Here is a 72089-nt window from a genome sequence, read left to right as displayed (position 1 = left end):
AAGTCCAACTTAAATTAAAAATTCATTAAGGTGCATATAACCAAAATTATATCCATGAACCATTCTTTAATAAAATTGGTATCACTTGGTGCAATAAAAAAATAAATAAAGGGCAATCACTCACTATTAATTTAATTAATTTAAATTAATCATGAGATTTTGACAAGATAAAAGGGAGTTGGTAATATGAACACTATGTTCAATTTAAAGATTTCAACTTTAACACTTGTGAATCCTTGAAAATTATATCTTTCAATATGAAGATAAATGAAATTGCTATCACAAGATTCAAACTTTATGATTCCAATCAACTTAATACATGATTAAATCAAAAGTTCAACCAAAAATTCATGGAATTTAGTAACTCAAAGTTTCAATCACTTAAAACAATTAAAGATTGAATCCTTAGTACTTAGAAGCAACAAAGAACAAATTTTTCACACTTTAATGCAATGGATTTGCAATTATGTGAAAATAAGAACCAATCTTTCAAGCACCAATTACTACCAAGTAACCATGCTTAAAGAGGTTTAAAATTGCATATAAATTAAGGAAAGAACCAAATACATAACCACCATAAATATGCCATTAAGATTCAATGTTAGAAAGACTTAAAAAATTTCGTCAAAACGAAAAATCCCTCGAAAAAGGCATTTCTGGTCGTTTTTTGGCTAAAAACACAGCCCTAAAAGGATAAGATCATTTCCAGAACACCTTTTCCACCCAAAATTCACTATTTTTGGGCGAAAATCTTGGTTCTAGGCTAAAGAAAGCTTTAATACGAGCTTAAAATTAATAAAACCGAGCTAGTAATCTAATTAGCAACATAAAACCAGAAAATTAAGCCATAAACGCACCTTGAAAATATGATTATAAAAATAAATGAGCAAGGATCTGATACCGCTTTTGAGTTTCGATGAGTCCGACTCACCGCGGAAGAAAACCCGAGCCAAGACCACCTCACCACAATTATAAACATAATGCATAATTAACTTAAACAACAAGATTAAGAAAGAGATTAATACCTTTGGCGCGTGCTTCGCTCACTAAAAGAGCTCTTATTTCAAAAGCTCTAAGCCCCGCTCACACGATGACCTAAAATGGTCCAATGCTTAGGAGTTAGCTAAGCCCGACCTAAAACCCAAGTAATTAATTATGTTCAAAGGTTTTCACAATGGTGATGCCTTTTTCAACACTTACTCAAGCAATTTTCCCAATACCCCAACTTAGGTATTTATAGGGAAAACAAGAGTGAGATTTGCTCTTCTATCAATGTGGGAGAATTGATTTTTCCAATTTATTTTAAAATCAAAAATAAAATTAATAATTAAGCTACTAATAAATCAACAAGTGGCATGCTCACAAGAGAGGTTAGGTGAGTACCATTTGGAGAAGGGGGGGAACAAACTTGCTCCCCAGTGCTCTCCCATAGCTGGCCAACACACCACCCTCAAGCCAATTACTTCGCGCCACGTGGCAGCCCACCACTTGGGCACCAAGGCACCCAAGGTGGGCTACCAACTGCTGCTTTACCCTTCTGCCCGGCAGGCCACGCACCAAGTGTGCGGGCTGCTTTGGCCGAGGCCTGATGCTAGCATGCTATGCACCTTATGCGGGCTGCTAGCCGCAGCTTGTTGGCATGCCATGCACCTTGTGCGGGCTGCCAGCCTCGACCAGCTGCTAGCATGCCTCGTACATGGTGCGGGCTGCTAGCTGGCCTTGCTAGCCAAGGTGCGCTAGTACGCATTGCTAGCCACCTTGCTATGCCATATGCCCCTAGCACTTGGTTTGCTCGGGGCATTCCGATGCTAGGGTATTTTGGTAATTTTGTTGATTTATTAGAAATTTTCTCGTCTTGTCTTTTATTATTTTCGACTCGACTTACGACGCTCGGTTTCGACACTCCAAGCTCGAATTTCCGATGTCTAAATATTAATTACTCGGGCGACTCATTAATTCCTTCCGAATTAATTCGTCACATTGGTTCGTTAGTTGGTTGGGTGTGACCCGAAGGGTTCAGTCAAGATTAAGTTGTAGTATTAATTAGATATTAATATTACTGATCGGAAGCGGCCTCCACCCAGGCATTCCGATCACTTGACCTCACTGAATAATTAGCTTTCTAATAATTCTGAACCCTCCATCGGAATAATACACTTGTTCGATGGACACCATTCCTTTCACAAGGCTCCGATACCGCTGTTGGGTTTTGAGATTCCGACTCAACGCTGAAGAAAACCCGAGCTAAGACCACACTCACAATAATTATAACCATATTAACTTAAACAACAAGATTAAGAAAGAGATTAATACCTTTGTCGCGTGCTTCTCTCACTAAAAGAGCTCTTACTTTGAAAGCTCTAAGCCCCTCTCGCACGAGGACCTCCAACGAAGTCCACCCGCAACTCGAGCACCGAAAATGGCCCAATGCTTAGGAGTTAGCTTAGCACGACCTTAAACAAAAGTAATTAATTGTGTTCAAAGGTTTCACACTGTTGATGCCTTTTTCAACACTTACTCAAGCAATTTTCCCAATACCCCAACTTGGGTATTTATAGGGAAAACAAGAGTGAGATTTGCTCTTCCATCAATGTAGGAGAATTTATTTTTCCATGTTATTTTTAAATCAAAAATAAAATTACTAATCAAGCTACTAATAAATCAACAAGTGGCATGCTCACAAGAGAGGTTAGGTGAGGACCATTTGGAGAGGGGGGGGACCAAACTTGCTCCCCACTCCTCTCTCATAGCCGGCCAACACACCACCCTCAAGCAAATTACTTCGCGTCACGTGGCACCCCACCACTTGGGCACCAAGGCACCCAAGGTGGGCTGTCAGCCGCTACTTTACCTTCGGCCCAGCAGGCCACACACCAATTGTACTGGCTACACTGCTGAGGCTTGCTGCCAGCATGCAACGCACCAATGTGCGGGCGGCTGGCTGCAGCTTGCTAGCATGCCTCGCACATTTGTGCAAGCTGCTAGCAGTGGCCTTCTAGCATGCCTCGCACATTTGTGCGGGCTGCTAGCCTTGGCTTGCTAGCATGCCTCGCACATGGTGCGGGCTGCCAGCCCTGGCCAGCTGCTAGCAATGGTGTGCTAGCACGTACCAGCCAGCCTAGGCTCGGCTTGGTACGCTTGTTAGCCACCTTGCTAGGCCATATGCCTCTAGCACTTGGTTTGCTCTGGGCATTCCAATGCTAGAGGTATTTTGGTAATTTTGTTGATTTATTAGTAGTTTTCTCGTCTCGTCTTTTATTATTTTCGACTCAACTTTCGACACTCGGTTTCGACGCTCCAAAGTCGAATTTCCGACGTCTAAATATTAATTATTCGGGCTACTCATTAATTCCTTGTGAATTAATTCGTCTCATCGCTTCGTTAGTTGCTTGGGTGTGACCCGAAGGGTTCAGTAAAGATTAAGATGTAATATTAATAATACATTAATATTACTGATCTGAAGCGGCCTCCACCCAGGCATTCCAATCACTTGACCTCACTGAATAATTAGCTTTCTAATAATTCTGAACCCTCTATCAGAATAATACACTTGTTCGAAGGACACCATTCCTTTCACTTATACATTCTAAGGCCGGCCAAAAGGGCTTCATACTCAGTCTTATTATTAGAGGCTTGAAATTGAAATCTCATAGCATATTCAAACTTATCTCCCTTAGGAGACTGACAATTGATACCAACACCACATTCGGTTGTTGTAGCACTTCCATCCACAAAAACCTTCCAGATCTGATCCCCTACTTGCTGTAAATCCGGCCGTGTCATTTCAGCTAAAAAATCAGCAAAGGCGTGCCCCTTGATTGCCTTCCTGGGCTCGAACGTTATGTTAAAACCTCTTAGTTCCAAGGCCCACACTCAAAGAATGATATGAAATAGCAAGGTACATGCATAGCTTCTCATCTTTGAGTGGGCTAACGAGACGAGGAAGTGTATGCAGATGGTTCTTTAATTGTACAAAGGCTTCCTCGGCCTCTTTGGTCCACTCAAACATAGCTTTTTTCTTGATTGTTTGAAAAATATATCGGCACTTATCCCCTGACCTAGATAAAAATCGTTCGAGCACCGCTAAGCAGCCGGAAAGTCTTTGCACTTCTTTTATTGTCCTCGGCGACTTCATATCTAGGATCCCTTGAATTTTTTCAAGGTTGGCCTCAATTCCGCGTTGATCAATTAGGATTCTGAGAAACTTCCCGGACTCAACATCAAAGACACATTTATTTGGATTTAACATCATCTTATGCCGCCTGAGTTTGGTGAATATTTCTCGAAGATTATTAAGAAGGTCGGCCAGTTGCTTTGATTTGACAATCATGTCATCAATGTAGGCCTCCATGTTCCGGCCGATTTGATCCCTAAACACAGTGTTGGCAAGTATCTGAAAAATGGAAGGGGCATTCTTAAGGCCAAATGGCATTACTTTGTAGCAATACAGACCCTACTCGGTCACAAATGCGGTTTTCTCTTGGTCTTCTTCCCACAAGGGGGTCTGGTGGAATCCGGAGTATGCGTCCATAAATCTCATCAAGGCATGTTCGACCGCTGAATAGACCAGTCGGTCGATTTTAGGCAAGGGAAAGCTATCCTTAGGACATGCCTTGTTGAGGTCAGTGTAGTCCACGCACATTCTCCATGTTCCATTCAGCTTTTTCACCAGAACTAGATTTTCTACCTAATCAAGGTAGTAGCATTGCCGAATGAAACCGGCGTCCAGCAGCTTCTTAACTTCTGCTGCGGCCGCCTAATTCCTTTCTTCTCCATGATTTCTCTTTTTCTGTCAAACAGGCTTCATCATTGGATATACCGCCAACTTGTGGACGGCTAGACTTTGATCTATGCTCGGCATCTCATGAACCTCAAATGCAAAAACATCCTTGAATTCTCTTAACAGCTTTATCAGGTCGTCTCCTAGCAAGCCCATGGCCATAGTGCCCACCTTCACCATTCGATAAGGTTAATCTAGATCAAGCACTATGTTCGTATGATCGCCAGCCGGCTGTGGCCTTAACTCTTTTGGATGGCCGACGACCATTAACTGCTATGCCTGCTCTTTCTTGATGTCTGGCCGACCTGCTGTGTTTGGAGTAACCCTTCTTTGGAATTAGGCTCGGACGACTATTGTCGTCCCCGAGGTGTTAGCTTCACAACCAGCTGATTACATTCCTTAGCCATTTTTTTGGTTTCCATGAATGGTACCAATTTTTCCGTTTGTCCTCTCAAACTTCATTAGCATTAAGTGAGGTACAATTACTGCTTTTTCTGCATTTAAAGTCGGACGGCTGATAATGGCATTGTAACCTGTAAGCTCTTTGACCACTACAGCGGACGATCATGTCCCTTCCTTCTTCCTTTTTCCCAAATCGAACGGGTAAATCAATCCGTCCTATCGGGTGTATGATACTCCCACCAAACCCAACAAGCGGATGGGAGATATCCTAGAGGGCATCTTCTGGAAACTTCAAATTTTTCAGACATCCTAGGCTGATTATGTCGGGCGAGCTGCCAGTATCAACTAGCACTCGACCAACCTTCATGTTAGCAAGTTTCATGATGAATACCATGGGGTCATTGTGAGGGGCTCTTATCTCACCTCGATCTGCCTCGCAGACCTTCACTTCCAAGAAGGGCTCAACCTTCACCCCCTTAGCGTGCATCACAATCCCCAGCTTCCAAGCGTCCTGCTTGATTCCCTTCATGGTAGGGCCGCCTGCGGCAAAGCCGCCTGATATAACGGCCACAAAACCAAAGTCAGTGCTATTTCCATCATCTTCCTTGTTAGCTGGCTTTTTCTTCTCGGAATTGTTGTCTGTCCGAGTGTACGTGAATTTTGAGTTCAAGACGTATGAATTCAACATGCCCTTTTCAGCCAATTTATCCAACAATCTTTTCAAGTTGATGCATTCATTGGTGTCATGTCCCACGTCCTTGTGATAATGATAGTATTTGTTTTTGTTGCGATACTAGGCCGAACCTCTTAGTGGTTAGGGCTTCTCGAACTCAAATTTATCTTTGATTTTCATCAAGATTGAGTAATAATCCTTGTTGAACTCGTACTGTGGTTCGTACATCTTGACCTCCTTTGATTTTGGCTGTTGGGTGACAGCCACCCAAACTTCCTTTCGTTTGTTTCCTTCTTTTTTCATTCCGACCGAGTCTTGCTGAGAAAGTTGCTTCTTCTTAGCCCCCTTGGCCAGCTGTTCTGCTTTGGTAAGCGAACAAAAGTCAGATGCCTCAATGTAGGCTTCGGCTTCCCGCAGTACGCCTGCGTATATCCGAATCTTTTTCCTAACTAAATCAAACTTGAAACCGTTATGCCTTAACCCCTGGAGAAATTCCGAATAGGCCATTTCATCCGACAAGTTATGAATTTAGGCTTTTTCTTGATTGAACCTCTGGAGGTACGAACGCAGACCTTCATTCTTCCCTTGAACGATTGTTGCTAGGTTCAAGCTGGTCTTCCATAGGGGAATTTTGTATGAGAAGTTTCAAACAAATAGTAGACTGAGAGTGGTAAAATAATTGATGCACTCGGCCGGCAGGCTGTTGAACCATTCCTGCGCCATGCCCTTAAGGGTGGCCAGGAAGCACCTGCACCATGTGGCATCGTCCACACTTTGCAAATACATCAGATTTCTGTACGAAGTGACGTGCTCTTCCGCGTTGCCTGTACCATCTACCATATGCCATGAGGGCACCCACAAGTACACTCTTGAGGAAACGGAGGCGGCTTATCACCGAGATTTAACAAACGCATTTGCCATCAATTAGCTGAGGCTGTGCAAAAAGTCCGGCCAGGTAAGTTTCCTGGTCGAACGGCTGGCCATATTGCCCGTACTGTCCGAGGACAGGAGGGTTAGGCGGAAAAAATGTATTAAGATTCTAGGGGGTCTGATATTGAAACGGCTGAGCAAATGGAATAGGAGTTTGAGTATGAAGAGCTTCGCTTCTTCTAGTCCTGGCCGAGCTAGTATGTTTTGAAAGAGAGGGGTCTAGATCATCCGGCATTGTGGGAGTAGAGGCAGTGTCCGAGTAGGCTGCTCGTTCCCGTTGTTTGTGCCGAATGTATTCCCTTACGTCCTTCCAGCGTCGAGACGACTCAGGCTCTTCCCTTCGAGGCTATCTGGTCTGCCCCCCCAGCCGATTGTGTTTTCTCTAAGAACCTAGACAGATTCGTCCGTGACACCCTAGGAGATCTTCCAGGTCGTCTAAAAGGGGTATTTCCAGCATCTTCAGCGTTAGTTGCCTTACTCTAGGTCTTCTTTTGAGTGCCCTCTCCTCCTCTCTTGGGCGGCTGCCTAGAGGAAGAAGGCATCTTACCCTCAACCACCTTTCGAAGCTTGCTCAAGGCAAGCTTAAGTGAACCAGCAGTAACTAGAGGATCCCCGACCTCATGAAACGAGGCGGTCAGAGGGTCACTAGAATTAATTGTCGTAACTATATCTTCTACATGTCCGTCCTCACCAGGAGCAAGACTTGTGTTTGGTGTTTGACCATCTATTACCATAACAGACGAGAGTCCCCACAGACGGTGCCAAATGTTTCGGGTGATTTTGTGATTTCCTCGGACTCTGGTCGCGTTTTTTTGACAAGTAGACTTGGACACCTACAAAACACGAATATTCCGATGACGGAATATTTGCCTAAGTTAGTGACCTAAAATCGGAAAGTCTAGAGAGAGAAAGTAGAGAGAAGTTGGAGCTGTTTTGTGCTCTATTAAATGTTGTCCTAATCCACCCCTCCAATCATAAATGATTGGGGTATTTATAGGGGTGGGGATCTGAGCTTTTTAGGGTTTGTACCATAGAATGACTTTTTCTGATTGGCGGCACAATCAGGTAGGGACATGATAGGAACGATGTCCTTCGAACAAGTATATTATTCCGATAAAGGATTCGGTGCTATTAAAAAGCAATTCATTTAGTAAGTTCAAGTGATCGGAATGCTTAGGTAGAGCCGCTTCCAATAAGTAATATTAATGTATAATTAATATTACAGCTTAATCTTGACTGAACCCTTCAGGTCCCACCCAAGCAACTAAGGATCCGACATGACGAATTAATTCGAAAGGAAATAATGAGTCACTCGAGTATTGTGAACAAAGACATTGTATTCCGAGCTTAGAGTGTCGGAGCCGAATCTTAAAAGTCGAGCCAAAAATTTAGGAATCGACGAGACGGGAAAATACTTCAAGTAACAAATAAAAACTCTAGCCGCGCGAAAGGCTAGGGAAGCGCGCCACGTGGCAGCGTGCCACGGTGGCAACGCGCCACGTTGGCAGCCACCATGTTGGCAGTGCCATGTGGCAAGGGCCGCGGACCCGGGTGACGGGTCATGGACGTGGTCCGAAGGGTGGCGGCCCAACCGAACCCAGCTTGGGGCTCAAGGTTGGGTGCCTCATGGTTAGCTCACAATGCATGTGAGTTGCCTTGGGGAGCAAGTGAGGAAGTGGTCCTCACCTAACCATGTGACACTTGTTACTTAGTTATTCTTCGTTTGTATAACTAAGGATTGAATTCAACATTCTTTCCATGTAGGATCTTTTTGTGAAAAAGTCCCACATTGAAAGATAAGTGGAATTCACAAGGAAGCACTCCTTATAAATAGCCAACACATACCTAGGGATTGTTCACTTGAGTAAGAGTTCAATTATATAAGCTCATTAATTACTCGGGTAGTCTTTTTGGTCAGACTTGGCTAACCTCCAAGAAGTAGACCGGTCGGGTCGAGTTGTGGGTGGACTTCGTTGGAGGTCCTTGCTATTTGTAAGGCTCGGCTTTTCTCAAGCAAGAGCTTCATCCGGTTGAGTGAAGCACGCTTCAAGGGTAATTTAGTCTTTTCTCTATTCTTGTTATTTAGCATTTTGTTATATTAATTGTGAGTTTGTTCTTGGGCTCGGGTTTTATTTCCGCGGTGAGTCGGACTCATCGAAACCCAATAGCGGTATCGGAGCCTTGCTCATTTATTTTTATAACAGATAATTTTCAAGGTGTTTTTTATGATTTATTTTTCTGGTTTATGTTAATAATTAGATTAGTAGCTCGGTTTTATTAATTTTAAAGCCGTTTTAAAGCTAATTTTGGCCCCGAACCCAGATTTCCGCCGACAAATAGTGAATTTTGGGTGGAAACAACGTTCTGGAAACATTTTAACCCTTTAAGAACTGTAAAAAGGCCAAAATCTTACTAGAAATGTGTTTTTTCGAGGGTTTTTCGTTTTTGACGAAAATTTTTAAATCTTTTAACCTTGAATCTTAATGGCATATTTATGGTGATTATGTATATGGTTCTTTCCTTAATATTTCTGCAATTTTGACCTCTTTAAGCATGGTTACTTTGTAGTAATTAGTGCTTGAAAGATTGGTTATTTTCACATAATTGCAAATCCATTGCGTTAAGTGTGAAAAATTTATTCTTTGAGGCTTCTAAGTACTAACGATCCAATCTTTAATTGTTTTAAATGGTTGGAACTTTGAGTTACTAATTCCATGAATTTTTTGTTGAATTTTTTATTTAATCATGTATTAAGTTGATTGGAATCATAAAGTTTCAATCTTGTGATACAAATTTCATTTATCTTCATGTTGGAAGATATAATTTTCAAGGATTCACAAGTTAAAGTTAGAATCTTTATTTAAATTTTGTCTTCATAATTCCAACTCCCCTTTATTTTGTCAAATCCCATGATTAATTTAAGTTAATTAAATTAATAGTGAGAATAGCCTTATTTTTTTTAATTGCATCAAGTTGAACCAATTTCATTAAAGAATAGTTTTTGGGAATAATTTTGGTTTTGTACACTTAGATGAATTTATTTAAGTTGGACTTGTTATAATTTTCATTTTGCTCATTAAATTAATTCCAAAATTAATTTGGAATTAATTAATAAAGTCATGCAAATATTCGGATTTAATCCCGAGAGTGTGGCACGCAAACCAAGGCTTCACCACCCTCGGCCAGCCGGGCTGCTAAGCAGCCCACATGTAGATGCCAAGGGTTGGTGCGCTTAGTGCACGCCACACACCAAGATGCATGGCTGCTGCCTGCTGCCTTGGTGCGGGCAGTGTGTGCGAGCAATGCTTGGTGCTGTTGTGGGGAGTGCGTGTGGGGTGTGCTGCGTGCTTGCTACACGATGCGCACAACCCTACACTTGGTACTTTAGCCCCGGGTTTTGAGGCTATGTTAATTTGCGTTTTGGCCGTTTAATTTATTATTTTAATTATGATAATTAATTTTAATTAAAATTTTGGTGGCTAGGCCTCAGTTTTTTAGCGACATTTGCAATATTTTATTTTGGCAAAATTTTGGGTTTACCGGCTTAATTAATTGGACTAATTAAGATGGATGCGGAATTTAGTGGGAGCTTCAATTTTAATTGCGCTAAATTACATAATCGGTTAAACAACTTTGACTAGTTTTAATTAGGCACGTTAATCGAATTAATCACCTCAATTAGCTACTAGTTTACACGTGTTTGTGCATTGTTACATGTTTATCGTTGGAAAATGCATGGGCCATTCACAAATAGTGAATGGATGAATGGAATGTATATTCTCCCGCAGGTTTTATAAAAATGGCAACTAGTGGGGCCCGATTAGGATAGAAAATAAGGACTGCATTCCGTCATGTATTTTTGTAAATCTAAATACGGTCTGCGAATCGTTGAGTATTTTTGTACCTTAATATTTAGATTAGTCCTAATCGTAGATACTAGTACTTGCATTATTTTGATTATGTCTTGAAGACGGAGGTTCTTGGAAGACGAAGCCATGAAGTTGCAATTCAGGACCCTTGAAGACTTGAAGACTCAAGGGGTCATGCTAGTTGCCAAATGCATCATTTACTCATGTTTTCAATATATATTTATGCCTATATATTCGAATAATATGTTAGATGCTTGTCTAGAATTTCAAATGTTGTGATGATTAATTAAGTTCACTTAAATCAACCAACATAGAAACCCTAGGTCCCTAAAATATTGACTAAAACTTGCCATTCCAAAACAACACTTATCGACCTATTGAGAGTAGTGATGGGCTACGTCAAAGCAAGACATCGCATACATGTTGGTTTTGGTTATACTCAACGATATGAGTGATGAACTCCTAACATGTCGTAGCAAAGTGGATAAGTTGTTGAGAGAGCATTAGATGCGACGATTTATCTAACCAAGAGTGGCTTAGAGCCATTAGCAAAGAGTTTCTTACCTTAGAATATTGAGTGTTAAGACAAGCCAAAGCATGCTTAATCACTCATTGATTCTTTGGATCTTGGAATCACCTTATTCTCACTAAATACGGACAAATTTAATGCGTGGATAAGACGCTTAATAAGATTGAAAGTTTACATGAATGCTTTTAAATTTCAAACTTATTATGTTATTTTCTTGATAAATGGTTATACTGACTTATATTTGTAGAATTCCAAATCAAACTATATTGTTTTCAATGATTGGTAAAGGAAATCTTTGAGAATAATTCTCAAAGAAAGGAGAGGCATTTTTAAAATGCAATTCTCATAAATGACTTTCATAACTAAGTCCGAAAGGACAGTTGGACATCATGTATTCAAAATACTAGGTAGTTTTGATAAATATGAAATATTGAGTTGCAAACTCAAATTGTCAATTTTGACAACCAACACATCTTTTCGCTTCATACATAGATGAGTAGGACTCATTAATGTAGTAATTCAAGCATGCATTAAAGGAAAAGATGGAACTTTGTTTTACGGCGCACTAGATGCTTAATTATACCTAACAAAGTATAAAAGTCAAAGATACTCAAAGAATTGGTTCTTAAAGGTTATGAGATAATGTATAAATAAGAAATATAGGAAACAAGGAACAAAGAAAAGGAATAAAATTCCAATTTTACTAAAGAGTTCATGTTATTCTAATTAACTTAGCAAGTCATTATCTTCACAAGTATTAGATACTGCTTAAGTGTTACACTTTGATAAGTCTAAGTGGCTCAGTGGGAGCTTAATGGCTCATTAAAGGCTAAGATAGCTCAAGTAGGAGCTAACTATTTGTTTCACAATGAACTTTTACCCAAAGACTATACACATGTCTCTTTGTAAGCATTCAAGCGAGACTACGGGCATTACCTCCATAACCTAATTAAGAACATAATGTTTGATACTCTAAGTGGTGTCTTTCTAGAAAGTAACACATTTACAAAACGACAAGTGGGAGAAAAAATAAACTCGATGACCATCGAGATTAGCAACAAGCTAGAACTGAGAATCTCGGAAGACCATAAAAGGGCTTCGTGAGAATACTTGATCAAGAATACTCAAAAGGACTTTACAAATGCCTTAAAAGAGAATTCATTACTCACAAAACTTCTGAAAAGTTGGAGTAAGATCAAAATAATGAAAGGGCTTTGAAAGCTCCTTGAAACTCAGTGTTTAATGCAATTACCCCGTATAGGTATAAAATTCACCAAAGTTTTCGATTGAATCGTATAAATTTTCTATTAAGTTAGAAATAAACCTTAGACTTACAAGCATACTATTTACTATTAGATAGTAAGGGAATAATGCCTTGTAAGATAGCTACGATAAATCAAAATTCCGAATAATTGTCAGAGGCCATAAAATCCGAAATAGACTCCATGTTTGAAAATCATGTTTAAAACTTGATTGATTTGCATGAAGGGTGAAAGACCCATTAATTGCAAATAAGTTTTCAAGGAGAAAACTAACAAATGTGGAAATGTATATGCATACATAGCTAGATCGGTTGAAAAGGATTCACGGAGTTGATTTTAATAAAAACCTATTCACCAATCGGAATGCTCAAGTCTTTTCGTGATTATTCTAGCAAAATTGCACATATGAAATATGGCAAAATAGATACCAAAACCGCCTTCCTAAAATAGGATTTTGGAAGTGACTATGAAAATAGTCCAAGGGTTTTGAAAATCTGAATAATGCTAGATTTGAAAGAAAAAGTCAAGAAATCCATTATGGGATTGAAGGAAGCATTGCATAAAGGAATTGGAACATGTTTTCTCATAAATTTAATAAAAGGGATTGGCTTATGAAGAAACATATAAATTCTTATGGATAAGAAGTTTAGTGGGAGCAAGAGTCAATCTTGTAAGGTCCAACAAGAAGCTTACAAACTCTGTTGTAAATTAACTATTAAATGCTAAATGCTTAGATTTGAAAGTATTTTCGACAATGGACCAAGAAAAAGACGATACTTAGTACATGTTAGGAATTAAGATCTATTGTATAGACTTAATAAAATGTTTAAACGAGTAAAGGAATTTACCGTGTTAAACATGAATTGAAGGACTTTGAAAGGCTTTCGACCCATATGTATAAAACTATGTAAATTTTTGAATTAAGTATAAGCTAGGCTAAATACTAATTCAAACAAGAAAGACTCTAATAGAGACTTTCAACCATATCACATACCAAACAGTTTAGCAAGACTCAGTGAAACTGGATGAGCTAAAACGTAACATGGATGGAATAATGTTGAGAATCATTCTACAATTAAATCCATCATGTACGATATGCTATGGATTCATCACACAATTGACATGTTTAGAGCATGAGAAGAATAAAGTACCAATCAAAATAAATCTAAGTCATGGACCGTTAAATTGTGATCAAGAACATCCAAAGTACATGGATAAGTAAAAGGGATAGGTTCTTGACGCATGGAAAAAAATGTAATTTGAGAATTAATGTTGTAAGCACAAACCTTAACAAGGATCAAATCCTTAACAAGGAATCCATTTATAAGCACGAGCTAACAATGAGTCGTGGCTTGAGAATGGTAACATGGACGTGCATCCATGTGTAATGTGCGGGAATTTAAGGTAAATTTCCATGATCATAAGTGATTAAGTATCCCAAATCATTGTGAGCCATTTGGTGTGAAACCCAAGCAAAGCATCATCAGGAAGTATACTAAATATATGTTGAGAATATGGTTGCCTTAAAGGCAATAATAAGTAAGATGTTAAATGGAAAGTTCGTTGTTGAACGTTGATTGTAGGTTGTCAAGTGAAGATCTCAATCATGAAAATGAGTGGGAGCCATCACTTGGACAATAAATCCTAATTCACATATAATACATAACACTCTCAAATTTTATCATCTTATTATGAAAGTGATCAATAATGAAGATGCTAAGATGTGCAAAGTAATTATAACTAAACCTATGCAATAAGTGAACGACAACATTCACAATTGCACGAAAGAAATCAAGCATATTAAATATGGGTGTGACTTCTATAAATGTCTTAAAAAGAGTATTACTCTTACAACATTTGGAAAAACCATTTATCATAAGATGAACCATTCAGGTTTTGGAGTAATTTAATTTCATGCAATTTTATCACTCCGGTTCTATTTAATTGTAGTTTAGAATTAAATTATGAGTCCATTCGATTTTGAGAATATTCAAAATAGGGTATCAAGACCAGTCTTGGATAAAGAAACACCTATTAAGTGAACATTGAATATTATAATCGAAAATTATCCCTGATCGAGGCTATTTAAATGATGGACGGTTAATGACCGCTTAAGATTAGTGTGTAGTTTGATTTATAGCACCGTATCTAGTGCTATAAGGACATGATTGTCTTAAATCATTTGCACAGGTATTGGTTTAGAACCATACTGAATTGACTTATGAGAATACTTTAAGAGATTTAAAAATCGTCGTAAGTATACTTCTCATTATGGCTATCGGAACCTCTTTCCTCGACCATGAGTATTGTGAGTTCTCTTGTTTAAGTACTAGTCCGCTTTGATGTTCGTCAAACGTCTACCGTACATAGGGATTATAACGGCAACACTCGGGCGGCTAGGTCCTCTTATTAAGAGAAGCTTACATTACAATATTGGGAATGTCCCCCTACTAATAGTAGGGAACATTTCTTTGTTGTTTACAAGGCCTCTCGAAGATCGAGACTGTGAAAATGCATGGCTGTGCTTGGATGGATTTTAGAAATCATTTGTTTGTTGACAGTCAGACTCGGATTTCGAGAAACACTTTTGGACGTAATAAGGATGACGAATAATCTTACCTTATAGTTCATGAAGAAACATTAAGTGACATAGGAAAAAGGCTATACACTAAAAGCGCACTGGTCCGGCAGGACAAGTGGGAGATTGATAGGAATTGATGTCCTTCGAACAAAAGTATTATTCCGATAGAGGGTTCGAAATTATTAGAAAGCTAATTATTCAGTGAGGTCAAGTGATCAGAATGCCTGGGTGGAGGCCGCTTCCGATCACTAATATTAATGTCCAATTAATATTACATCTTAATCTTGACTGAACCCTTCGGGTCACACCCAAGCAACTAACGAACCGACAGGACGAATTAATTCGGATGGAATTAATAAGTCGCTCGAGTAATAAATATTTAAACGTCGGAAATCGAGCTAGGAGCGTCAAAATCGAGTGTCGCAAGTCGAGTCGAATTAATTAAAGACGAGACGGTAAAATCACTAATTAATCGATAACTTACCAAAATACCCCTAGCATCGGAATGCCCCGAGCAAACCGAGTGCTGGGGGCATTTGGTATAGCCAAGGTGGCTAGCATGCGCACCAAGCCGAGCCTAGCATGGCTGGCTAGGTGATGCGGCATGCTAGCGCACCATCGCAAGCATGTGCGAGCAAGCAGCAGCGAGCTAGCAGCATTAGCTAGCTAGTAGTGCGCTAGGGTGCTGGCACTGCTAGCTGTGCTTGCGGGCTGGTGTGGGGAAGGCAGGCAGCAGCGCACTGCAGCTCGCAGCAATGCGTGGCGTGCTGGCGCATGCTGCTGGGGCAGTGCGAGTAGCTAGTGTGCCCAACCAAGGGGCCAGGCAGCCAGTTGGGCAGCCTTGGCGCCCAAGGCTGGCAGCGCCAGCTGGCGCACGGTGATTGGGGCATGTGGAGTGCTTGGCCGGTTCTTTGGAAGCCTTGGGGATCAAGTTTTCCCCCCCCCCTTCTTCCCTTATGGTCCTTACCTAACCCCTCTTCTAAGAATGCCACTTGTTGATTAATTAGTTGTTGGCTATTTTCTTTTGTTTTTTATTTAAAAAAAAAAAAGAGAAAATTGATTTTACCAACTCTCTCACATTGATGGAAGAGTGGATTTCTCACTTGAGTTTCCCTATAAATATCCCACTTGGGAATTGGGAAAACTCATATAGTAAGAGCTCAATTAGGCATCTCCATTGAGAGAAAACCTATAAGCTCATTAATTACTCGGGTAGTCTTTTTGGTCAGACTTGGCTAACCTCCAAGTAGTAGGCCGGTCGGGTCGCATTGTTGGTGGACTTCGTCGAAGGTCTTCGCCATTTTGCTCATTAAATTAATTCTAAAATCAATTTGGAATTAAATAATTAAGTCACGCAAAATTCGGTTTTATAATCCCGAGGCTTTGGCACGAAAACTGAGGCGAAACCACCCTTGGTTAGCAGGGCTACATAGAAGCCCGCATGTGTCTACTAAGAGGGAGCTGCCTAGTGTGCGGTGCCATGTGTGGCTGCTGCCTGCTAACTAGCAGCATGGCGCACCTTGGCCAGCCAGTATGCCGCAGCACAGCGCAGCAGCAGCTAGCAATGCGCGCTGTTGTGCGCGTATGGCTGTGCGAGGCATGGCTGGGCGAGCGTGAGTGAGTGTGTGCAGCTTTGGTGTGTTGCGAGAGGGGCAAGCAGCATAGTGCGTGCTACCTTGCACCTTGCAACTCGCAGCAAACGCTGCTAGGCTACGCCTTGGCTAGCAGTGGGGTGATGCAGGCGCACGCACCAAGCCGCATTGCCCGGGCTGCTAGGCAGCCTTGGCTAGCAGTGGCACACGCCTTGCTAGTCTAGCTGCGCGAGCCACTTGCTTGCGGTTGGCTACGTGTTTGCAATATTTGTCGTTTTAATTATTCTAATTAATTTAATTATGTTTGTTTTAATTATTTTAATTAATTTTGGAGGCTAGGCCTCGGTTTTTGAGCGGCATTTGCAAAATTAATTTTGGCAAAACTTTGGGTTTACCGGCTCCATTAATTGGATTAATTAAGATGGATGCGGAATTTAGTGGGAGCTTTAATTTTAATTGCGCTAAATTACATAATCGGTTAAACAACTTTGACTAGTTTTAATTAGGCCCATTAATTGGATTAACAACCTAAATTAGTTACTAGTTTACGCGTGTTTGTGCATTGTTACTTGTTTATTGTTGTAAAATGCATGGGCTATTCACAAATAGTGAATGGATGAATGGAATGTATATTCTCCCGCAGGTTTTATAAAAATGGCAACTAGTGGAGCCCGATTAGGATAGAAAATGCGGGCTGCGTTCCATCATGTATTTTTGTAAATCTAAGTACGGTCTGCGAACCGTTGAGTATTTTGTAACTTAATATTTAGATTAGTCCTAATCGTAGATACTAGTACTTGCATTATTTTGGTTTATGTCTTGAAGAAGGAGGTTATTGGAAGACGAAGCCATGAAGTTGAAAATGACGACCCTTGAAGACTCAAGGGGTCATGGTAGTTGCCAAATGAATCATTTACTTATGTTTTTGATATATATTTATGACTATATATATAAGTATTATATGTTAGATGCATGTTTAGGATTTCGAATGTTGCGATGATTAATTAAGTTCACTTAAATCAACCAACATAGAAACCCTAGGTCCCTAAAATATTGAGTAAAATTTGCCATTCCAAAACAACACTTACCGACCTATTGAGAGTAGTGATGGGCTACGCCAAAGCGAGGCATCACTATTTCTCCCTAGGATACGTAAGGCATACCGGGTATGCAAGTTGGTTTTGGTTATACTCAACGATATGAGTGATGGAGTCCTAACATGTCGTGGCAAAGTGGATAAGTTGTTGAGAGAGCATTGTATGCGACGATTTATCTAACCAAGAGTGGCTTGGAGCCATTAGCAAAGAGTTGCTTACCTTAGAATATTGAGTGTTAAGACAAGCCAAAGCTTGCTTAACTACTCATTGATTCTTTGGATCTTGGAATCGACTTATTCTCACCAAATGGGGACAATTTAATGTTTGAATAAGACGTTTAAATAAGTTTGATTAATATCCATGATTTCAATCTTATTTAAGTATTATGAATTGTTTTTCATTTCAAATTCTTTTAATTGTAGAACAATGTCTGCAAATAACTCAAACAACTAATTCTTGTTGCGCTCAATTCTCGACAAGGAGAAGTTGAGTGGGCCAAATTTTCTTGATTGGCAAAGGAACTTGCGTATAGTTCTCATGAAAGAGCAAAAGGAATATGTCCTTGTTGAGGAAATGCCTGAGACTCCCAATGAGAAGGTGACTCAGGCTGCCCTAAACCGATGTCAAGTTGCCAATGGGATGTCAAATGCATCATGTTGGCCACAATGTCTCCCGACCTTTAAAAGACTTTCTTTGAGAAGGAGACAACTTTTGAGATCATTTCTGAGCTGCAGAACATGTTCCAAGAGCAGGACTGTAGACACCCATTTGTGTCTCCCCAAAACCAAACCCGGTGATGAATACTTTTCACGTCTAATTATAATCAAATGAAGTGAAAGTGTGGAAAGTCTAGTGTTACGGTTAGTTTTTATTTCTCTTCTTTCTCTCTGTTTTCGAAAACCTATTTTATGAAAATAACCAATCCAGTTTAGTTTGTTCCATGGCAAGGGTCCAATAATAGTGTAGTTGGATTGGGCTTTAAAGAGAACTTTCCAATGATATATTATAAGCCCAATTCCGATGGATAATGAGGAAGTTATGGCCAAATTACTAAACTGGGCCCGGTTTGACCTTTAGATGCGGCCCAATGATCTAGAGGAGGGCCTATTATGATTTATCATTCCTTATGCAATTAGGATTGATTATAGTCTTCTAGAATCTTCTAGAAGGTTCTTTTGAATCCTAATGTGATTAGCATTGTAATTGAGTTTTATGAGTTTTATTTAGAATAAAAGAAGTGTTTTAAGTGAAATTACAGTTTTACCCCTCGTACGCTTAATTTTATCAAAAATACGAAAACGTGTGAAAAAAAAACTGCCTGCAGCGTCGCACCACAGGCTATCGCCTGGCGACAGCGTCGTGTTTTATTCTTCTTGAAACTCTGATTCTTTTTTATCATATTCCGGCTGATTTTCATTATAAATAGCCTCCTCAAACCTCCGTTTTTAATTACCAACTCTCATCAAGAATTTCTTGATACTCTCTCTCTCTTTCTAAACCAACTTTTCACAAACAAAATTCCGCATTCACAAGATCTAGACACACCTAGCCCAATTCGAAGTTGCCTTTGCCCTAGACGTGAAAGTTATAATTTTTGAGGGTTTGGTCCCAAATCTCTATTTCCATTATTTAATTTAATTATTTGATTTATTATTTTCCTTGAAATTACTAATGTGTGTATTTTGTTATTATAAAGAGATACGAGGCATCCAAGTAAATACTTTAATTGTTTAATTGATATTTTGATATAGAAATCATGTTAAGATTGTTATTTTGGTTCCTAATATCATGTTAGAATGCTTTCCTTAGTATGATATTTAAGGTGATTTGCTTATATCAATTATGATTTCTAGGATGCTTCCTATTTTCTTTCCTAATAGCATGTTAGTATCATGTTAGGGCTAAAGCTTTGATTTATATTATTTAGTGACATGCTAGGGTTTGTTATTAATCTTGTTAGTATCATGCCTAGGATCTTGCTATTATTATGCTTTAGCGTTGATATGATAATGATTATTATGATTATGATTATTATTTTTATTTTTATTATTATTATGTTGCTTGATATATTTTATTATTGTTATTGCTTGATCACGCCTTTTATGCATGTTTAAAGGGAATTTGTACTTGTAATCACGCTTAATAAGATAATTAATAATCTTGTTTAGGCTAATTTGATTATAATTCAAGTGATCGCCAATAATAGTTTTATTTGTGCATTAATATTCAACCAACATAGACTAAACAGGTTTAGGTTTAACTTATTGATTGCATGTTAGTCAGAAAGCGCACATGAATACGGGTAGAATAAAGTAGAGGCCTATTTTTAGGGCAGGTTCAATCTCTTTTAGGTTGGATTTGTACCTTCATCCCCGAACACCAGTCATGGTTCCAGACCTATTGGAGTTAACGATCTCCTGGATCGTTAAGGGGTGTAACCTTCACCTCGTGAACGGTTTACAAGTTCCTAAAACTTGTTGGCGACTCTTTTACTCTAGCTTCCTTCCCTTTGGACGCCACCATGCTTAAGTGTATGATCACAGTGGGGCTCAAGTTTGGGGTAATACTTGAAATATTCCCTACAGTTTTTGGCGACTCCGCTGGGGAGGATTTCTATTTTAATTCCTTAAATTTATTTTGGCAATGATTTAGAATGAGTGGATGAGACTCGAAAAGTTCTAAGTATTTCATGTGCGTAATTTTGATTAACATTATTGTCATATGCATAAAAAAAGGTTCTCATTGGAAAGACCATCCGTAATGAGTCAAAAACATTAGATTTTTTACACGTAGGAAATTTGAGGAATATCTTTCACAACTAGAACCAAAGTAATACTGCAAAAAACTGGAAAATTTTACGAACACAGAAAGCTGATGAGGCATGTAGGAACTGGCGTTTAGAAAACAGAGCCTGTCGCTGAAGATATGGCTCTGTCGCCTGGCGACAGGGCTATATCACGGCGACGGTCTCTATTGGCTGGCACTGTGTTCTTCCAATACTGAGCCAGAAAGATGAGTTCTAATTTCGATCAGTTCTAGCACTGTTGGCTCAATTCTACTTCCTGATTGAGTTTTTCTCACTTTTGTGAAACCCATATGTGTTCTACATATGGACATAACCCTCTGGAAATTCATGCTCCATCTACCTGATTGAACGCTCTGAGCAACAAAGGGTACATCCGAGAATGTTGAATTCACCAAACCATGGAAGCGAGTTTAACTCGCAGGGTCCCATCCACACGCGCCAACCCTTCCAAAGGTAAGGCTTCCGCGCGGTGCATCCGGACTCATAACCATGGACCCTCTTTAACTAACCCATATCTTAAACTTTAGAGAACTAGACTCATGGTTAGGTTGCAAACTCATTGCTTCATATTGTGCCTACTTGACTACTTGTGCATTATTTGTTGTGCATACTCTATGTGTTTTTCCTAACCGTTTGTTTGACTTGTGATTAAGTCTAAATAAACTAATTAATGACTAAAAGGAATTTGCCTAATTGATTAATTAATTAACTTGAGTAATTAAAGGCTAATAAATTAATCAAACTGACTTAGTACGACTTTAAGCTTGTCCCTTTAGAGTAAAAACACTGAAATCAGTTCTAGATCGATGTTCCAGTAATGGCGCAAAAATCTAAGCTGTGGCGCCGCAATGCCTGGCGACAACCTTGTCGTCTGGCGCTGCACTGCAGAGTGCGGCGATAGTTCTTTTGCTTTGGCGACAGTTCAGTTTCTTGCTCGAGTCATCACGACGAGTCTAATTAAACAGTTTATTAATCAGTTTGGTCATTTTGTTAATGGCAGTAGTCATATGTAGTCCCTAATTGAGTATAAGCACTTAGTCTCATGGTCATACACAAGAGTCTTAACATGTCACCAACACTCACTAGTCTTAGCACACACTTCGTATATGTCACCATGACCATGTCTTAGGTTCATGCATGAGTCGTCTTCCGTCATTTGAGTGAGGGTCCAATCTATTCCCATTCTTTTCCACATTCTCTCCCATGTTGAATAGAGCCTGAGTCAAAATAAATAATAAAAAACTTATCCCTAATTTCCCTTTCCACAGTACTTGGTCAAGGAGAGAAGGGCGATTAATCAAGGACAACACTTTCGTTCAAGTTCAACTTTTTGATAAACCAGTCGGTCGAAAAAGAAAAGCTAAGAAGATAATGGCAAGTCAAGAAGAAGTCAATGAGCTTAAGAAGCAAATGGCTAATGTCACTGAGGTGTTGAAGGCTTTAACCTTCAAATCAATGACCCTGTGAAACAACAACAAATGGAGCTCATGCAAGAAAGCTTGAGCAAAATATCTAATGACTATAGATTCTAGGGAATTAGCTCACAAGGGGTCTCAGTGGACAAGGAGCTTCTTCCGCAGAAGTTCAATGCCAATGACATCCCTAAGTTCCAGCCAACAGACAATCCTTACTTTCACTTAAGGGCCTTGAAAACTATAATGAGCATTAAGGGGATTGATAAGAATATTTTTCACTCTTTATTCTCAATGTATTTAGAAACCATTTGTCAACATTGGTTCTTTTCTCTTGATAAAGAGAAAACCTCCACTTGGGATGGAATAAAAAACGCTTTCATTGACAGATATAAGTGTAATATTCAAGTCGAAACCGACTATAGACAACTTGAGATGCTAAGACAAAAAGAGAATGAAGGCTTTACTTCTTTCTTTAATAAGTGGAGGGAAACTTCCGCTAAGATGATTGAGGTGCCCACCGAAAAAGAATCTGTAAGGATGTTTATCAAGAATCTCCAAGAGAAGTATTCGAAGCATTTAAAATATCAACGTAATTTGAATGCTTTCAAGGCCGTCTATGAAATCGGCATCGAAATCGAAGATGACATCGCAAAGCAAAAAGCTACTAACAATAGTAACCACAGTGGCTGGAAAGGAAAGAAGAACGACAATCCTTCTTCTTCCGAAAACGTCCACTCTAGTAAAAATATTAGTACCTTTGACCATAATGGTGTCTTAGCCATGGGTAATCAAGGATCTAAAAAGAAACCCAAAAGAGAACTCACACCCATTGGAATGACCTATGATGTTGCTTTCGATTGTCTCTATGATCGAGGATTAATCAAACCTATTGGCCCTACCGAGGATCCAACGCCAGAAAAACGATCTTCAAGATGGGATCCCAATTCTTATTGCAAGTACCATCAAGGAAATGGTCACACCACCGATGAATGCTACAGGTTTCAAAATCTCATTCAAGATCTCATAGAAGCAAACAAGATCCCATTGCCTCTAGCTAGCAAGAAGACTGGGTGATGATAAAGCAAAAGATATAAGGCGGACTTCAACGACAAGATTTCGTGACCTCATTTTCTATTTTTCTTTTATTCTTTCTTTCCCCAATAAGTCTAGCATAGGCACCTTTAACTTTCCTTAGATTTATTTTGTAGGATTTTTTCCTTTTTCCTTTTAATAAAATGAGCATTTATTTTCTTGCATATGATCATTGCATTGCATAAAAAAAATATAAAAAAAAATCCATGTCGAACTAAGCATAAGGTACACCAATGATTTGAGGCACCCCTTGTAGCCACATCATATCACCTTTCACCCTTCAAATATATAATCCTTTCTTGATAAACCACTTTGAGCCTCACCTAATGATAGGCCTTTCTTTCTTCAACCTACATCTACCTAACCTTGGGATGGGATAGGGTGCAACTTATGAAAATTCTAAATATGAAAGCTTGAGTGATTTTACATAGAACTCAAAAATTCAAAAAAAAAGCAAAAATAAAAATAATAAAAAGTGTACAAAAGGGCAAGTGTTCCAATGTCTTTGACATGAACATGTCTTTGATATGAACACGTCTCAGATTGCGTCTCTTATTGAGTGCTCAGTACCGTGCCTGAAAAACATAAATGCCAAGTGAGTGATAGACCGCATGATCGGGATTGCCCACACCTATAGAAAAGATTCAAATATGAAAAATGCAAAAGCAAAAAAAAGAGAGCAAAAATAAAAAATAAAAAAAAAGATCTCAAAAGTGAGAAACCTCAAGCATAATAATACAAAGATTCAAAAGCAAGGTTGCACACCTTGGGGGCTTATCTAGGGTCTTGAGCCTCTATCCCTTTCTTCTATAACCTTTAGCCTAACCACGTTACAACCCTCAAAAGACCTCTTTGAGGAATACACATACTTGTGCGAGGTTCGGCTAGAGCTACGTTCGGCCTGATTCCTAACGGATACGTAGGCAACCTCATAAAGGGGTACGACCGTAATAAACATGCATTCATATTCACATTCACACACTCACACCATGATCATATCAAAGGATCTCCAATGCTCATCCCTATTCATTTAGAGCTAGACTTGAGGGCTTGATCCCTACATTATTAACTTACCTAGCCTAAGAGTCACCATCATTTAACTCTTCTTGAGATAATATATTTCCATACATTTAGCCTTTGCAGCCTAACTTTAGTGTCACTTTCACACACATCACAGATACATGACCAAATAGTCCTTCCGTTAGGAACCCTTTGTCATGAAATCTTAACACAACATTGAAGCATACTTTGTCATAACAAAATCACTCATCACTCATCATTCCATCACAAAGTATGAAGTACTTACCCTCCGTGCCTAAGTTACCCAAATACTTTCATCATTGAGTCAACAATTGAGATAACCTAGGATGAGTTAATCCTTGCACCTTGAGAGATAGTATCAAACAACGTTTGACTAAGTTCATTCAACATGCACCATAAAAAACTTCTTCCTTTTTGCGTCTTTCTTTTTCGGTAGAAAGTCGGTACCCTCCACAAAAATGACCGAAATTTTTGTTTTTCTGCATTTCGAGTCATGTACATATCGAATTTCATGAGTCAACACTATGCACACACGAGTCACACGAAGTGAGTCATCATTAAGTCAAGTTTATACCTTGAGTCATGTCAAGTCAATGAGTCAAGAAAAACTACGTCTTAGGTCAACCCTAAAGAGAGATAAGCAAAGTCCTATAGTCTAAAATATAAATGCAGGTACATTTCAGTGAGCAAGAACATTCCCAGTTTTTTTTCGAAAAACCACAAATGAAAACCTGACTCCAGCGTTAGACGACAAGGCTGTCGCCTGGCGATAAAGTCTGTCGCTTGACGACAGAGCGAGGACGCGGCAACAGCGGTTTACAGCGTGCGTCGGAGCAGCAATGAGATACATGGCCCCATACGGACCTCATACAACAATTTCGGGTTCCTTGGTACGCCAGTTAGCCCTTATAAGAAAATTGACATGATTAGTAGTCGGCTCGATTACAATCGCAATAAGTGATTGACCTGACGACGATCGTCTCACTTAGCTTAAGCGCCTAAAACACTGGCTCATTACAAGCACCAAGAGCAAGTACTTATACGACAATTTTTCCAAGATTGGATTGTCATCCCGAATTGACAATATTTCCAAATATGGATTGTCGCGCATTCTTCTTAAACGACAATTTTTCCAAGATTGGATTGTCATCTCTAGCAAAGTTTCCAAGCGTGGATTGTCGTGCTCCTGCTCCGTTTGGCAATTTTTCGAAGATTGGATTGTCATACACATAGTTCCCTATGGCAAAATTTCCCAAAGAATTGTCGTAGGTCTCTACTCATCATAAATTTCGGCAAAGGTTCCTTAACGTGGATTGCCATTCATTTCAGTAAGTGGCAAATTTTCCCGAAGTGGATTGTCGGTTGACTCTTTTTTGCAAGTGTTCCAAGATGCGGATTGTCAATATTGGCAATATTTTCCTAAAAGGATTGTCGCATAGCGTTGGCAAATTTCCAAGGTGGATTGCTTTCAAGAGTTATATTCTAAGATGTGGATTGTCGATCGTAGCAAAGTTCTTATGACAGATTGTTACGAAGCATTGGCAACTTTTCCCAAAATTGGATTTTGGCAAATTTTCCGAGATACGGATTGTCGCTTCATCGTAGCAACATTTCCAAGGATGGATTGTTACGGGGCATTGAAAACTTTCCCTAAATTGGATTGTCATACATCATACAAGAGTTGTGTTGACAACTGTTCCTAAAGAAAAGAGGATTGTCATCACCCAAAGCATCAACAGCAAAATTCAAGCAGCATTAAGGATCGACAGGTGTTGATCTTCGGTAATTTTCTTCGGAATATTATTGCAACAACTAAGGATGGCTCTTCGATCATGTTCCCTGGCTTGCGGAAGATGGTCACAAAGCGGTAGAGGATCGTTTCAAGTGAAGTAGTCTTCGATAGGATTCTCTAGCTTGCAGAAGACTATCACAGCGGAGATTGGAGGCAGTTACAAGCGTAGCAGTCTTCAGGCGGTATCCCCTAGCTTGAGGAAGATCGTCAAAAGCAGCAGGATGGCGTTCCCTAGCTTGTGGAAGGTTGTCACAACAACAATGCAACAACAAATCGGTTACCTCCAAAGACGTGTGCTCGATGGTGCAAGATACGCGTTTGTTAACTCTTTTATATGTTCTAACTAACGCTAGTTTGCAGGTATCGGCATTACAAGAATGATTTAGGATCGCAGAACGTTCTGAATCATTCTCCATCCCTATTGCTACTTTGACTTTTGTTTTTGAAACTTGCGTTTCTCTAAACTCAGTCAAAGTGGGGGCTTCTGTAGACACCCATTTGTGTCTCCCCAAAACCAAACCCGGTGATGAATACTTTTCATGTCTAATTATAATCGAATGAAGTGAAAGTGTGGAAAGTCTAGTGTTGCAATTAGTTTTTATTTCTCTTCTTTCTCTCTATTTTCAAAAACCTATTTTATGAAAATAGCTAATCCAATTTAGTTTGGTCCATGGCAAGGGTCCAATAATAGTGTATTTGGATTGGTCTTGAAAAGAGCTTTCCAATGATATATTATAAGCCCAATTCCGATGGATAATGAGGAAGTTACGGCCAAATCACTAAACTTGGCCCGGTTTGAACTTTATATGCGGCCCAATGATCTAGAGGAGGGCCTATTATGATTTTATCATTCCTAATGCAATTAGGATTGATTATAGTCTTCTAGAATATTCTAGAAGATTCTTTTGAATCCTAATGTGATTAGCATTGATAATTGAGTTTTATGAGTTTTATTTAGAATAAAAGAAGTGTTTTAAATGAAATTCCAATTTTACCCCTCGTACGCTTAATTTTATCAAAAATATGAAAAAGTGTGAAAAAAAACTACCTGCAGCGCCGCACCACAGGCTGTCGCCTGGCGACAGCGTCGTGTTTTATTCTTCTTGAAACTCTGATTCTTTTTTATCATATTCCGACTGATTTTCGTTATAAATAGCCTCCTTAAACCTCCGTTTTTAATTACCAACTCTCATCAAGAATTTCTTGATACTCTCTCTCTCTTTCTAAACTAACTTTTCACAAATAAAATTCCGCATTCACAAGATCTAGTCACACCTAGCCCAATTCGAAGTTGCCTTCGCCCTAGACGTGAAAGGTTATAATTTTTGAGGGTTTGGTCCCAAATATCTATTTTCATTATTTAATTTAATTGTTTGATTTATTATTTTCCTTGAAGTTACTAACGTGTGTATTTTGTTATTAGAAAGAGATACGAGACATCCAAGTAAGTACTTTAATTGTTTAATTGATATTTTGATATAGAAATCATGTTAAGATTGTTATTTTGGTTCCTAGTATCATGTTAGGATGCTTTCCTTTGTATGATATTTAGGGTGATTTGCTTATATCAATTATGATTTCTAGGATGCTTTCTATTTTCTTTCCTAATAGCATGTTAGTATCATGTTAGGGCTAAAACTTTGATTTTTATTGTTTAGTGACATGCTAGGGTTTGTTATTAATCTTGTTAGTATCATGCCTAGGATCTTGCTATTATTATGCTTTAGGGTTAATATGATAATGATTATTATGATTATGATTATTATTTTTATTATTATTATGTTGCTTGATATATTTTATTATTGTTATTGCTTGATCACGCCTTTTATGCATGTTTAAAGGGAATTTGTACTTGTAATCACGCTTAATAAGATAATTAATAATCTTGTTTAGGCTAATTTGATTATAATTCAAGTGATCGCCAATAATAGTTTTATTTGTGCATTAATATTCAACCAACATAGACTAAACAGGTTTAGGGTTAACCTATTTATTTCATGTTAGTCAGAAAGCGCACATGAATATGAGTAGAATAAAGTAGAGGCCTATTTTTAGGGCAGGTTCAATCTCTTTTAGGTTGGATTTGTACCTTCATCCCCGAACACTAGTAATGGTTCCAGACCTATTGTAGTTAACGATCTCCTGGATCGTTAAGGGGTGTAACCTTCACCTCGTGAACGGTTTACAAGTTCCTAAAACTTGTTGGCGACTCTTTTACTCTAGCTTCCTTCCCTTTGGACGCCACCATGCTTAAGTGTATGATCACAGTGGGGCTCAAGTTTGGGGTAATGCTTGAAATATTCCCTACAAGGCCCAAACTGAAAGGTTTGAAACCCATAGACAGATCCTTGAGAGCAAGCTCAAGAAAGGAGAGTCAGTCAGCCCACATGTACTCAAAATGATAGGATTATTTGAGAACATGGGAAGGCTTGACTAAGTTAAAAGCTACCAAGGATAATAAGGAGAAGAAGGTAGCATCTTCTAAATTTGATTCCAAATGCTTCTATTGCAAGAAGAAGGGACATTGGAAGAGAGATTGCCTCAAATTCAAGAAAGATAAGAAGAACGGAGCCATTGCCTCTGGATCAGGTATATTCGTTATAGACTTAAACTTCACTAGCTCAGAATCATGGGTATTAGATACAGGATGTGGCTCACACCTTTGTTCCAATTCTAAGGGACTAAGGAACACTAGGAAGCTATCGAAGGGAGAGGTTGAACTCCGGGTCGGCAATGGAGCCAGAATTGCAGCTGTATCCGTAGGAACTCTCTGTTTTTCTTTGCCCTCGGGGCTAGTTTTGGAACTTAAAAACTGTTATTATGTTCCCAATATTACCGAAAATATTATTTCAATTTTAGCGTTAGATGCCAAAGGTTTTGAATTTCGAGTAAAGGACAATGAATGTTCGTTTTATCTCGATAGTGTTTTATATGGTATTGCACATTCTGAAAATGGTCTTTATGTGCTTTCATTAGACAAACAAGTTTATAATGTTAATAATACCACCAAGAAAGCTAAGACCCTTGAGTCAAATCAGACGTACTTGTGGCATTGTCGTGTTGGCCACATTAACATCAAACACATCAAGAAACTTGTTTAGGAAGGCGTTCTTGACTCATTCGATTTACAATCATTTGAGAATTGCGAAGGATGTTTATTAGGCAAGATGATAAAGCAGCCATTCTCCAAATTGGGAGAAAGGGCAGGTGACTTGTTGGGCCTAATACACACCGATGTATGTGGACCAATGAGCTCACCCACAAGAAACGACCATTGATATTTTATCACCTTCATAAACGACTATAGTAGATATGGCTATGTCTACCTTATGTCGCACAAACCTAAATCATTTGAAAAGTTCAAAGAATTTCAGAGTGAAGTTGAAAATCAGCTTGGCAAGAAAATCAAAGCCCTTCGATCGGATTGAGGTGGTGAATACTTGAGCCAAGAATTCGATGACCATCTGAAAGAAAAGGGTATACTTTCAGATTTAACACCTCTAGGAACTCCACAATGGAACGGAGTATTCGAAAGGAGAAATAGAACCTTGTTGGACATGGTACGATCAACAATGGCTCTTAGTGATCTTCCTATCTCTTTTTGGAGACACGCACTTCTAACTGCGGCACTAACACTGGACCGTGCTCCATCAAAAATTGTAGAAAAGACTCCATACAAGCTATGGACGAAGAAACCTCCTAGGTTTTCTTTTCTAAAGATATGGGGATGCGAAGCATATGTCAAGAAATTAATTTCTGACAAACTTCACCCCAAATCTGACAAGGTTTTCTTTGTAGGCTACCCAAAAGAAACCAAAGGGTACTACTTCTACAATAAATCCGAGAACAAAGTGTTTGTTGCCGGCGATGGTGTTTTTTTGGAGAAGGAACACCTTCCAAAATGACAAGTGGGAGGAAAATCAAACTCGACGAAGTTCAAGAGGACGAGCAACAAAATCAGATTGACAGTCAAAGTGGTCAAACAACATCTGTTGATGCTGGTCAAAATGTGCAAAGTTAAAGCGACAATGCAAATTTTCAGTTCGTTACCCTGCGTAGGTCGTAGAAGCCGAGGTCTCAACCTGATAGGTATCTTGGTATTGTATTAACCTAGAATCAGGACATCCTGGTAATGGATGGAGACGAACTGGCAACTTACAAGCAAGCGATGGCAAGCACCGACTCTGTTAAGTGGCAAGAGGCCATGAGATCTGAAATGGATTCCAAGTTTGAAAATAAAGTCTGGGACTTGGTTGACTTACCCGAGGGTTACACACCTATCGGATGTAAGTGGATTTTCAAATTGAAAATCGACAAAGATGGAAACGTATTCGTTTACAAAGCTAGATTGGTAGCAAAAGGTTACAGGCAAATTCATGGTATTGATTACGATGAAACCTTTTCTCCGGTCGCAATGCTTAAATATGTTCGAATCCTCCTAGCGATTGCTGCATATTACAATTATGAAATATGGCAGATGGACGTCAAAATCGCCTTCCTCAATGGAATTTTGGAAGAAATTGTGTATATGACACAACTTGAAAGTTTTGTCGCCAAAACAATGCTGGGAAAGTGTGTAAGCTTAAAAAGTCCATCTACGGGCTGAAGTAAGCTAGCAGAAGTTGGAATCTGCAATTCGATGAAGCCATCAGTAAGTTTGGTTTTATCAAGAATCCAAATGAATCTTGTGTTTACAAGAAGGTCAGTGGGAGTGACATCGCCTTCCTAGTCTTATATGTCGATGACATATTGCTCACTGGGAATAGCTTTCCGATGTTAAAGTCTGTAAAGGCCTGGCTTGGAAAATGTTTTTCAATGAAAGACTTGGGAGAGGCTCAATACATATTAGGTATCAAGATCTACAGGGTTAAATCTAAGAGGATGATTAGATTGATCTAGAGTACTTATATTGATAAGGTACTGGCACGATTCAGGATGGAAAAGGCCAAGAGAGGTCACTTGCCCATGTCACATGGCATAACCTTGAGCAAGAAGCAGTGTCCAAAGACACCTGATGAGCGAGAAAGGATGAATGAGATCCCATATGCTTCGCTAATTGGATCGATCATATATGCCATGATATGTACTAGGCCAGATGTATCGTATGCCTTGAGTACTACGAGTCGATACCAATTATACCCAGGAGAGGCGCATTGGACTACGGCCAAGAATATCCTAAAGTACCTGAAAAGGAACAAGGATAAATTCCTGGTATATGGTGGCTCAGAAGAATTAGTTGTTGAAGGTTATACTTACGCAAGCTTCCAAACAGATAGAGACGATTTCAAATCACAGTCTGGATATGTGTTCTGTCTAAATAGAGGAGCGTTTAGTTGGCAGAGTGCTAAGTAGACCACAACTGCAGATTCTACAACTGAAGCCGAATACTTGGCAGCTGATGAAGCGGCTAAGGAGGCAGTTTGGATTCGTAAGTTCGTTGGTGAACTTGATGTTGTACCCTCTATCAAGGGTCCAATAGCCTTTATTGTGACAACAATGGAGCTATTGCTCAGGCCAAAGAGCCAAGGGAACATTAGAAGGTCAAACATGTCAAGCGGCGATTTCACATGATAATAGAATGAAAATCAGAGGGTGAAATCAAAATTTGTAAAGTTGGAACGGATGACAATGTAGCCGATCCACTTACTAAACCTTTGCCTCAAGTGAAGCACAACAAGCACATTGAGGCAATGGGAATCAGGCACGTTGGAGATTGGCTTTGATTTCCCTGTTTAGTGTTTTAATTAATTTTTGAACATTTAAATGTAAGACACTAAGATGAACCATTCAGGTTTTGTAGTAATTTAATTTCATGCAATTTTATCACTCCATTTCTATTTAATTGTGGTTTAGGATTAAATATTGAGTCCATTTGATTATGAGAATATTCAAAATAGGGTATCAAGACCAGTCTTGGATAAAGAAACACCAATTAAGTGAACATTGAATATTATAATCGAAAATTATCCCTAATCGAGATTATTTAAATGATTGACGATTAATGACCGCTTAAGATTAGTGTGCAGTTTGATTTATAACACCGTTCTTGTGTCATGAGGACATGATTGTCATAAATCATTTGCACAGGTATTGGTTTAGAACTATACTGGATCGACCTATGAGAATACTTTAAGAGATTTAAAAATCGTTATGACTATCGGAAACTCTTTCCTCGACCATGAGTATTGTGAGTTCTCTTGTTTGAGTTTTAGTCCGTTTTGATGTTAGTCAAACATCTGTCGTACAAGGAGATTATAATGGCAACACTCGGACGGCTAGGTCCTCTTAGTAAGAGAAGCCCACATTACAAGACTGGGAATGTCCCCCTACTAATAATAGGGAACGTGTCTTTGTTGTTTACAAGGCCTCTCGAAGAGCGAGACTATGAAAATTCATGGCCGTGCTCGAATGGATTTTAAAAATCATCTGTTTATTAACCAGACTCGGATTTCGAGAAACACTTCTGGACATAATAAGGATGACGAATAATCTTACCTTATAGTTAATGAAGGGACATTAAGTGACATAGGAAAAAGGCTATACACTAAAAGCGCACTTGTCCGGAAGGACAAGTGGGAGATTGATAGAAAATGATGTCCTTCAAACAAGTGTATTATTCCGATAGAGGGTTCGAAGCTATTGGAAAGCTATTTATTCAGTAAGTTCAAGTGATCGGAATGCCTGGGTGGAGGCTACTTGCGATCAGTAATATTAATGCATAATTAATATTACAACTTAATCTTGACTGAACCCTTCGGGTCACACCCAAGCAACTAACGATCCGACACGACGAATTACTTCGGAAGGAATTAATGAGTCAGAAATATTTAGCCGTCGGAGATCGAGCTAGGAGTGTTGAAACCGAGCGTCGCAAATCAAGTCGAATTAATTAAAGACGAGACGGTAAAATCACTAATTAATCGACAATTTACCGAAATACCCCTAGCATCAAAATGCCCCGAGCAAACCGAGTGCTAGGGGCATTTGGTATAGCCAAGGTGGCTAGCATGCACACCAAGCCGAGCCTAGCATGGCTAGCTAGGTGGTGCAGCATGCTAGCGCACCATCGCAAGCATGTGCGAGCAAGCAGCAGCGAGCTAGCAGCATTATCTAGCTAGTAGTGCGCTAGGGTGCTGGCACTGCTAGCTGTGCTTGCGGGCTGGTGTGGGGAAGGCAGGCAGCAGCGCACTGCAGCTCGCAGCAATGCGTGGCGTGCTGGCGCATGCTGCTGGGGCAGTGCGAGTAGCTAGTGTGCCCAACCAAGGGGCCAGGCAGCCAGTTAGGCAGCCTTGGCGCCCAAGGCTGGCAGCGCCAGTTGGCGCACGGTGATTGGGGCATGTGGAGTGCTTGGCCGGTTCTTGGGAAGCCTTGGGGATCATGTTTTGGTCCCCCCCTTCCCTTGTGGTCCTTACCTAACCCCTCCTCTAAGAATGTCACTTGTTGATTAATTAGTTGTTGGCTATTTTCTTTTGTTTTTGATTTAAAAATAAAAGGAGAAAATTGATTTTACTAACTCTCCCACATTGATGGGAAAGTGGATTTCTCACTTGAGTTTCCCTATAAATATCCCACTTGGGAATTGGGAAAACTCACTTGATTAAGAGCTCAATTAGACATCTCCATTGAGAGAAAACCTATAAGCTCATTAATTACTCGGGTAGTCTGTTTGGTCGGACTTGGCTAACCTCCAAGTAGTAGACCGGTCGGGTCGCGTTGTGGGTGGACTTCGTCGGAGGTCCTCGCCATTTGTGAGGCTCGGCTTTTCTCAAGTAAGAGCTCCATCCGGTTGAGCGAAGCACAGTACAAGGGTAATTTAGTCTTTTCTCTATTCTTGTTATTTATGCATTTTTTTATAATAATTGTGAGTTTGTTCTTGGGCTCGGGTTTCATTTTCCGCGGTGAGTCGGACTCATCGAAACCCAAAAGTTAATGGTTTCAAAGACTGATAACCTTGCTAACGTAATAAATCAAAATAATAAGGAAGCTTTACCAAAGAAAGTAAAACAAGTTAGATTACTTAAAGAGACGAGTACCTAAATATATGACAAAAGTTTCAAAATGCATTCCATTAATTAAATGATAGAGTCAGGTCTAAAATTTTATAAGTTGAAGGAGAGGTTACCTCCATGTTCATACAATTAGGAAAAAAAAACGGACGATCTTCAATACATCCTAAGAAAACTACACTATTGATTGGCTACTAAGCCTAGGGAAACTAAGAAAGATAAGAAGAAAGCTTAAAAGAAATAAATGCTTATTGTTGATTGAGTTGTTAATGTCCTTTTCTTTGGCTTCGTGCTTCTATTTATAGAAAAATTAAAGCGGTTATGACTGACTCCCATAACTGTTTTGCAGTTTATGTTTCTTGTTGCCAACTCTCTTTGAAAATCGAATTGTCTACTTTGCCTCCAAGCCGGTTTCCTTTCATATTGGGCCTTTAGGTAGTACTAGCCCACTTTCACTTATCCCTTTTTGTTTAACCCAAAACCTTTCATTCACTCTAAAGTCCATTTTACTCGGCCAATCGAGTCAAAGTCAAGAAAAAGTCAAGAAAAGTAAAAAATCTTATTTTTGGGTGCAATAGTTAAAACCCCCCTCGTACATACTTAAGGGAAATACGAACGGAGTTTATATGAGTTTTCTTAAAACTCATTAGGGACTCTCTATATAGTACAATTAAAAATGGCAACTGCGGTTTGTTTCCTTGCTTTCCTAGGTCACTCAACAGTCAGGAATACAATTAGATTAGAGCATTACATTTTATTTTATTTTTAAAAAAAACTTAGAACATTACATTATCCTTAGTGACTATCTTTGTAATATCTATACTTAGGGCCTGTTCTCATTGACTGAAATGAGCTGAAGTGAACTGAACTTATTAAAGCTGAATTGAACTGAATTGAAATGTATATTTTATAAGAGAAGGAAATTAGGAGCTGAACTGAACTGAACTTATTAGAGCTGAACTGAACTGAATTGAAAATAATCGTATGAGAACAGGCCCTTAGTATATAAAAATACAAACCATATATTTTTCATATGACACATGTCATCACAAGTCACTCATTACCCCATATGCCACATGTCACCTCCCTTAATATTTTTATTGAACTCTTTATGCATTCTATAACTTGAAAATTCAAGGAAGAAAATGAAACGTTTCATTTCGACCATAATTAGTACACATTACTTAAACATATGAATTACAATAAAAACTGTCTTTTCATCTCGTACACTTAAAATATAACTTAAACTAATATGTCATTTCATATCCCACAATCTTTATGTATACATACCTAACCAAATTTCTTCATCTTCTTTTACAGTTCTACTCTAACTCTTCTTTTTCTTTTAAGTTTTAGCAATGAAACAATTACTTCGTATATTATATCCCACAATCTTTATGTATACATACCTCCGTCGATTATTATGTGCAACTTTAGGGTATAATTTGTGAGATATAAAAAATTCCAAAGTTGCACATAATATTTACCGGAGGTAGTATGAAAATAAGTAACCCAAGTAACAATCCGTGCATCGAACGGGTCAAAAGGCTAGTTTTGTAAAGTTTATCAATGCAGTCTAATACAATTCAACCTTCAATTACAAAATATAGATACAAAGTATAATTGTTAAAGGTGTTGGCCATACAAATTTCAAACTAAACACCATTTAACGGTGCATTTCTTGTGGGCTATGCAATCGGTGGCAGTGTGATAGTGACGTAGGTTGTTGTGTAGATCAATTGGTGTGGGTGTCTTTCTGTGTGGGTTAGTGAGTGGTTGTTTGTGTGGGTCGGTGGGTTGGTGTGGCTGACGGTTGGTTTGGATATGATAGAGATGAATGTAGGATTGCGGGCAAAAGAACAAACTCAACTAAAGAACAATATTTTTTTTCCAATATATGTATTTTTTTTTTTTTTTTTTGTAAAAAAATACCCCACAAAACAGATCGGGTTGGGTCGGATTGACTATCAAATAAGCATGTTAAACGGTTTTTGAGTTACGGGTCAAAAAATGTGTTAAAAAGAATTAAAACCTACGAAACAGATCAGATTAAAATCGGATTTGCAGGTCGAGTAAAAATTATACGGGTCTATACACAAACCCAAACAAGGAAGCACAAGTGACAAGTCTTTGTCACCGACTCTCCAATCTAAACCCCATTTTCGTAATTTCATCTACCCCCAAAAATCCTTACTCACTCACACTCACACTCACACTCACACTCACACTCACTTTCTCTCTTTCCTCTCCTCACCCGCTTTCATCACTCTCTTTCTCTCACTCACTTTCTCTTTGTTCTTCATAATGGGAAGCCGCACTCAATCCCATCAGCTCAGAAACGGGCTCTTTGTGTCGGGCCGGCCCGACTCCCAGCCCAAAGAGCGCCCGCCCACAATGGCCGCACGGGCGGTGCCGTACACTGGCGGCGACATCAAGAAATCCGGCGAACTCGGCAAGATGTTCGACATTACCTCCGCCACTCCACGCTCCAACACCACCACCGCAACATCTTCCTCCTCGCTTTCTCTCTCCTCTCCTCGGCCGCCACCTTCTCGTGCCTCATCCCAGCCCAACTCCGGGTCAGCTCGATCCGGGCCCAACTCCGGCCCACTCCCTCCTCGCCTCAGCAACTCGGGGTCCTTCACCAAGAAGGTTTCGGGCCCACTTTCGCTCCCACCGACAGGGCTCATCACCTCCGGCCCGATTCGGAAGTCGGGTCAGCTCGACCCGGGTCAGCCACAAGTGGGTCCTACTGGGGGTGGGGGACAAGGGAAGATGGTGTATGGGACAGCTGTCACTAGTTTAGGGAGTGAAGGGTTGAAGTATTGGATGAGGGTTTCAAGAGGGGCAGTGTGGGTACTTGGGATTGTGGTGTTGATGGGTTTGTTGATTGGTGTGTTTCTGATGGTTGCCGTTAAGAAAGCTGTGATCTTGGTGGTTTTCGCCGCGATTTTGGTTCCGATTTTCATGGGGCTAGGGTGGAATTATGCTTGGGGGAAGAGGGCAATCTTGGGTTTTGTTAAAAAGTTCCCTGATGCTGAGCTTAGAGGTGCTGTTGATGGCCAGTTTGTCAAGGTTACTGGGGTAAGTCCATTTTCTGTGCTAAATTTTTGATCAATTGATAAGTTTCTATTTTGTGATTGATGATGATGACAATGATATGTTTTGTTTTGTTTTTTGTTATGTTGTCATTTTAGAGCCTTTTTTATGTGATGTCATTACTCATTGGTTTTGACTTGGTTAATGTTGATTGCTATAATTCGGCATTTGCTTCATTCCATTTAGTCATTTTCATAGATGAAATTTGGGCTTAAACTCCTTTAGTAGTGAGTAGTAGGTAAAAGGTGTGGACAAAATACTTGCTTCATAGGTAAGCATACTGTTGTGTAGTTGGTTAATGATTCATTCTTTTTCTGTAGTCATTTCATTGATAGAACTAGTCATTGGCAAAAGTTGTGGAGTATTATTCATTGATCAATGGAAAAGAGAAGTGGGGTTGAGCTATTTTGCTTTTCACAAGTCTTGGGTGCTAGTCAAGCATTTGAATGCTCGGGTTTACAACTTACAAGGGTAGTGAGAATTGGGCTTATCGAGTGCTGTAATGATTGGGTTGTTATCTTCTCAGGCTATTTGGGATCTGCTGTGCCTTTGAAGTTGTTGAATGCTAATAGTTTAATATGTGCTTCTGCACATGGTTCCCTGAGCTGGTCTAATAATATTTATATCTTGAATTTGCATTTGCAAGAAAGGTTTTATGGTGGTTAAGTCTATCCATGTGCCTTCTGAAGTTCTCATTAAGTGAAGGGGAGCAGACCACTTGTAAGTTTCACTTGAATCTTGCAAGTGAGGGCAGGGACTGATAGTTTATTCTTCTTGGGTTAAAGGGAGAAACAAAATTTATTAACTTCTTTTAGCTATCATCAAAGGGATTCAGCTTGAGTTCTGCATAAATTTGGTGTTGTGAACTGGGCATGATGACTATTGGAAATCTTATCGTACTGGCTCTAGGTGGTAGTGTCCAGGGGTTATGTTTATTTAAACTCATGGATTGGGAGTCAACTTTAATCAGGATCCTTTGGTCTTAAGTAATGAATTTTGGAGACTAACCAGTATTCCAAGTAGTGAAAAAAGGCAATGGAAAGCTACTGCAGGATGAGGTTTAGCTAGCTTTCTTGCTGATGGCTAATGTAGTTCCTGTTGTGACCAATTCGAGGTGCAGATGCCTAAGTTGGATTCTACTAGTGATACTTCTCTTAGGTTTACTTGGAGTTTCTGGAAAGGCCAATAGTAGCTACCCAAGCAAGCAACATGAAAATTGAATGATTGATCACCAATATTGGGTACTTAAGAAGATGGGATCAATCATGATTTCTGAATTTATGGACTAGTATTCCTCCTTTTCAACTGCCCTGGCCTTTGCAGATGCAAAAATATGACAAAATTTATCTGAAGAGAGGACAAATAGTCCATAGAATGTGTCCTCACTCCACAGTCAGAAGATATCATAGAAGAGAACCAAGTATTCTAAACTAATAGGCTGACAAAGTCGCAAAATTAAGGTTCTTAATTGTCACAGGTGAAATACTCTCTTCAAAGATTATACTAGCAATTGCAAATGCGGTATGAGCATTAACATCATCATATATGTTTTGATTCAAGGATCTAGTTAGATTTGCCCTGGGTCCTATGGAATGGGCTGTCTGAAAGACTGAAGGTCTATTATATGTTTGATAGTTTTGGGATTGCTGGTGTGTCTATTATGCTTTGCCTTGGTAATTAGACTGTTACAATTTTGTTTAATACAAGTATGTCTAATAAGGATTTTGAACAAGTGAAACAGTTCCCTTACCTTTTTTTAATTGGTATGCTAGTAGGGAGTGTGATCAACAGAATAAGCTACTCATGCTCTCTTACAACTGTTACAAGTAACAGTTTCCACCAGCCAAAGAGTTGTCAATATTCCCAACTCAAAAATTAGACTTAATTAGCTTTTGCCGATATTTCTAACAAAGTAAAGCAGTCAGCAAGACATTTACAACTACTACTCCCTTTGTTCCATAGTCTTTGCACCATGGGGTGTTTGACACAAACCAAGGAGAGTGAAAAGTTGCGAGAAAATTGTTAAAAGGTAGTGTGAGTCCTCACCATTTGTGAAATAGTAGAGAGAAAATTACCTTGTGAGAAATGGAGCAAAAAGTTTGAGAAAAACCAAAAACAGAAAATGTTGTAAAGATTATGGGAGGGAGGGAGTATGCTTTGCTTATCACTTGTTGTATAATCCACCTTACTGAGCTTGCTGATTATCAACACACTGCCTCAACGCCTGCCCCAAATTGGAAAGTGTAAGGAAGATAACTATGAGGGCAGGCTAAGCCTTGAAGAAAAAATCTGGTAATTGTTCTGTAATTGGCTCATGTTCAGGGGCAACTAGACTGCTGTAATTGCTCTCTGACATAATGACAATTAAACTCTATGCCTCTATGTGCCTAGTCCATTTTGAAAAGTTTCTTGCAAATCTGCAGTATAGATTGTTTGAGAGGAATGGGAGCGACCCTAGGAACAATAAACTTGAATATAGTTTGGAAAGCCAATGTCAATTTACTGGCAACCCTTTCAATATACTTGTTTTCAGCTTCTGCTATTGACAGGGCCACTGTAGTATGCAGTATGCTTTATAGATTTACAGGATCTTGGACTTTGTCATGAAAAGGAGAAAGAAGCCATTGACCTTATGTAATGAAGTTTGACACATGACTGTCGCTTTTTGTTGATTGATGAACTATGTCCTGCTGTTCAAATCACCCCCCAAAAAAAATGAAAATCATAAATTATTGAACTCTTGTCATTATGGTGTTGTATTACTGTCTCATGTCCTTATCTGCAAAGTTTTTAATTTTACTTTTATTATTATAATCATTATTAATAGAAGTTAAAGAAATTACATTGTGAGAGAGAGTTATTGATAGTGGCCAGTGATAATTATTGAATTAAGCAGCTTAGCAATACGTGATGCACTAATGCTATCTATAATTATTAGGTTGCCTAATATCCAGTAGCCGAATCACCTTTGCATCCATCAGTATCAGTGTGATAGGTAAATCAATCAATCAATCAATCAAAGCCTTAATCCCAAAAGTGGGGTCGGCTAACATGAACCAAATTTGATTATTCCGTGTAGTCATCAACATAAATCTTTCTCCTCCATCCCTTACGATCCAAAACTTCATCCTCACGTAAATCCATGCACTTCATATCCTTCCTCACTCCTTCCAACCAAGTCATCTTTGGTCTCCCTCTTCCTCGTTTAATCCCTCCATGGTCCCACTCTTCCACTCTTCGCACCGGTGCACCCTCGGGTCTCCGTCTTACATGTCCAAACCAACGCAGACGATTTTCCCTTAATTTATCTACAATGCCCGCCACACCTACTTTCTTGCGAATAACCTCATTTCTGATTCTATCTCTTAAAGTGTTTCCACACATCCACCTTAACATGCGCATTTCCGTAACCTCCATCTTTTTAATATGCTCTTTCTTAGAAGCCCAACATTCTGTACCATAGAGCAACACTGGTCTTATGGCAGTCCTGTAGAATTTTCCCTTCAACTTTAAGGGAATGCTGCGGTCGCATAGCACTCCCGTGGCCGCTCTCCATTTAAGCCACCCTGACTTAATCCTGTGGGTCACGTCTTGATCAATGTCACCATTCTTCTGGATGATCGACCCTAGGTACTTAAAACATTCACTCATGGTCAAATCCTTTCCATCCAAACTCACCACTTCATTGCTTGTCCCCCTCTGAGTGCCAAAACGACATACCAAATATTCAGTCTTACTCCGACTTAGCTTAAACCCTCTAGATTCCAACCTTTGCCTCCATTGCTCCAACTTGACATTAACCCCATCCTTAGTCTCATCCACCAAAACGATATCATCTGCGAACAGCATACACCATGGAACCTCATCTTGAATTGGTCTAGTTAATTCGTCTAGAACCGTTGCAAAAAGAAAAGGGCTTAATGCAGACCCTTGATGCAATCCGATTGTAATAGGGAAATCTTTTGTCAACCCTCCGCATGTCCTCACATTTGTTGACACATCCCGATACATATCCTTAACTAGGTCTACATACCTTCGTGGGATACCTTTCTTCAACATTGCCCACCAAAGTATCTCTCTTGGCACCTTGTCATATGCCTTCTCTAAATCAATAAAGACCATATGAAGATCTTTCTTCTTTACCCTATAAAACTCCATCATTTGTCTTATCAAATGGATTGCCTCCATAGTAGATCTCCCAGGCATAAAACCAAATTGGTTATCTGAAATGCTTGTGCATGCCCTCAACCAGTGTGATAGGTAAACAATTACAATTTATCTGATTTTGAGTAGAGCAGAGAATTCTTTTCATTGTATTGAACTGCATTGATAGGACAGCATTTAATGGGCAGAAGAAAACTTAGGTTCCAACTCTTAGTAGTTTTTTTTACTTTTTTTTTTTAATTTTTTTGTCTAATCTAGTGGGCCATGATATTTGATTTGTTGCCACCGTAGTGAATAATATTCGCGCAAGGCTACCACCTCTAAACGGTGATTGACTGATTTTTGCTCATGTTCTTGGCAATTTATGTGCCTATTTGAATATTGTGATTTTAATTTATATTAGTTGAGCCATTTTCTTTCTTTATGTTATCATTCTTACCATGATACATACATATCTTCCCCTGAAACGAAATTTTGTTGCATACAACTGCAAGATGAAACGTATACTTAGACCTTTTTTTCCTCAATTTATATTTGCTGACCCTAAACTTATTTTTACTGAATTGAACTTGTTTATTGAATTCAACCTATTTTTACTCGATCAAACTTATTTTACAAAATTGAATTCATTATTACTGAACTGTCTACTTTTTCTGAAATTATTTTTAATGAATTGAACTTATTTTTTCTGAATTTATTAAAGTAAACCTACTTAGAATCTTATTTTGGTGTGGATTGGCCTATGACCTTTAGTGACAAGCAATTTACTACCATAGTAATTATGATAGCAGCAGTGGCACTTCCTTTCCCATTAAATCTTCTCTTCATACTCTCAGAAAAAAAGAACTTCAAAGTTATGTGCTCATCACTCATCAGTCATCTGTGCTTTGTAACTGTGAAATTACTTGTGTTGTGGTTTTTATGTTTACTGTTTTTACTTAACATATGTAATTGCTGGATATTTCGTAAACACATCAGTTTCAAAAGTCAAAACCATGTTATTTTATCTAGCACTGAATGTCCCTACTGGATATATAAGTATATAACTGTTAAAATATTTTGTAGTTATTAATGTATATTTTTTTTTTCTCCTTTTGTATATTTTATTAGCTGTGAAGTATATTATATGTCTGGATGCAGGTTGTTACATGTGGCAGTATACCTCTTGAATCGTCGTTCCAGAGGGTACCTAGGTGTGTGTATGTATCAACTGAGCTGTATGAGTACAAAGGATGGGGTGGGAAGGATGCAAACACCAAACATCGTTGCCTCTCATGGGGATGCAGGCATTCAGAGGTCAGTTAACTTAGTTCTTTTTGGGGCAGTTGTATATAGCATAGATATTGCTGTTATTGAAATGTAAGATCTTGTTGGACTTTATTGTAAGTGGCTTATTAGGTATATATATAACTCTCTAGTTTTGGTTACTCCAAAACCAGTCTAGAAGAAAAATGTCAGATTTTGATTTTCTACTTTTAAAAGTCAAATGATTGACACTATCATCTATTGCTATTATCTTTTATGAGCCACGTTCTATCCTTGGATCTTTATCATTATCATTAATAATCAATACTGTCATAATCCTTTTCTCTCTTTAATTAATTTAAGTTCCAGCGATACCAATGAAGTTGAGTTACCCTTCGTAGCTGGCAATCGTGCAGATGAATTAAAAGTAAGCTTAGGTTCTCACCGACTCCTAGAAATAATTTGTTTGTGAGTTGAATGGAGATGAAAGTTAGAGATGCATGTGATGAGAAGAGAGAAAAAGAAATGCCAACTTTTAAAGGAAAGAAACATTGTTGCACATGATGTGTAGTAGCCATTTTAGTAAATGTTGCACATAATATGAAGCAGAAGTAGTATTTTTATTTTTGCTTTAAATATTTTGAATTTGGAACTCTACTTCACCAAGATTCCATGTTTTGTTTGATCAAACAATTTTGTGTTTCAATCTGGCTAACAACTCATTAGTTGGGGGGTGGGGTGTGGGGTGTGGGGTTGATTCATTTGTTAGTATTAGGTGCGAGGTTAGGTATCTAACTCATTGTTTTGGATTGATTCATACCAAGAAAAACATACCTAAAATCACGTGTTTAGTTGCATAAAAACTTAAAGTTAATCTCATTAGCCAAAATAAAAATTAACATTCTCTCTGTCACACGTTCTATATTGGGGCACTATACTGATGTTCACATAATTTCAAAAACAAACTTAAATATTTGTTGCCCACATCTCAAATCACGAGCAATATAGCTCCAAATCATACTCTATATGACTCATCACCAAAAGCATCGGAATGACGAAAGAAAATTTTATTTGATTGAGTCCAAAGAAAAAGGTAAGAAAAATCATTAGTTTTCTTCCGGATATGGCAGTTTCTAGCCTGCAGCAATGTTGGGCAATTGGTTGACTTGAAGGTTGCTGATTTTCATGGAGTGAGTTTGGTAACTTAGATTGAGTGTTGGAGATTAAGGCAATTGTGGAGTAGCATTGATAGCCTACGGAAATACAGATATAATTGTTTTAATGTTTTTGTTGATTCCAGACTTGGGGTTTTTTTCCTCCCCCCACCCACCCACCACCCCCCCCCCCCCCCCCCCCCCCCGGGTATGAGGACCTGATACCATGAAGACCTGATACCTTGGGGATTTGGAGAATGGATCCCCTAGGTATAAAAATTGCAAAAATACATGAACAAAACAAGTGGTGTGGGTTTGGGTGATTCCGAACCTATACCAAACACCTACTTACAAATTCTTTCATAAGCGGGTTTGGTCTTGGTGTCAAACTTTTTTGGTGTTGAGTTTTCTTTCTCTGGAATACCACATTACCTGAATTTAGGTGTATAGAAAATTTATTTGCTTTTGCTTTCCTTTGAGACCATTCCAATTTGTGTGATTCAATCTGCTATGACTTGTGAAAAAATCTATTTTTGTGAAAAATATCCATCTTATTGCATTTTTTCTTAGCAGCTGCTGTATCTAAAACATTTGTATTATATTTGCAGAAATATGTTGCAGACTTTTATGTATCAGATTTCCACTCCGGATTAAGAGCCCTCGTTAAAGCTGGTTATGGAGCAAAGGTGGCCCCTTTAGTGGAAACTGCAACTGTTGTCGACATAACAAAAGAAAAGCGAGACTTGTCTCCAAACTTCTTGCAGTGGCTAGCTGATCGAAGTCTTTCTAGTGATGACCGCATAATGCGCCTAAAAGAAGGGTATTACTCCTCTGCCTAGCGTTACTCTAGCTTTTTACTACCTATGTGTCGAAGGAAATCCTCCATTTCTATTGGCATGGCTTGTTAAGGAAAGCATCCAAAGAAACAAGAGACAGTAAAATGTCATTTTCTTTTAGGTTGCACCTTTATATAATTAGTTCTAACCAAAACAATTAGGTTGGTAGCTTTGATGTGTTAAAAGTGGTGGCCACAGTTCTGAGCTGACCCTGGGCCTGTCCTGAAAATTAGGCTTGTGATGGTTCAGTTATGCGGGACCAGGGCTGAGATTGTTCTGGACAAGGTAGAATTGGACAATGCCTGGCTGCCTGGTTGTGTGCTGTGTGATGTGTGTATAGGCCATTTTGCAGTCAGTCAGTGTTTTTAAAAACGTTTTTTTTGATAAATTAGGTAATTGATTTAGGCTTGTTGCTCTCTTTTGAGCGGAAAAGCAGACCTGTTTCAGAACTTGCAACTTTCAAGGCCATACCTGTGTCCTGTGCTTCCTCACCCCTGGTCAGGACTGGGCTGAACTGGTCCATTGGGGCGGCAGCTGTAGAGGGTGTTCAAGTTTTTGCTTTGAGTAGAACTAAAACCTAATGTCCATTCTTGACAGTTCCTTCTCTTCACTTGTTCAGGTATGTTAAAGAAGGCAGTACTGTCAGTGTCATGGGCATTGTTCGGCGCCATGAGAATATCCTCATGATTGTACCACCCTCAGAACCGCTCTCTACAGGTTGTCAATGGTTACGATGCCTCCTTCCAATGTATGTCGAGGGCTTAGTACTGCATTGTGAAGATAATCAAGATTCTGAAGTGGTTCCTGTGTAAGTACATAGATCTAGTTTCCTCCCATGTTTTTCCTTCTTTGAGTGGATTCCACAAGTACATATCTGCCCTGCAAAGACTGCAAAAAGGGCATGATGCTTTTTCATCCCTCTGTCCATAGATTTTCTGCTCTCAAGTGTATGTAAACCACCAGCCTCAAGGAGACACGAAGGGGCTCAGAGGACGCAGGTGTGTAATAAGTAAGAATTTCTCGAGTCTCTTATAAACCTTTCTGTGTTTAATTGGATCAAGCAATTCGAGGGAGAAGTTTTCCTCATCAACACTATGAGAAAAGGAAGCTCGGGTATTTCACGATGAGCCACGTATATTCTAAAGCTTTAGCTTTGTTTAGTGTAAATAAGCTACAACAAATCCGAAGAGCCCTATTTTCTTCTTTATTCTTTCGCATTTTTGTTTTCCTTTCCATTTATTTCACGAAAGGTAGAGTATGCTTAACACTAGTGCTTTGTGTATTGATTATATAATTATGATTAAATGTTCTTCCATCCTTCAAGCATCTATGTAAGGTGTGCTCGCTGTTTTTTTGTGCTGAGTTGCAACAGTTGCTTTCCTTATAATGTGTTCTCTGTTTTTCCACGCTGAGTTTCAGGCAATTGCCTTCCTTTAAAGGACTTAGAGGCTTGTTTCGTATTTCATACATGCTGTTCTACAACTAACCTGAATTACCTCTGCGTGACTGCATCAATTGCATGAGCTTGGATGAGACAGCTGCAGAGAATGGTGCTAAGAATGAATTGAGAAATACTTGTCTCTTCTGTTCGAATATAGTTGTCTTATTATTTCAAAGTATCTTAATAAGATAAATAATGCACCTGTGAATCTTTCCATGTCATTATTATCAAGGACTGATGCTTTGTTTGCATGGAAGAAATGGCGGGAAAGGAAGGAAAATGGAATTGGAGGGATGAAATTTATTTCATTTGGATGTGAAATGAGAAAGGAAGGGAATTGAAGGGGAGATAAATGGAGGAAATCGAGAGATTAAATTGTAAGAAATTAATCTAACTGTGGAGAGATTTGGAAGGAAAGCTATCATTCTTTCTTCCCGTCCTTTCCCTATATCTATCTAACCACAGTGTTCAGGTCCATTATACCACTGTACATGCTCACAAGTAACACTTACATGGTTACATACCAAGTAACGCATTAAAAGCTTAAGTTGAACAATTACATGTGAGTTGGTGATTTCTCAAAGAAATAAATGGGGAAAATTAAACACAAGATGGCAAATTAATGTTTGATTTTCTCCAATAGTAAATTTATTTTGGATAACAATAGTGAAAGAAAAGGGAGGGGAAGGAAAAAGAGGTGTGAGGCGGGAGAAGGTGACTTTTCATTTTCTTTCCACACAAATTGGTATGTGTGGCTGGTCACATCGCGTAGTCCGAGTTAATTGACTTAATTGGGTAGGGGTTACTCGAGTTACTTGGTAAGGGGTTATTTAATAGGTTCGGTCAGGAGTTATTAGAGTTACTCGGTCAAGGATTACTTAAGGAGCTCGGTCAGGGGTTACTTGAGGGTTCGGTCATGGGTTACTTTATCAGAAATAACTCAAGTAACCCGACTGAGTAACTTGAATAACCCTGACAACTCGAGTAACCTCTGACCGAGTAACTCGAGTAACCATGACAACTCGAGTAACCCCTAACTGAGTAACTCGAGTAACACCTGCGACTTAATTATTTCTAAGAATGCCAAACCAGAGTCTGAGAAGGCCAAAATAGTTGCTAAGAAGGCCAAAATTGTACCTAAGAAAGCTAAAACAATGCAAGATTCTGATTATGAAATGTTTGCTGATTTTGATTCTGAGTCTTTTGTGTAAACATACATAGTTTTTTTTTTTTTTTTGCATTTTTTAATTATATTTTGTTTTTGGTTTATATTGTTTCAGTTACATTTTTATTATTATTATTATATAGGGAGCAAAGAAGCTTGATTGCAAGGTGTAGACCATATTCATTGGAAATTTTATTGCAAAACTTTATTCCTGAGCAAAAACAGGCTGTTGAAGAAATTGGTTTTGGTGGTTTATTAAATCTGAAATTGAAAACTCTTAATCGTCAAATGCTACCTTGGCTTGTTGAAAACTTCAATGGTGGTAGCTGCATGTTTACCATTGCTACTGTTAAAGAATTTGTTGTTACTAGAAATGATATATGCGATGTGTTTTGCTTGCCTTTGAGTGATATTTGCGTTCCTGAACTTAATAAAAATTCTGAAGATGAAAGTGTAGATAAACATATCATTCAGGCATGGAGATCTGATTATGGTCTTTCTGGTAAGCAACCTCTTCATTTGTCAAAATTAGAGTCTTGGATGGTTGATTTGGTTGATGGAGGGGAAGAATTTAAGAGGTGTTTTGTTCTTCAAGCTATGTCTAGCTTTTTAGCTCCTACTACTAATAGGACTGTTTCATTGAAGTTGTTGTAAGCTGTTGAAGAAGTTGATGAAATTTAAACTTTCGATTGTTTGAAAAAGTTAAAGAAGGCTGTTCAGAAGTATAAGAATGATGAAACTGCTCAAAATGTTAGTGATTGTTTGCTGGCTTTGCAAATTATGTATTTTCATCGTTTAAATTTTCAAGGTGAAAAGGAAAGTAGTACTCTTCCTTTGATTCAACATTGGACGGATGCAAAGATTAAGAAGCGGATTAAGTTAGAGATCAAAGCCGGTGGTTATGGGCAGGGACCGTTGGATACTTTTACATATCCTGTGTCACAGCTTAATTTTAGGGAAACTGTTTTTAAGCAACCTCCTACTTTGGGATATGATGAGGGTGCTTCTACAAGTGGTACAACTGGCCGCATTGTTGCATTTGAGCTTCCAGAAGGTATTAAGACCGATGAAGAAATTAAAGAAATTTCAACTGATGTAAGTGTTCTGTTTTTTTATATGTTTAGTTATTATTGCTTTATGTGCACAAAAGTTACCCTTTATTTGCACCAAAGTTACCCTTTATATGCATTAAAGTTATCCTAAATATTTAGTTAAAAGGGTTACTTTATGCATATAAAAGGGTAACTTTATGCATTTAAAAGGTTCACTTTATGCATTTAAAAGGGTCACTTTAAGCATATATTTTGAATTTTTACTTATTTTATTATTTTTATTTGTAACATTTATTTATTTATTTTTTGTTCATATGTTTGTAGGTTGTTCATGAAACATTTCTTTTGTTTAAAAGAAATATGGATGTTTTATTATTTGTTAAGTCAACTGGTTTTCAAACCTTGAATGAGCTAATTACTTCTCGCAGAAGTGTTTCATTATCTTCTGATGATTCTGTTTCAGTTTCTCAAACTGAACAGCTACTCTCTGATCCTCATTATCTGAAGATTTTAGATGGTTTAATTGATGAGTGTAATAAAATGAAGTCTGTACATGATTTGTTTTGTGGTTTTTATGAACCTACAGAAGGTGATAAAGATGTTGTTCTTGAAAAAGAACCTGCATAAGGTTTGAATGAAGATATTCCTAAGGATGATGACAATGGTCATGGAAAAATGGTTAATGAAGGTCTTAATGGTTCTGGACCTTCTGGTATCATTCCCGATCCTACTGAAAATATTCTTGTTGGGCATATTGATCAAAATGAACCTGCTGGACATATCATCAGAGCAAATAAATCTCTATGCTCTCTGGACTGTAGACCAGTAGGTGTGCAGGTGCCTTTTGTAACTCTGTTTTTGAAGGGCAATGCTCGGATTTTTAGGAATTTGCCTCAGTTACATTTGGAAGTTCTCGATTATTGTTTGCTGAAGGATGTTTCAATGAATAGGAAGTTAAGTGTCATTTTTTATGATAATTATTTTTTTATCTGTTTTTTTTCCTCTATTTTTTTTTAATGCTGATCTTATTTTCTATTGTTTCAGTGAGAACCTTGTTACTTTTGGAATGAATATTTTTAATTCCAAGAGAAGACATGGTGTCCCTTGTTGCTCCACTCAGGATTCGATGGTGCATTATTGATTGCTACTGTCTGTATTTGAATGAGAAAGCATGTTTTGAGGCTATTGGTCCTCGAAAATTCTTCTTTGGTGTGAGGCAAAGTGTAAGTTATTTCTTTTTTTTTTATATATTTTAACACATTTACTTTATATATATATATTAATGAGATCTTATACTTTAATAGTTTGCATTCTTGCATGTTAAGGATTTGCACGATCTATGGGAAGGTTGGGTGAGCTATGAGAATCCAGAATGTGATATAATGGATGTTGATCTGGTATATTTATGCTAAACTTAATGTCATAACTTTTAAAGAGTTCTGTTTATGATGTGCTCTGTCTAAATCTCTTTTAATTTTGTTGTTTCAGATCTATTTTCCTGTTCTTATTGAGAATCACTACATTTTGTTTGTTATTGATCATACAAAAGAGTTGGTATATTATCTTGACAACGTTATCTGGCGTGATTCTGCTCTTGATTATACAGAAGAATTGTGTTCACACATGGTATGTTTGTGTTTATTTTTTATTATGTTTCTGTTGATTCATTGTTTCCATTTTAACTTTTTTGATTTTAATGTATTCTAAACTTTTATATTTTATGTCAGTGTGTTCAAATGGGTGCTTTTCTTGGCAAAAGAAATCATCCAAAGAGTTCTCAGCTACCTTCTTATGTGTTTGAAGTTGTTGAGTTGGAATGGAGAAAAGATAAAGTTGACAATTTGGACTGTGGGGTCTTTGTCATATATCACATGCTCAAAACAGTAATTATCTATATAGTTTCTGTAGTTTTTTCCTTTCTAATGCTTTTATTAATTACATATTGATAATTTTTTTTCCCTGTTGTGAGATTATTGGAAGGAAATTTTTACGAGGAGTGATCTGTACCACACTGGTGCTGTGTGATTTGAATGAATCTAGGAATGATGTGTTGTCAGAATTACCCAAGTTCAACAAGAAGAAGAAAGATCATGCTTATGTCTATGGAGTTGCAGAAAGATTAAAGGCTGCAATTGCTGAGAAGAAGAAGAAAGAAAAATGGCAGCAGAAGCAGCAGCAAAGGCAGAGGCAGAAGAAGAAAAGACAAAAGGAAAAAGGGCAAAAAAGCAGGCAAAAAAGTATACTCCTTCTAAATAGTGAAATGATTGATAGTTATTAGCTGATTAGGTCAGGGGTTTTTTTTGAACAATGAAAAAACTTAATGTATGTGCATACATTAAGTTCAATGATGTAATTAAACTTAGTGTAAAGTTTTTGGTTGTATGTATGTGCATACATAAAGTAATTAAAAGGTTTATTTTTATGTTTTTTATGGGGTCACTTTTTTGCATAAAATGGTGAACTTATAGCATAGAAAGGGTTACTTCTGTGCGTAGAAAGAATAACTTTATACATGATAAGGGATAATATTGTGAGTACACATGGTAACTTTTATGCATAAAAGGGTAATTTTTACTTATAGAAAGGGTAACTTTTAAGCAAGAAAAAGGTAGATTTAGTTGTTAGAAAGGGTAACTTTAGCTATGAAAAGGGTCACTTTTATGTAGAAAAAGGATCACTTCTATTCATGAAAGAGTTACTTTTATATATAAAAAGAGTCACTTTTATGTAAATGGTTACTTTTTTTATATGAAAAGGGTCGCTTTTCTCTGTTAAAAGGGTCACTTTTTTCTGTTAAAAGGGTCACTTTTTGCTTGGAAAAGGTTCATTTTTTTTTTTTGTTAAAAGGGTCACTTTTGTAGTTTGGATTCTCTGATCTTGATTTAAACGTTTAACTAAATAAAGATATGCTAATAATAGTGTCAATCACATTTTCATTAAACTAGTCATATAGTAAAAAAAAAAAAAAAAATTATAGTTTTAGAATACAAAGTACATTAATTTTGAAAAAAAAAATGATCTAAAAAATTTCCTACAAGAGTCTCAAATTAGGTGTTTTAGATCCAAATTCTCAAATAGTGTCACTCTGGCTCTCATGTATATAGTTTACTTGATGTGCAGAACATGGCTTGTCTTCCCGGGCTACCTGATAAAGTAGACATTCTTCATTTCTTCCTATCATTTGAACAGTTGTTGCCATAGAGTATCCAAACTCCTCTTCAAAATCTCTGAAGAGTGACAAAGTGAAAACCTGTTCACCAAAATCATTTAGCTACATTTAAACTGCTATAATTTATGTGTAATTTATGTACTTATCAGTTAACTTTTTACCTGTGCAGCATGCTTTAGCATTCTAGACAGTGGCAATGAAGTGAATGCTATTGACTTGCTACAGGTAAACTCATCATATTTCTCTGTGCTTCTCCAACGATTGGTCTTCTTAAATATGGTATAAAATTCTGTCAAGGTAGTTGTTTTACTTGCTCTGAATCTTATTGCATGATTAGTGCTTTCACTCCTTTGTGACGATAAGATTCATGCTGAAAAGAAATCTCTACTAAGGGCAGGACACCATTTCTCTTTCAACTCGTACACTCTTTGGTACCAAGAGTGTGCTGTCAACTCATATTTCTACATCATTGCCTGCCGTTTTGCTTCAAATTCTTGTTCTGTCACACACATCTTTAAGCACTGGTTGAATGCATACTTGAATTCTTTGTCATTTTAAGAGCTCCAAATCTGGTTATGGCATTTTGTTCCAAATGCCAGATACAAAGTCTATGCCTTGTATTAGGAAGCACCTACAATGAAAATAAAGGGGTCACTTTATGCTGTTAAAAGGGTCACTTTATACAGTTAAAAGGGTAACTTTATGGGAAAAAGGAAAACATTATTGTTAGAGTTTAAAATCTGTAAAATGTCAATATAAATCTTTTACCTGCTCAATTGCATTTGCCATTGCTTGGTCCTGATCAGTGAATATTGAAGTTGGTGTTCTATTCTCCATAGCTTTCAAGAAGGTTTCTAGTAGCCACACAAATGAATCTGTTTTTTCATCTCCAATAAAAGCACATGCAAACATACAATTATGCCAGTGATTATTTATTCTAACAAATGGAGCACATATAAGATTATATATGTTGGTTTTGTATGTTGTATCAAAGACAAGCACATCTCCATATATCCTATAGTCTTCTAGCATCATTGAATCTCTCCAAAAGATATTGGAAATTCGTCCTTCTTTGTCAAACTTCACTCTAAAAAAGAAGTTTGGATCCTCTGATTGTTCCTGATTTAAAATGTTCACTAAAGTTTGAGCATCTCCAGCCTCAATTTGTTCCATTCTTAACCTTGAGCAGAAATTCAGGTGATCTACAACACTATGACCTACATTCTATTCTCCTCTAGCCTCTATAGCTATGTAATTGTAAGTGTCCATTGTAGTTAGACTTGAAGATTTCATTGTTTTGATTGCTTCAGCTTTTTCTTCTGTCATTTTTCTTTTAGAACGATGCAAATAATGCCACTGTGACCTTGTTAGCTCATGGTTATACTAAATAACATGAGCCACTACCTCAAACTGTCCTTCTTTATTCACTTTTGCTCTTATGCATGCCTTGCAATTCGATCTTGTAATGACTACTTGTCTTGGCTTTCTTGTTTTTATATTCACATCCTCTTCATCAACCATTTCAACTAACTTTGTTTTCTTGTCACCTCAATTTCTCTTTCCTTTAGCAGAACACACATAATTTTTCTCAGTTACTATTTTTGTGTGTGTCTTGTATCTAGTTGTATGCTTTTGTATTGAAAACCCCAGTATAGTAGCATGTTTTTCATACAATTCCAAAATTTCTTCAAAAGTTTCTCTTACCACACCAAGAAATGAACCTCTAAGATCTAAACCAGAAGCATGAATTGGATTTATATCTGTGATTTAATACAGATATATCAGATAATAACCAGAGGCAGCATATCTGTAGGGAATATTTCAAGCATTTCCCCCAAGCTTGAACCTCACTGTGATCATACACTTAAGCATGGTGGCGTCCAAAGGGAAGGAAGCTAGAGCAAAAGAGTCGCCAACAAGTTTTAGGAACTTGTAAACCGTTCACAAGGTGAAGATTACACCCCTTAACGATCCATGAGATCGTCAACTCCAAAGGTCTTGAACCAAATAGTGTTCGGGGATGAGGGTACAAATCCAACCTAAAAGAGATTGAACCTGCCCTAAATAGGCCTCTACTTTATTCTACTCGTATTCATGTGCGCTTTCTTACTAACATGCAAACAATAGGTTAACCCTAAACCTGTTTAGTCTATGTTGGTTGAACTTTAATGCACAAATAAATCTATTATTGGCGATCACTTGAATTATAATCATATTAGCCTAAACAAGATTATTAATTATCTTATTAAGCGTGATTACAAGTACAAATTCCCTTTAAACATGCATAAAAGGCGTGATCAAGCATTAACAATGAATAAACAATATCAAGCAACATAATAATCATAATAATCATAACAATTATAATCATGATAATAATAAAGCTATAATAGCAAGATCCCAGGCATGATACTAACAAGATTAATAACAAACCCTAGCATGTCACTAAGCAATAAAGATCAAAGCTTTAAACCTAACATGGTACTAACATGCTATTAGAAAAGAGTAAAAGGCACCCTAAACATGATACTAGAAAGCAATAATAACATCCTAACATGATGCTAGGAATTAATAAATAACAAACATGCTTTCTACAAGAATAGAGCAATAAGACTACATACTTTGATGCCTCGTGCCTCTTTCTAATGACAAAATACACGCGTTAGTAACTTCAAGGAAAAACATAAAATCAAACAATCAAATCAAATAATTGAAATAGAGATTAGGGACCAAACCCTCAGAAATTATAACCTTTCACGTCTAGGGAGAAGGCAACTTCGAACTTGGCTAGGTGTTTCTAGATCTCGTGAATGCGGAATTTTGTTTAAGAAAAGCTAGAGAGATGAGAGCATAGAGAAATAGACGATAAGAATTGATGATTGTGAATTGTAGATGATTAAAAACGGAGGTTCAGGACCCTATTTATAAGAAAACAGTCCGGAAATTGGTAGAATTTGATAAGGAATAAAACTCCACTCTGTCGCTGCAAAACCGACCTTATCGCCTGGCGACAGGGTCTGTCGCGTGGCGACAAGCCTTGTCCCGTGGCGACAGGCCTGTCGTTTGGTGACAGCCTGGACTCCTACGCGCTTTCAAACACGGAGTCCACTTATCAATCAAAATTGATTTGTAAAGTCCGTATGGAAACTGAAATCGTATTTTTCATAAAATAATATTTTATTCCAAATAAAACTCATAAAAATATAATTATTAATTCTAATTTTATTAGGATTTAAAAAGAACCTTCTAAAGAATTCTAGAAGACTATAATTAATTCTAATAACTTTAGGAAAAATAATTAACATTGGGCCCTCCCCTAGATCATTGGGCCGCATGTAAAGATCAAACCGGGCCCAGTTTAGTATTTTGGCCATAACTTCCTCATTATTCATCGGAATTGGGCTTATAATATATCGTTGGAAAGCTATTTGCAAGCCCCATCTAACTACACTATTATTGGACCCTTGTCGTGGACCAAACTAAACTGGATTGGCTATTTTTATAAAATAGAGTTGTTTTTCGAAAACAGAAAGAAAGAATTTTTAATAAAAACCAACCGCAACACTTGACCTTTCACACTTTCACTTTATTCGATTATCAAATGACATGAAAGGTATTCATCACTGGGTTAGGTTTTGGGGAGACACATTTGGGTATCTACAATATCATTCAAATTGGAGGCAACAAAAGGGTAACATTTGTTCGAAAATAGGGTCACTTTTATGCATGAAAAGGGTAACATTAAGGCATACAAAGGGTTACTTTTTGCATACAATCTGAATTTTCTGCATGCAATCTTAGGGTAACATTTGTGCATAAATAGGGTCACTTTTATGCATGAAAAGGGTAACTTTAAGGCATACAAAGGGTTACTTTTTGCATACAATCTGAAAAGTTTATAGAAATTACCTTCAGTTGCATTTGATTTGGTTGTTTGTTCTAAATTTGAATCAATTGATTTGCTAGGAACCACTTGATTTTCTGCATTGTCAATTGTTTCTTCTGCATTCTCAATTGCTTATTCTGTATTGTTAATTGCTTCTTCTGCATCGTCTCCATTGTTTGGATTGTTGAATATTGGTACGAATTCATCTTCAAAACTCTTAGTTTCTTCTTCTTCTATAATCGATCGATTTAAATCGATTTCAAATTCAGTTTCAATTTGCCTCTGTTTTTGTAGCAATTCGTGGATGAGATTGCTATAATTTGTGGTATCGAAAGTCGAATTCTCCGTTGATGATCGAATTTTGCAATTTGTAAGTTTTCTCACTTTCTCTGTCCTTAATTGATGATCGAATTTTTCAATTTGTGCGTTTTTTCACCTTTTTTATTCTCAATTGATGATCGATTTCTGCAATTTTTGCGTTTTCTCACTTTCTCTCTCCTCAATTGATGATCGAGAGCTGCGTTTTCTCACTTTCTCTCTCCTCCATTGTTGTTATGAGTTTTTTTGATTTTGAGGTATGAAATTCCGCGATTTTGTTTTTTCTTTTTTTTTTTAAAAAAAAAACTAGTAAATGAGTGGCACGTGCAAACAGTCCGATGTACAGTAAAAATACTGTACACTGGGTGCATGCAAAAGGGATTGATTTATTTTTTATTAGGTAAATGAATATTATTATAAGGAGTGGAATTCATTGAAACAAATCAAACAAAATCTCACAAGATTATATTTGACAATTAAAAATGAGTGTGTAAAAAAGACCAAGTAACAACAAAAAAAGGGGGGGGGGAAGGAAGGAAGTATTTTATGTTACATTCTTCTAGTCCATTTGAAATATTATTACCATAACATTTTCATCATTATACAATTCATAATTGACTTCTTTTTCTTCAAATAATTTATTATGTTACTTTATTTTGTATAAAATATTATTATCAATATTTTTTTTATTTATCAAAATTTTAGTTTCATTTATGTAATTTTTATTCTTATTTTATAATTTCTCGAAAAATATATATTTTATGTTGGATTAAAATTTTTGAAAATTATATGTAGATATTAGAATACTAATTGTGTCCATTTGATAGTGTGAAAAAATGGATCGCTCACATTATTTATCATTAAAATAATATGGTAAATAGTCATATTTCAAAGTTCAAACGATGTTGTAGAAACATACTTTTTGAGATGAATCTATAAATATATTATTTTTTTCACAATATAATTTTTTTTCTTTAATTATTTTAAATAGTAAAATTGAATTAATTAAGTGGCACAAAAATCAATAGCTTAATACTAAAACAGACACTAAAAGTGACATGTGTCACATCTTGGTGCTATTTTTTCCCTCCAAAACTCCCCTTTCTTTTTTAGACAATTTATTTTTAGAATATATTTGTATAATAAAAGTATAATAATAAAAATATTCCACATCTTTTATATGTTCAAAATAAATATATTCCTATTTATTTGGTTTTCTTAATTCTCTTCCACACAATATCTAAAATTTTATTCCAACTCTTATTTAATTATCTTTTAAACGGATTATAATTAGATTTTTCTATAAAAGTAATAATAAAAAAGATTCATTCATGAAAGTTTAAAACAACCTTTTAATATAAATTATGACAATATAATTTCTATATATTTGATGGGTATGTTTCAAAATTTATTTTTTCGATATAATTAACATTTAAAAAAAAATTAGACTTACTGTGCATGACACGGGGCCTAAGCTAGTTTATGCATAAAATTGTGATGACAAACATTTAAAAAAATTGGATATATATAATATTGTATATCCGCTATAAAGTTACTTTAAAATGATCAAAAGTTACCCTGTAATGATGAAAGTTACCCAATAGATATAAAAACCTTGATATAAATAAAAGTTAGTTATGCTTTTTGATAAAAGTTACCATAAATTTAATAAAAGTTATCTCGATGTACTGCAATATTAATGTATATTGGATGTATACAAAAGTTTCTGAATTGTGATAGGAGATAAGTTGAAATGTAAATCTCAAAGATTAAAATGGACTTCCTCTAAAAATAGTACTCAAGTAATGACCTAGACTATACTTGGGTAGAAAGTAAAGGTTGATTGGAAAAACGAACAAACAAAAATCGTTTTTAATAAAAGACATCTGCAAAGTAAGCCCTTGAAGGCCTTAATTACTTGGTTTTGGGATGATGTACATGTACTCTCTATATCCCAAATACAAATTATATTTAACCCAATATCCTAATCCTTAAAATTTAGTTTAATTTTAATCACCTTTACCTAATTTTTAAATTCACTTGTCCATTATACTCAACTCTCTCATTTTATATATATTACCTCTGTTTGATTTTATTTGAAACAATTCAACAATAATGGCAATATCTAGGTAAAGTTTGATTATGAATGGTAAATGAAGAGAAAAAAAAAAATAAAGTCGCATGATAAAGAGGAGGGAGAAAAAAAAAAAATGAAAAGTAAAAAAAGAAACTAAATCATATTTTGCAAATCATTTGTAATATGCATTTAAGATAAATTTTGCAAATAAATTGAAAGGGAGATATATTAATCACAAGATGCTTAGATGCCTCTATATTGTTTTTTATTCACCTCCAAAATAAAGTAATAAAAGGCAAATGAAATTTTATTTGGAGACGGTTAGAGTAGTAAATGGGAGGGATGGAAAACAAGTTTCCTTTGGGTTCTAAAATCATCAGTTAGTGGCTAATATTAGTAGTGGCTAATATTGCTGGCAATCATAATGGGCGGATAAAATTTGCAATGGTCATAGGAAGTTTTTAGTCAATACTCGACAGTCGAAGATACTGCAAAAGAAGAAAGATTAACAAAGTCATAATGAAGAGTAGGAATCCACTATAAGTTGATTTAAGATTACTAAATTCAGGGGTGGATAAAAATAAAAAGCATTCTAACTTTATGACTATATATATATATATATATATATATATTTTTTTTTTATAAAATAAGTGAAAAGGAATTTTGTTAATTATATATAGCCAAACAACAATTATATATAATTTCCAAGTGAACAAGAATTTCAACACAAATACATAACACCTTAAAACTAAATATTTCGCAGATTCGATCAATAATCGCATTGATAAAAAACTTCATCGAAAGCAATATATTATATAAGGTAACACTGATTCAGCTTAAAACTTCACTGATACGTAGTCATTTGAGAGAAAATAGACATGTTTCCTCAAAAAAAGAGTGAAAATAGACATGTGATCCTCTAGATTCTTATGGAGATTATGAAACCCTAAGTCTTCAACTCCCGCCATACAAACAGAAACTGAAAATAAAACACAAAAGAAAAATCATCATCCCAAGGAAAATAAAATACAAGAGAAACAGAAGAGATCTATTTATTGAAAGCAATTATAAGGATTTGGGGCTTACCATCAATAAGACACATTAGTGGAAGCCCCTACAAAGATTCATAAATGAGACCAAATAAAAAAGAGATGGAGAAAAATGGGAGAACTGAGAAAGAAAAGCCTTCAAAAAAAAAAAATTGAAAAGTAGAAAAAATTCTAACAATGGAGGCTAGGAAAATCCTCCTAAGAAAAAAAACCCTAAAGAAAACCAAGAAAACCCTCTCAATGAGAAAACCTAGAAGGAACTATATTAAATTGTTGTTGTTAATGCTTAATTGGGTGTTTACAAAAAAAATGTAATTTCTATTGTGTGCCCATTTGACAAACAAATGTTTCTAGAATTTTTAATCGGATCGCACTTATCATTACTTTCTTGTAATTTTGTTTAGTAAAATTAGATGATTTTATGGTAGTCATCCTTATAATGGCTACCATTCTAATTTTTTATTGGCTGATTTTGATTTATTTTTTAATATAAAAATTAATTATTAATCATTTATCTAATTTTTAAAATTCACTTATTAATTTTGAAATAAATTTTTGATTTTATTTTAACATTTTCATAATTAATTGAAGAAATTTAGTTTATATTATTACTATAATTAAAAAAATCATAAATTAATTATGAAAATATTAAAAAAAGATAAACATAAAATGTAAAAAAATCATAAATTAATTATGAAAATATTAAAATTAATTTTGACATAAAAAATAAATAAAATTTCAGCCAGTAAAAAAAAATACTATAATGATACTCATTTTAAGGGTGACTACCATATAATTTTCAAGAAAATGAATGGTTCAAAAGAAATGTGAATTCAACAAAATTTTTGGATTTCATAATACGTTTACGAAGCTAATAAGATCTTACATAATAAGTTTGAGCTGCATTCCACTGCCATACCTTACGAATTTCAAATTTATTATCAACCAACAAATATATCATCTCACAAAATAATTAAAAAAAATCCTTTGTTTTTAAAAATAGGAAAATGATAAACATAGCCCTTAGGGCTATGTATAAGAAGTTGAAAGAGGAAATATTGATGATAAATTAACATTAATTACACCGGTTTGCGTGTGATTTTGCCATGAATTCCCAACTTATTTCCATTTTAGGTAGTATATTTAATGCTTATATATAGCCCTAAGGGCTACATATATCATTACCCTTAAAAATAAAAACCTGTTGGACAAAATACGTATGCTAGTGTAGAAATTTGACCAATAATATATTTATGAATAAGCATTAAATATAAAAACATTATCTTTGATAACTACACATTTTTTTGAAAGACATGATAACCACACATTTAGATGTCTCTAATAAGTACCAACATAACTATATATTTTTTCTTAATTAATGCAAAAAGTAAAAATAGAGTATTTATAAAGCATTAGGTTATGTGAATAATGCAAAAAGTTAAAATAGAGCATTTATTTTGAATTGAATGGAGTAAAAGCAAATGCTACTTTCGTTTCCAATTATTTGCAACTTTGGAGGGTTGCATGAAATCTTAGATTAAATTTGTTTATCATTGTGAAATGAAGAGGGAAAGGTAGAAATATATGTGATGAGAAGAGAGAGAAGAAACAAATGACAATTTAAAAAGAACAGTTGAGATTATTTCTTTTTTGATTATTTTTAATTAATAATTTGAATTAAAAACTCATGTTTTTAATTTTTTTATTTCCAGAATTTTTAAAATATTAAAAAAAAAGTTTCTAGAAGATAAAAATATATTTAAAAAATTATTTTTAATTAACATTACTAATTTTAAATAAATAAAAAAACAAATAATCTCAACCGTCCATTTTAGAAAATTGTTTTAGTCAAAAATCATAAGGCTATATTAGAATCATCTAACTTTGGAGGGTTGCATGAAATCTTAGACAAAATTTGTTTATCATTGTTAAATGAAGAGGGAGAGGTAGAAATATATGTGGTGAGAAGAGAGAGAGAAGAAACAAATGACAATTTAAAAAGAAAAGAAAATATGTATTCCAATAATACCAAACAGAGGTGATAGTTACTAGTTAACATCCCACGGTGATAAGTTGATAACACCATGAACCTGAACCCACAGCGTAAACATGCATCAACAAGGCCCACAAGGACAACGACACATCAAAACTGAAAGTCATTACTCGTATCTTCTAATTATTCAATTCCTAAACAAATTAAACCCAAGTACAATTACAGCAGTCCAATGACTAGGGTAGTAATTTAAGGAAGCAACATAAGTATTTTAACTGAGGGGTCCATTGTTCCGATGCTTCATTACATACAATATAATGTTCAAATTTTGGCATTGGAGACCTACATAATCTGTAAAGGATAATGATGACTAAATCATCAGTATCATTATTAGTTATTTTTTATATTTTATACTTCATGTAATATGTTGATTTACTCATTGTACATCGATAGTCAAAATATATGCCAACTCTTAGCTAAAAAAAGAGAAAAATGTACCTAGTTAAATGTATATAGTCATATTTTATTGCTTAGTCATGTACTATATATTTACTCGTAGAATCACATCAATGTTATTAATCTTTCTCTCATTTTCCGTAAGCTTTCCAACGTTCTTTTTTTTTTTATTTTTTTTTATTTTTATTTTTTAATAACTCTATCAAAATTAACAACACTGAGACTTCCTTCAAAAAAAAAAAAAAAAAAAATAAAAAATAACAATACTGAGACTGGTTAATTCTTTCCCACCTATATCTTTACTAATATAAGAAGCATAATGAACTTTGATTACCATACAATAACTATGAATTTGAACTTAGATATAATCATGATCACTTTGTAATTCTACTAAAAGGTATCTTTACAGTTAAAAATAAAGACCACTCTTGGTCTGAAGTCCACAATATTATGAACAACCGTAATCATGGAAAAGAAAAAAAAAAAAGGTAAAAAAAATAAAAATATTGTAGCTACATATAACACTCTTTCGAAGACATGATATTATTAGAGGCAGAAAAGACTAGCAATTGTTTTTCGGCAGGGACAACGATGACGACCAATAATCGATGAGCTAATGCATCGAACAACATCAAGAAACACATCCTCATCACAAGGGATCCACAATCTTAACGTGGTGGGAGAGTCATCGTGGTTGTCTCGTGCCAAATCGAGTAAGGCTACAAAACGAGGGTGTTTGAGCAACTCTAAATTTATTATCATTCTCTTCATGTTATCTCCTACGTATACTACCATATGACCCTTTGGGACGTCTTGTGGTACGTTGTCGACGAGGCTAATCTCCGGCACCCTTTCGTATTTGATAGTCTTGTTTGAAGAGTACGACGGAAAGGAATGATCAATGGATGATGTGATGAAAGGCTTAATCTTTTTTTCCATCTTTCTCCGCTTGTTTAACATTGCCCTTGTGATTTTCAATCTCAATTTATTCATGGTTGATGAGAAAATTTTAAATTATTTTATATGAGTGTGTTTTATAGAGTGAAGAGAGAAATGTTGAGATGAAAGATAGAAAGGAGGATTTATATAGTGATGCATATGTTAGTGTTTCCAGAAAATAATCCATCTTTATTACTTTTGTTCTATCTCCCTTTTTTCGCGGGCAGAAATAGGCTTTTCAACATGTAGTATTAATAAATAAATTATAAATTAAGGTGGCTTGTTGACTAGTTGACTACTTAAGAACAATCTAAACTCAATTATTTAAGTGATGTTACTGAACTTTTTTCTATTAATATATTAGTGTCCGGAAATTTTGTCAAGAACTACCAATTAAAGCGCGTGTTTTGAAAACAATTACCTGTTAAAATTTTGTTTTAAAAGAACTATCACAAAGTTGTAAAAAGTTTAAATAGCACTACCACTTTAATAATTCCAACTAGAATATTCGGCATGTAGGTTCCCCTTTTTACCTTTACCCCATAAAATCACCATCTAAATTGACTAAATTACCCTTCTTAAAAATAAAAAGTGATAAAAAGTGAGACCCAAATGATGCCAGAGATTCTAGCCAAAATTGTTAGAGTGGTAGTGCTACTTAAATTTTTTACAACTTTGTGGTAGTTCTTTTAAAATTTTTTTTAATAGGTAGTTGTTTTCGAAACACGTGCTTTAATTGGTAGTTGTTGACAAAATTTCCTATTTTAATATGTGTTTTGAGAATGAAGATGATGATTTTGAGCAACAAGAGTGTGTGAGGATCCTATTAGTGAGCATAGGAGTGAAGGAAAGGGAGTGGAGAGTGATGATGATGAGGATGATTTTGTGAATCTAAACTTCCTTTCCTTTGTTGATTGTGATGAGTCTCAAGTGCGTGATTATGATTCTTCTATCCATGAGTATTTGGACTCGTTTGAGGTTATGTCCAGTAAGTTCTTTGAGAGTCAAATGAAAACCTATAGCCTTTTGAATGAGTTCATTGAGGATGCTTCATGGGAGAGAGATGAGTTTGAAATGAACTTGCATCCATTCATGCATGGTTTTGACACTTTGGGCTTTAAGGATATTGAGGGAGTTATTGTTCATTGTTGTGATGGAGGGGATTATGTAGCTTCTCTTGGAAGTTGGATGTTTGAGGGAGATGAAGATTATGAGTGTTCTTCTTTTGAGGATTCTATGATTGATTTCCATGCTCTTATTGGTGATTTGAGGCATGGTGGTGAAAAAGAGTTCATTTGTGAGACCATTACCCCTATTCTTTCCTCTCATGTCCCTTTTTCAAGAAAATTTAACTATATCCCCATTCTAATGTCCCTCCCTTCTTTTGTCAAAGAGCTTATTAGGGACCCTCCTTCTATTTGTGATATTCAAGCTCCCCACTCATCTATTATTGAGGAAAAGGGTGATTTTGCCACCCAAAAACATTTTGAGGAGAGTTTGCCTTATTTTTCTTTTTATTTTTCTTCTTTTTCTTCTTCCTCTTCTTCTTATTTTGTTGAATTTTCCTTTGATTTTTCTTATTTTTCTTGGCATCTCTCTCCTTATTTGCGTGCATTATCCTTGTTGCACGTTCTCTTCCCATCATTTGCCTACCTACTTTCTTATGAAATGTGTAGTAGTGCATTTGACAAGCTCTTGCATGCGTTCGGTGCAATATTATTTACTAGAGCGGTCAAGCTTGGACCTTAAGCAAGCCTTTCTCGGGAAGTAACCCTGTTTTATTGCTTTCATTTTGTTTTCTTTTTAGAACAGATATTCTCGAATGGAAATGTTTGTATGCCTTTTGCTAGGTACATAACTTGATATAATTTGGTGCATCGGTTTGGATCAAGAATCAAGGAAGTTTGGCACCACAATTGCTAGCATATGGAAAGCGAGATTCAATTCTAGACGAAATTGGCTTTGCAAGGTTGAAATTGGTCTTGTGCGGGTATTCACACTCACCTAATATACGGTAATATCTTTCCTTGCTCTTTCTCTTATTGTTGGAGACTTGTTGGACATGTGTTAGTATTGTTGGTTTGATTTCTTTTTCTTCCCCTCCCATGGATTACTTGATTTATGATTTGAGTGTATTGTCTCAATCAAGCTTGAGGGAGGGTTTCTATCATGTTCGATGGGATGTTGATTCATATACGCCATGCACGATTGAATATGCATTTTCATGCTCTTTATTTTGAAAAACTCCAAAAAGATTTTGTTTCTATCAAGGCAAATTTGCAATGTGTTTTGTTTTGTTCTTTCTTTGGACATAATACTTTTGGACTTGTATAGTTGAATGCTTTTCTTCTTAAATGGTAATGGTGTGCATGGTTTGAGAGTATGTTTGGTTGACTCTAGGATAAAGTATGCTAAGGTAATGTCTTTAGAACTTTTAGGGCCATAGATTCGGATTCTAATTGTTTGTGGTAAGAAGGTGCTGCTCCCTTTGGTGAATTTGAAACTAATAGTGAGTTATTGCTACAACCATGTGAGGTTTCATTCTTTTCTAGCCTTCTACATATTTTGCATAAGCGGCACTTGGATCCTTGACTATTGAATGTTTTATCTAGAACTTGACTCTTATCTCCAGAGATCGCGACCGAACCATTTAGGAAGGACAAAGGCATCTCTTCGGGGTGGTGATTTTTATTTTTCTAGGATAGTTTCCATTTCTTTATTTTGGGTTTACATTTGCCTACTTGCTAACCACTTGAGCCATAAACCTTCTTTTCAAGCCATATCTTTAGCTTTTGAGCCTTTTGTTTCATTCTTGTTTCCATTCTTCATTTTTTTGAAGCAATTGATCATTATTGTTAGAGATTCTGGTGTATGAGTTTGAATATTGGTTCTTATAATGTAAGCAAATTTGTTTTGTGTATATTTTGTGAATAAAGGCAAATGCCAAGTTGAAAAAGCCGTCCATAGTTAAAAGAAGCGAGGACAATGCAATAAAGTGAAAAATAGAAAATAAAACAAATGAGAAAAAGCAAAGCAAATTCAAGTGCTTTGGCAAAAGTGAAAAAATGTGAAAAAATGAAAAGTTCAAAAATATTTTGATGTAAGTGTATTTCTCCCTGTTTTGAGCATTGAAGACAATGCTTCATTTAAGCTTGGGGGGAAGCGTTTTTACACTTTTTGTATATATGTTTGTGATTTTGGCTTTGAATAAGCTTGGGGGTGTTGGTATTTTTGTTTAGTGATTGCTTGATTATGGTATTGAGGATTTGATCACCCTTTGCTTCACAATTTAGGTATTCCACCAAATTTCAAATTTTAACCTACCTTCACCCTTTTCGCCCTTACATTACAAACCTTTTCAAGACCTTTTGACCTTTTTGGTTGAGTCACAAGTCGGTGGAGGGAGATGTGAGTCAAGCCTATGGAGCATTTTTCATAGTCAAGATGTCGAGTAGCCCTAAAATCTCTTCTTTTTCGGTTCCTTCGAGGAACCATTGAGATGCTCACTAGAGGTGGATTTGAAACTAGTAGGAAGAACGTGATAAGATTGTTTGAGATGAAAGTGAATTGTGTCTTATTAGTTCTTTATGCTTAGCATATCTTATGTTTGAATCAACCTTGGATATCTTGAAACGTGCACTCCCTTATTTGTTTAGAAAGAATTGCATTCATTTGTATTTGTTCATTTGGAAAATTTTATGCATGAACATTTGTTTTCTTTTCTTTTCTTTTGGTTTCTTTTTCAATGCCTTGCCTTGTTTGTTTGGTTTGCGAGAGTTGTGGGCTAACCTCTTAGGAAACCCTCACGAGACCTCACTCATCCTCATTGGCGACTTTGGGGTTTTAAGGGCTTGTTGTAGCTAAAAACAACCGTGATTCCTTCAAAAGTGAGTTAGTGTATATTCTTGTCTCCTCTTTTTTTCTTTGTTTGTTTGAATAAGCTCATCGATTTTCCTTACCTGTTTTGGTTTTCCTCGAGGACGAGCAAAAGTTAAGCTTAGGGGTATTTGATGAGTGTCATTATTTATGGCACTCATTTGATGAGTATTTAGGTTGTTTTTACCTTCTTTTTATAGCTTTCTTTCTTAATAAATTCTTAGTTTTATGCTTTTTCTTCTTAGTTTCCCTTTTCTCTCTTATTTTGTGTTTTTATAGTTTTTCTAGTGTTTTCTCCTTTATTTTCTCTCTTTTCGTGGTTGTAGGTATTGTACAAGGTTCGGGTCTTGATATTGGTGGCCTACTAAGTTGGAAGATGCATTTAGAGCAAGCTTATAGCATTGGCAAAGCTCAAGATTGCAAGGAAGTGGATGCTCCAAGTTCTAGCTCTTGCGCTCTCAAGCCGCGCTCTCATGAAGATGTGGTGTCGAACCCATTTTCAAGTCCAATTGAATCTGCCATGGCTTAGTGTCTATCATGAACATATTGCGTGCATACACGAAGACCCTTTTGCGAACGCACGAAGCGGCGAAGAAGTTGATGAAACCCAGAAGAGCGCGGGCGCTCCTCCCTGTTTCCGGCTTTGCTCGATTTTGTTTTCGCGCCTCTTATAAATTCCTTTTTAGCTCGATTTTTGAAGGAGTTTTAGACATAGTTTTAGCTTATTTGAGAGTTTCTCTCTCTAGTTTTAGGGTTAGTTTAGCATTAGTTTTAAGAGAGAGAAAGTGAGATTTTATTGGGGATTTGAGAGATTGAAGATCCAAGGTGACAATTGTATTGAAGATCTCCATAATCAATCAATGGGGATTTCTAACTCTATCTCATTTAATTTCTTTGTTAATTTCATGTTTATTTGATTTGATTTTGATGTTTTATTTCTTGATTAGTGTAATTGTTCTTCATATTCTGTTAATTCTTGATTTCTGTAGTTGTTTCTTGATTAGAAGATAAATCTTGAGTAGTTGTTTTGTTAGGGGTTGGGTGAATCTTGGGTGATTGATTGATTGATTGTGATTGATTTGGGAATTATGTTGATTGATTGTTGAGATTAAAGTGATTAATGTAAGTTTGCATGTGTATAGTTTGATTAGGCCTTGAGAATTACACTAGATTACATTGTGATTTCTAATGATACAACCCATTGATTTAGCAGTTGTCGATTGGTTTGGATTGTGATTCTCCTAGTTTGTTATTCATAGAGACCACTAGCTTAACGATTAGGAGATAGCTCTTTCATTCCAATTGATAGCTCTTATCATTAGTCTTCACAACCATTGATTAGCATGTTCTTTCCAAGTTGTTGCAATTGTTATGATTACTTGTTGATCCCCATTCCCTAGTGTTTTATTTGTTTTGTTCTTTGTTTTGGTAATTGTTAGTGTTACCTCTTCACCCTTGAATTTGACTTAGCTTAAGCGCCCAATTGAAAGCACTTGAACATAACTGTTCCTTTGGGTTCAACCCCTGACTTACCGCTATACTTGTACTTTAGGTTTGTTAAGTGATTATAAATTTTGTTTGGATTAGGGAGGATTAGTCAACGACGTAGTTTTCCCCCTATCATCATACCCTTGATACGTGCTTTGCTCTTTCTTAGAGCTCGAACTTGAAAGTCTAGAGCCCCGCAAATGCGCAAGTCTCCAATGTCTCATACCCTCTAGACCCAACCCGAACGACCCCTACCCCGAAGCTTAGTCGGGGGTAGACTAAAATACTAGAGTATTACGAACTTAAAGGTGTTCTCACCTATTGGGAGTTGCCTTATTGAGTTTAACTCAAGTGAATAATCCCAACTCCTAGTGTTGGTATTTATTAGCAAAGCCTCCCAAAAACTTCAATCATCTTTCCATTTGGGAGAAATGATAGAGTGAGAAAAGAATGATTTAATTTAATTCTAAATTAAATTAAAACCATGAAACAATAAGCAAATGACAAGTGTCCACATACTAGAGAGGGAGTAGGTGGGAGGACCACCTTGACCTTGGAGAACAAGGCGAGGGGTTGCCCCAACTACCCCGATCAGCAAAGGGCTGCTGCCTGACCTTGGACAGCAAGGCCAGCCTTGCTGCTAGCCTTGCGCCACAAGGCTAGGCCGGCTAGTTATTTGCCTCAAGCCCACGTATAGCAGCAGCAGTAGTGTGGCCCTAGTAGTAGCACGCAAGCGCCAGCCTTTCTCCTAGCCTTGCTAGGCAGGCCTAGCAAGGGCTGCTTTGGTGCGCATGCCACTAGGCTGCTTTAGCCAGCCCGTACGCAAGGTCAACCTTGCTAGGCCTTGCGATGGAAGTGGGGCTTGGTAGGTTAAATGCTTACGACCCTAGTCCTGTGCCTTCGATTCAAGGCATGACTAGGCCTCGTGCTACGCTTAGCACGATATGTCATTTGATTATTTTCTCATCTTGTCGACTTGTAAATTCGACTTGACTTATGACGCTCGAATTTGACGTTCTAAGTTCAGAATCCGACGTCTTAGTTCGTAAAACTCCATTGACTCATTTAATCCTTTGGATTAATTCCTGAATTCAGTTTGGTTACTCGATTGGGTGTGAGCCGAAGGGTTCAGTCAAGTTTAAGCTGTAATATTAGTTATCTATTAATATTACTGATTGAAAGCGGCCTCCAACTAGGCATTTCGATCACTTGACCTCACTGAATATTTAGCTTTCTAATAATTCCGAACCCTCTATAGAAATAATACACTTGTTCAAAGACACCATTCCTTTCAGTCTTGTCCCCATTTCTTGCTCTGATCTTTGTTCGATCTTCACTATATCATGTCTAAATATGTCCCCTATAATCCTAATGTTGACCCTGTTGTTGGTGGAAGCGGTGCAACTCCAATTAAAGGTCATGTTAGCGACACGTGCTCCACTAAAGAGTCTCCTGAGCGTCTTGCTGTTTAATGGATATGCAAGTGATTCTTGTGAATCACATAACCAAGCATTCCTTTCTTCTGTTATTAAAATTTTCAATTCTATCCATATTATTAGGTTAGTTTACTATGTACAGGATTCCAACAACTATAATCTGTTGCTGGGTGGGAGAATTATATGTTGTTTGAATGATTAGTGGTAATTAGGTTTTATTATCTTGGTATTGGTAAAATGAGTATTTGTGGCATTACATTGACTGTGGTTATGTTTAATTGATTATCTTCATAATTATATGTTGTTGTGGTTGATTTATTATTTGTCCATGTGATTAACTGTAATTAAGAGTATTTGTGATATTGATAATGATATGATCTTGTGCTTGATTTAATGACTGTGATTAAGAGTATTTGTGATATTCATGATGCTAATGATTCCTTGAGCTTAATTTGTTTGTCCATATGATTGACTTTGTTTATGAGTATTTTTGATATTGATAACGATATGATCTTGTGCTTCATTTGATAAGTGGACTAAAATACTTGAAAATCAATTTTTAGGAAAAGTCAATGATGAAAACCTTAATTAAAAACTCGTTACTTAAAAACCCATGCTCTCTATTCATATTCAGTCATTTTTTATGAGAAGTTCATGATAAAACCTTAATGATGAGAGTGTTTGTGTATTCCCTTTGCTTAATTTTTGTCCCTTATTTTATTTTTGTCAATTATGAAAGTCCGCAATGTGAAAGTGTCATCCCATTTGTTAGTCAACAACACTTTGCCATTAGATTCCACCTATGTCTGTTTGATGTAGGGTGTTTGAGACTTTAAGGCAGATGTTGTTTGTGGGATGATGTTCAATGATGAATGGGGTCATCTTAAACCAAAAATAAACAAATAAACATACTTTTAACCCCAAAAGTTTGTCATCCATAAAATCATCATTCATGCTTACAAAAAGTTTTGATTCCAAAAGTCTAGCTTCTAGTCTAATAAAAAGGTAAAGATATAAAAAAAGGTCACAATTGCCTACAAAGAGTTATGATGAGACTTTATGATACCATTTGCATAAACTAGAGTACTTTATACATTATGCATAATCTACTTACTGATTTTAGTTTTGAACTTGATGCTTCATGATCATTTGCACACACCTTTGTGCCATATATATATACTTGTAGATTTTTTATGATGTGAACTCATGTAGTTGTTCATTTACCATTGCATCCCAAAAAGGGTCTTCAATCTATTATGTTCCTGCGTAGAACTCTGTTCTCATATAAACATTGTATTGACTAATTTGGGATTCCCACATTTCTTGTTGACTGAACTCATGATTTGCCATTGCATTTGAAAAAGGATCTTCATCATTTTTTATGATCCGAAATACGTTAACATGTTTTGGCGAACCCCTTTTCAATTCCTCCTCAAACGGTCGTAAGGATCCATAAGCTTTTTCCCATGCCTCTAAGACTTCCCGCCTAGGTGCGTCGAACCTCTCTAGTAATTTTCCTTCCCTGAACAATTTTTCTTTGTTCATATATGGCTGTTCGTAAGAAATTTGAACTACCTACTTTTAAGATTGCATTCATAATGAACTGTAAAGTGATCCAAACAAAACTTAATGCTTGTGGATCCAATTCATAATAAGCTTCATTTTTTTTTTATGTTGAAGTGATTGTATGCCTCAAATCAAGTATATTGAGACCTGGACTATTTGGTGGTTGTTGTGTCAAAATGAATGTGTACCCATCTTGCATGTATACTTCCTGCCACTCAGGATCATCTTGAGTTATGTGTTCCCTATCATCTTGAGTTATGTGTTCCCTAGCATCGTCCTGTTGTATGTAAATTGTCCATGAGGTGCCATCATTTAGCCACTTTGCCTTTATTGCAAGAATTGATTTATTTATTAGCATTCTTCTTATGATTGCATTAGTAACTCTTGCAATGGGCTTTGTTATCATTGTCCCTTGCCTTTTCCTGTTTTTAAACCCCTTTTGGTTGACTCTTGAATTGTGAATGGAAAGATACCAAGTCTTCCATCAAAAAAGCATTCCCCCATGGCATTATACCTTGGTTTTTCACATGTTGCTGTGAACATAATCTTTAGCCTATGAGTGTTTGCTGCCCCCGTTATGTGTTTCCCCTTCTCATTTTTGGCTATGTAATACCTGTGACTTTTTTTGGTCAATTTGAACCACTTTTCATCTAAATGGACAAAGTCATACATTGAGAAGTTTTTGACTTTGTCCATGGTGATGAACCCATAAGCCCAAGTATCCACTTCAATCTGACCAACTTGTTAGCCTCAATCATAGGGGGCTTAATTGCAGTTGTGTGTGGTTTTAGTTCTCCTCTTTTAATCATTCTTCCAACTGTTGATTTAGAGATGTTGAGTTTTTCAACCACATCCCTAATGCATGATCTGTCCCCCTCAAGCTGTGTGTTGTCCCCTTCTAGACCTGTGATTCTTTTCCTCCCAGCCAAATGATAATTTGTGCATGGTATGTATCTGTCTAATGTTTCCTCCTTTTTTTTTTGGGGCTTCTTTCGTTACAGAATTTACACATTTTCTTCTAAGATTGAAATTCTTCATGGATGCTTTAATGGCTCCTCTTTTTTCTCCATATTTAAATAGGAATATAAGGATATTCAACTTATCCTCAGCTTGCTGCTAAGCCTGACCTGTTGGCGCTTGTGATGATTTGGCCCCAAGTTTGTTGCCTGACCATTTGTGTTTGTTGCCTCGTCATTGGGTGATGAATTGCAGAAGTAAGTATGATGATGATTTTTTAGATTATGATGGATATTTACCCCTTGTTTCTGGGTTATGAGGGATATTTGCCCCTGTTTCTTCAAATGGAACTCATTAAAATCAAAAGACAGTTCCCTAATGGAGGTTTCTTTTGCAATTTGATATATCTCATCATTACTTGGCAACCACTCTTTATTCAAATCCATATATGAGACCTTCAACAATAGGCAGTGATGCAAATATTCCAAAAAAATTTTGAAAGGATATGATTGTGTGAATTTAATGTGGCAGTAGGAAGGGTATAGATATGAACATGTCATCTGAATAGTCCCCTTTGTAAGAAAATTGAATGATATTTTTAAAAAATTAAAAATAGCGCCACCATTTTGTACAATACTAAAATATGTGGCGGTTTTTTTTTTCTCAATTCATTTTTGATGTTTTTGAATGAATCCGTGTGAAATTCTTTATTGAAATGTTATGGGTCCTTGTTTTGTCTTATTGCAATTCTATTGGTTAAAAGTGTTGAGTGACCACATTTAATGTTCATTGGGTCTACAAATGATAGTCAATGATATTTTTTTCTGATTTTATTTAAACTTTAAAATATTGCATTAAA

At 36.8% G+C, this 72089-nt stretch overlaps 1 protein-coding gene across 1 annotated transcript; it reads left to right on the top strand.

Annotated features, from left to right (window-relative positions):
* Positions 1 to 36088: 36088 nt before the first annotated feature.
* Positions 36089 to 45688, top strand: LOC145587659 (protein SHOU4-like). The gene is made up of 4 exons (XM_081644373.1): positions 36089 to 36951; positions 42271 to 42426; positions 44138 to 44349; positions 44985 to 45688. The coding sequence occupies exons 1-4, from the start codon at positions 36172 to 36174 to the stop codon at positions 45175 to 45177; spliced, it is 1341 nt and encodes a 446-aa protein (XP_081500499.1). The 5' UTR covers positions 36089 to 36171; the 3' UTR covers positions 45178 to 45688.
* Positions 45689 to 72089: the final 26401 nt, after the last annotated feature.

This window comes from Chenopodium album, chromosome 17 (genome assembly GCF_948465745.1).
Source record: "Chenopodium album chromosome 17, dcCheAlbu1.1, whole genome shotgun sequence".
Taxonomy (NCBI): domain Eukaryota; kingdom Viridiplantae; phylum Streptophyta; class Magnoliopsida; order Caryophyllales; family Amaranthaceae; genus Chenopodium; species Chenopodium album.
This window is presented reverse-complemented; position numbering and strand designations above follow the sequence as displayed.

Coding starts and splice junctions, on each gene's coding strand:
- LOC145587659 (XM_081644373.1), top strand. CDS start 36,172: ATGGGAAGCCGCACTCAATCCCATCAGCTCAGAAACGGGCTCTTTGTG. Junction 36,952..42,270: donor AGTTTGTCAAGGTTACTGGG/GTAAGTCCATTT, acceptor GTCTGGATGCAG/GTTGTTACATGTGGCAGTAT. Junction 42,427..44,137: donor GGGGATGCAGGCATTCAGAG/GTCAGTTAACTT, acceptor TTATATTTGCAG/AAATATGTTGCAGACTTTTA.